The following is a 72,089-nucleotide window of genomic DNA, read 5'->3' on the forward strand; positions in this document are numbered from 1 at the left end:
CTGACTATTAGAATTGAATTAATTTATTGTGCATAATTGGAGAAGGAAATGGCAACCCACTGCAGTACTCTTGCCTGGAAAATTCCATGGATGGAAGAGCCTATAGGCTACAGTCAGCCCATAGGGTTACAAAGAATCAGAAAGGACTGAGCAACTTCACTTTCTTTCTTTCTATAGTTCCTTTTGGAGAAGGAAATGGCAACCCACTCTAGTGTTCTTTCCTGGAGAATCCCATGGACAGAGGGGCCTGGTGGGCTACAGTCTATGGGGTTGCAAAGAGTCGGACACGACTAAGCAACTAACACACACACACACACACATTGTGCATAATAAGTAATACCTCAAACAGAGAGATCAAAGGGCCTACTGATTTGAGCTTAAAATATTAAAAACCTCTACTCTACATATTATTCCATAGGTTACAAGCTTTTATGGTTTTGAAAAGTTGTCAGAATCTTTTATGATGGATGTCATATGTTTCAAAGTACATACATAATATGAAGGCAAAGTCTAATGGTGGAAAACATATGCCTTTATGTTGTAAAATAGATGACATCAAACCAGGTGATTGATTTGATACACTGACTACAGAATTGTGGCAGACATTCTCCACACCTCCTTCTCTGTGAGGCAGGGTACTAGATAACAGGGATATAAAGTTAGATAACTTTTTCATGCCCAAGAGGGTGGACTCTAGTGTAGAAGACAAGCTGCTTATACTAATAGCTGTAGTGATATTGGGGGAGTTGATAGGGGAGAGAAGTCCTACATATCTTGGGATAGAATAAGAATCAGGAAAAGCTGCAGAGAGAAAAGGGCATGTGTCATGACTTGAAGACTGGTCAGAGTTTTACCAGCTAATGAAGAGGAATGTATTCATCGGGGTTCTCCAGAGCAACAGAACCAGTAGGATATTTTCTTTATTTATGTATTTGTTAACTGCAGGAATTGGCTCAGGTGGTTATGAAGGCTAAGAAGAACCACGATCTACCCACATTGCTAAGGGTGGATCTCTGCTCAGTCCACAAATCAAACACTAATTTCTCCCAGAAACACTCTCAGAGACTTACCCAGAAATGTTCTTCCAGCTATTCTGGATGTCTCTTAGGCCAGTTACACTGACACATAAAAATAACCATCACAAGGAAGGAAAAAAAAATCCAGGCAGGGGGATAATTCTCTGAACCCTAAAAGATCAAGTCTGTGTAAAGAGTCATGAGATGCTCTGTCCCAGTGGGTGGTAGGAAACGGCAAGTCCTGCCCATGAGGCAGGAGAGCCCAGGGGTTAAGAACATGGCTCTGGTCTCTGATTCCTTGAATTCAAATCCTGACCCCACAGTTTATTATCTGCACCTCACTGAACAAGTGATTTAACCTCTCTGTTCCTTGGTCTCCTCAACTGTAAAATGAAAATAAATTTCTTACCAGATTATTGTGAGGAACATATGAGATAATGTTTGTATTGTGCTTAAAATGATGAAATGTGTCTAGTACAGAGTAAACCAACAAAAAGAGAGCATTAAATGTGTTTCTACAAGGTCTGTATTGTATGAACTGTGCATATTCAGTTCAGTTCAGTGCAGTTCAGTCGCTCAGTCATGCCTGACTCTCTGCGATCCCATGGACTGCAGTACACCAGGTCTGCGCTGTCCATGGGATTTCCGGGCAAGAATACTGAAGTGGGTGTCCATTTCCTTTTCCAGGGAAACTTCCTGACCCAGGGGTCAAACCCACATCTCCTGTATTGCAAGCAAATTCTTTAACACTGGGCCATCAGGGAGGCCTATATATATATATATATATATATATATATATATATATACATACATTTGTAATAGAGGGAGGAAAAAGACATAATATATAATACATGTGTGTATATTTGTAGAGGGAATGAATATGAAAATGTCTGGACATATATATATATGTGTATGTGTGTATCCTTGTGTGTGTGTGTGTGTGTGTCTATGTCTGTGTATGGGAGGGGTTCAGAGACATTACTTTGCCGACAAAGGTCCATCTACTCAAAGCTATGGCTTTTCCAGTAGTCAAGTATGGATGTGAGAGTTGGACCATAAAGAAGGCTGAGTGCCAAAGAATAGATGCTTTTGAGCTGTGGTGTTGGAGAAGGCTCTCTAGAGTCCCTTGAACTGCAAGGAGATCAAACCAGTCAATCCTAAAGAAAATCAATCCTGAATACTCATTGGAAGGACTGATGCTGAAGTTCCAACACTTTGGCCACCTGATGCAAAGAGCTGACTCCTTAGAAAAGACCCTGATGCTGGGAAAGATTGAAGGCAGAAGGAGAAGGGGACGACAGAGGATGAGATGTTGGATGGCATCACCAATGCAATGGGCATGGTTTGAGCAAACTCCAGGCGATGGTAAAGGACAGGGGAGCCTGGCATGCTGCAGTCCCTGGGGTCACAAAGAGCTGGACGTGACTGAGTGACTGAACGACAATAATAGGAAGGGTGCAGGGAGAGACAAAGAGAGAAAAGGCACTGATATAATTTTGTAGACAAAAGCCTACATTTTAGATCATGACTTTGAAACAGCTAAACTATAGAAAAGCTTTAATATTTTTTAAAGATGGATTTTTTAGTTAACTGCATATTAGAAAGGGTTATGCAAGAGATAATAAAATGGCTTTCCAATTAACTACAGTAATTCAACAAAACCACTAGGTAAGGTCACAGACTCAAAGGGTCATAAAGATAGAATCAAATTCTAATTCTCGGCCTCCTATTCCTCTATCTTGACTCTTTTTCTTGTGTCATCCCAGATCCCTACAACTCTATGACCCACCCACCAAGATCATGCATACCCATTTTGCTTATTTAGTTCAAAGTTTGAAAACTGAATGTGGAGGAAAGAAGTTCTTAGCCTCTGTCTTTTGTTACTTACTTGGCCAGCCCAGTATCCTCCTGATACCCTAAAACTACTCTCACTCATTCACGTCACTTCCTTTGGCACATCATTTGCTCCATTTCATGAGATGTTTTATCTACTGTGTGTATCCTGGAGAAAGATGTGGTTCCTTAGCTATTCCCTTAAATAACACATGATAAATGAAATTACTCTGAGACATTAACTGCTTAACATGTAATGATAGCCTGGTATATGTGCATTTTTACTTTCTTTATGCCACCTGAGCAAATTCATAAGCCTTCCTTATACCTTCCTCTGGTTAGTAGGAGAGCCCTTCTAAAATCATAACTCTCCACCAACTCCTATGAGTCACAGTAGTCTTGCTGCAAGATCTTTCCTTAATGCCATGTATTGCTGAATATGATGCAGTTGATTCTGCTTATAGGTGAGCTGAATTCAAACCATGAATTAAATCTTAACAGAATTAACCTTCAGTTGGGACTGGGTAGGAGTGTGGGGGAGCTTCTTTTCTTTTTTCCTTTTTGGTATCTTAGTTTGAAAATCATATTTCTATTCAAAAATTTTTTCTTGACAGAATAGAGTTAAGCACATCATAAGGGATACCAGGGTTTTTCCTCTGAGTGTTTTTTTCCTTCATCATCACTGCTTTTTGCCATTCTTTTTAATCTTATTATAATTAGTCCCGTCTGATGCTACTCTGCTTCCTTCAGAAACTTTATTATCTATTTTTTTCCCTCAAAACAAGAAGGACATTGATTGGATTGTAATGCTTGAATGGCTTACAATGTTGCAGTTTTCTTATTAAGAGCATCTCATGTCTATGAACATCCACAGAGAGCCTTGGTGTTTTCATTCACCAAGGATTGAGGCACTCATTTGCTATGCTTTTTGGTTCTCTGCCATTCAGTTTTAAGGGGAGGAAAAAAGTATACAGGGCTGGGAAGACTGACAGAACTGAAATGAAGCGGCTTTGATTTTGAGGTATTGCAAACTTCACCCATGCTTGCAATTTTTAAGGACATTTTAATTTTCTTTGGTGTGGCTTTCATAATCACTTAGACTCTGGGAGAGGCACAGTATCTGACACATGAAACCTCTTTCAAGCACAGAAGAAGAAGGTGCATATTTGAGAGAACACTCTTCAACAAAAATGGGAACACGCTATCAGATCTTTGGTCTGTAATCTCTGGTAAGGTCAGGAATCTTGTCTAATCTGGGGATCACATTTGGCATTTGATAGATGGTCACACAGTCTCGAAAAATTAAAAATAGATCTACTATGTGATTCAGCAATTCTGCTAAGCCACAGAGTGCCAAATCAAATGTAAAACAGATCTTTCATGGGTGAAAGACAGGTCTGTACATATCAAGAAATGGGGAAATGATCAGACGCAATGACTGGCAAGTCCTGACAGAGGATAGAAACTGACTAGTCTTGAAGTTAGGCAGAAGGTACAAGGCCTAACATACAGGAAACAGGGGAATCGGCGTATTTCATCAAATGTATGATGTCACTGATTGTAAGACACATTTTGTGCATCACTAAAGGGGAAAATGGTACCAATTATGTTCTGTGTTATCTCTTTGATTTTTGTAACTTTATATTTATTTAAAAAGCTCCTTTATACTCATTTGGTTGTAAAAGAAGACAAACCATCAGCAGGCACATGAAAATGTGGTCAACATCACTAATTATCAGGTAAATGCAAATCAGAGCCGCAAAGAGCTGTCACTTCACACCTATTAGAATGGCTGTGTGTTGGTGAGGACATGGAGAAAAGGAAACACTTGTATTCTCTTGGTGACAATGTGAATTAGTAAAGTCACCGTGGAAAACAGTATAGAGGGTCCTCGAAAAATTAAAAATAGATCTACTGAGTGATTCAGCAAGTCTGCTAACTCAAAAAGATATCCACACCCTCATGTTCATTTCAAGACTTTTACAATAGCCAAGACATGGAAACAACCTAAGTGTTCAATGATCTGGATAAAGAAATCCATATCATTGATGGATAAAGAAAATGAATGAATAGATAAAAAAAAATAATGTGTGAGTGTATGCCACACACACACATATGTATGTATATATTTTTCAGCCATAGACATTTGCCATTTGAGACAATATGGATGGAGCTAGATAAAGCTCCGAAAAATAAAGTGGTCAAAATGGATGAAGGGGATCAAAAGTTACAAACTTTCAGTTATAAAATAAGTAAGTGCTAGAGATTTAATGTACAGCACCACCATGGTGACTGGTTTACAAGACTGTACTTTGTATTTGAAAATTTTCTAGCCAGAGAACTTGCCAGATGTGAAACTGGACTCTGAAAGACTCATTATAAACTAAATAATCCCTCCACTTGATAACTGAATATCAAATGGCCCAGGTTTATACCAATTGAAAGTGTTAGTTGCTCAGTCATGTCTGACTCTTTGTGACCCCAAGGACCATAGCCCACCAGGCTTTTCTGTCCATGGAATTCTCTAGGCAAGAATACTAGAGTAGGTGGACATTCCCTTCTTCAAGGGATCTTCCCAACCCAGGGATCAAACCTGGGTCTCTTGCATTGCAGGCAGACTCTTTATGGTCTGAGCTACCAGGGAAGCCAGGTTTATACAAAAGTAACATTGCATGTTATATGCTTTTGTTTTAGTTCTCAAAGAGAGAAGTAAAGGATTTTATTTTTTAAATACCCTCTGGTTCACATAGTGAAGGGGGCGGGCGGGGAAAAAAAAAAGGACATTTCTGTTTTCTCACCCAAATAGCTATGATTTACTTTGAATTTTCATTTAAATCTTCCAAGTGACGGTACTTATACAATATCTCCTTCAAAAAACAACCAACTGCCTGCAGTAAAACAGAAAGAGAACAAGCCAAAAAGAGTGTGGCTCTTCCAGTTAGGAACGATATTTAAGATTCTTATTTCCTACCACCTTTACCATACAGACCACTCTGCTGCAGTGACTGGGGAGTGGATTTCATTACTAAACCTAAGGTCACAGGTGGTTTTGCATTGAAGCATAATTAAATTGTGCAGAAAGAATTTAAGTGGTTTAGCAAATAAGGCCTTCTTAATTCAGGATGAATAGGACAGACAGAATGCGGTGCCATGTTCAGGCTACAACAAGGCAATAGCTGAGCCCACGGAGATTAATCTGGAGAGCAATCACTTGATGATCCCTGACTATGAATACTTAGTTGAAATTATTCCTCAGTCACCCTGGGATGAGGAAAGCAATCACTCATAATTAACAGGTCACTTTTTTTGTAGGAATATTTATGCAGGGCACAGAGAGGATGTCATAAGAGAAACCTCTCCTTGTTTAGGGAAAGATTGCTATGTTAGCTTGGGATGAACATAATGATTAAAAGCTATTAAAGAGAAATGGAATTTATTAAGGATGGAGAAGTCTACTTAATTGCATATTTCTGCATGTGAATTTTGACTTTGGGGAGAGGAAGGGGATGAAAAGTGCCCCTGCTAGGGTAGGTAGCAGGTAGTGAGAAACTTTTCTCATTTTGAGAGGAATCTTTTAGACTTTGAGGAAAGACACAAATAAGCACATTTGATACTGACTGTTCCCCAAAGAACAAGGAAATCTAAATATAGAGTGAATCCTAACCCCTCAGATTGCAAGGAAAAAACAAACAAACAAAAAAAAACAACTGTATCTCTAGTTCAATCCTAATGCGTCCTTTAAACTACTTCTGTGCTGTGCTCTGCTGTGCTTAGGTGCTCATTCCTCTCTGACTCTTTATGACCCCATTGACTGTAGCCCACCAGACTCCTCTGTTCATGAGATTCTCCAGGCAAGAATACTGAAGTGGGTAGCCTATCCCTTCTCCAAGGGATCTTCCTGATCCAGGAATCGAACCGGGGTCTCCTGCATTGCAGGCAGATTCTTTACCAGCTGAGCTACCAGGGAAGCCCAAAACACTTCTACATTACCCCAGTTAGTTACTTGTCAGGGAATTAAAACCTTCAAAATTACCACCTAAAGCTGCACTTTTTTTTTTTTTTTGGACATTTCCTTCAAAATATACTATGCAACACTGATTTATAACAATATTTTATATGCATTATGTGTGAAGTGTGTGTGTATATATATGTGTGTAGTATTAATTGTTAAATAAATCCATGAGCAAGTAGGAGAGACCAGCTGTTGACTTACTGGATAGGAAAATGTAATAATTTTTACTAGTGTACCGGAAACACTTAAATATAATGATTTGTCTGATTATTCACCATGTAGGGCTTTTAAAAGATTCAGGCCACCAACTGGATTACTTACACTGCTGAATTCTAAAATTTTCAGTAGAGATATAAATTTTCCTACTGCTTTACTGCTAATCAGGAGCAGAGTTTAACATAGCTGTTAGTTAATTTATTTTTTAAAATACATGCTGTTCTGGTGTATTACAAAGGATTCAGAGTATGTAAGTATAAACCACAATTTTTAATACTGTTTAATTTCTTCCTACCTAATCCAAACACCTTATTTCAGGTCGTCATCCAATAGGTGATAAGAGGTAGGTTTTCACAATTAAACTAATTTACATTCACATTGGGTCATAAAGAAAGCTGAGTGCAGAAGAATTGATGCTTTTGAATGGTGGTGTTGGAGAAGACTCTTGAGAGTCCCTTGGACTGTCAGGAGATCAAACCAGTCCATCCTAAAGGAGATCAATACTGAATATTCATTGGAAGGACAGATGCTGAAGCTGAAGCTCCAATACTTTGGCCACCTGATGTGAAGAACTGATTCATTGAAAAAGACCCTGATGCTGGGAAAGATTAAAGGCAGGAGAAGAAGGGAAGGACAGAGGATAAGATGGTTGTATGGCATCACTGACTTGAGGGACATGAATTTAGGCAAGCTCTGGGAGTTGGTGATGGACAGGGAAGCCTGGTGTGCTGCAGTCCATGGGGTTGCAGAGTTGGGACATGACTGAGTGAGGAACTGAACTGAACATTAATGGCTGATGATGTTTTACCTATGCAAGAAATAAAGTAACATTTAAGGTGGATTAATGGGCTTCCCTGGTAGCTCAGACAGTATAGAATCTGCCTGCAATGCAGGAGACCTGGGTTCAATCCCTGGGTTGGGAAGATCCACTGGAGGAGGGCATGGCAACCCACTCCAGTATTCTTACCTGGAGAAGCCCCATGGACAGAGGAGCCTGGTGGGCTATAGTCCATGGGGTCCCAAAGAGTCAGACACTACTGAGTGACTAAGCACTGCACAGCACAAGGTGGATTCATATGAATCTAAATAAATGTGGTAAGCAAATTAACATATATAGGTAGTTTGAAACTATTCAGTAGGCACAGATCGATTCTGGAATTGAAAGCTACTTTTAATACAGTTCATCCTCTGCCTTCTTGGTCAGTTTTCTTTACTGATTGTTACTTTCCCCAGCTTCTCTCTTAAGTTATATACATATATTTGGAGTGTATTTTGTTTCTTTAATATAAAAATACTACATCTATGTTTGCATCTGCATGCATACTCAATCTAAGTAGCGAGAGAGAATGAATTAGTTATGAGTTAAGAAGGACATCCTTTACAAGAGTGAATTTCCCATCAACAAAGCCTGTGTTTTCAGAACTAGAAATAAACCGGAGCTACTCCTCAGTTTGCCTGAGATAGACCGTGTTTACATCTGTTGCCCCACTTTCCAGTCCAGTTTTGCATTTGCTCCTGACTTTCTTCATTTTAAGGGCTTCCCTAGTAGCTCAGGTGGTAAAGAATCTGCCTAACATTCAGGAGATCCCGGACCAAATCCTAGGTCGTGAAGATCCGTTGGAGGATAGGATACCCACTCCAGTGTTCTTTGGCTTCCCTGGTGGCTCAGCTGGTAACAATCCACCTGTAATGTGGGAGACCTGGTTCAGTTCCTGGGTTGGGAAGATCCCCTGCAGAAGGGAAAGGCTACACACTCCAGTATTCTGGCCTGGAGAATTCCATGGACTGTATAGTTCACGGGGTCGCAAAGAGTCTGACACGACTGAGCGGCTTTCACTTTTCTTCATTTTAAAATGTTATTCAAAATACTTTCTTTTGGAAAATTATGGAGAACTCGGGGTGGGTAGTGCTAGGGAGGTCTCCAACGTTGTGCCTTCCCTATTCGCGGTTGCTTTTCTCCCAGTTGGTGGTTACCTATGCTACCAGGGCTTCCCCGGTGGCTCAGAGGTTAAAGCATCTTCCTGCAATGTGGGAGACCTGGGTTCGATCCCTGGGTTGGGAAGATCCCCTGGAGAAGGAATGGCAACCCACTCCAGTATTCTTAGCTGGAGAATCCCATGGACGGAGGAGCCTGGTCCACGGGGTTGCAAAGAGTCGGACACGACTGAGCGACTTCACTTTCTTCTTTTTCTTTCATGCTATTCCTGAATCACCCACCTGGCTGGTTCTCCAGGTCTCCATTCATACAGAGGCCTCCCTCGAGGTAACGAGTTGCATCGCTCCAATGTGACCTCATGCCACTTGGACTTGCCCCACCCATCGCAACTTGCCCAGCCCACTACGGCTTGCCCCACACATCACGACTTGCCCCGCCTATCACGGCTAGTTCCCTGGTTTCCAACAGACAGGATGCAGTCGACCGAGACGACATATACTTGGCGTAGTGGAATTGGTGTCCACTACGCCAATCCTAGGTGGTGAGCAGAATTGTGTTGTTACTCCTAATTACACTTCGATAAGCTGTTATGAGTTTGGTCGACCTCCATTTTCCATCTAGCAGTGTGTGAAGTGCATGTATGGGAAACAAAGTTCCTACTTGAACTCTTGGTAAAATAAGCATAAATGAGCAGAGATGTCTCAGATCTCTTTCTCCCGATCCTTTCTAGTCACATATGTGTACACACACATGTGTATCCTCCACTTTCATTCCAGGGACCAAATACATTCATTTGTATAAGTGCCCTTGAAACAGAAAGGTGAGTGCTTCTGTGCCCCTCTAGTCCCCAGATGCTTGGTTTAGCCGCCAAAATTGCTGTAACCTGTGCACCTTAACCTTTAGCCATGAGCTGGACATCATTCTCCCCAAAAGCACGTAATATATATATGTATGTATTTAGCCCTGCAGGGTCTTAGCTGCAGCACTGAGAATTTTTCTTTTTATCTTTGTTGTAGCACGTGGGATGCTATAGTTGTGGCATGCGAGCTCTTAGTTGTGGCATGTGGGAGCTAGTTCCCTGACCAGGGATAGAACCCAGGCCATCAGCATTGGGAGTGTGGAGTCTTAGCCACTGGACCACCAGGGAAGTCCCCAGTGAGCACGTTTAATGAAAATCAGGAAATTAAAGAATGGCTTTACATGAAATGTTTTGGAAATAGAGGTTGAACGTGTATGAGACATAGTCTGTATGGAGAATAAATGAATGTACTTGGTAGCTGGTTTTGTCATTTATTTTAAGATGTAAATCTATAAATATTCATATTTTTGCTCAGTAACTTATTTTAAGATTTTTTCCAGAGATCCTTTCAACAGAGTTGACCTTTTGAAATGCATATTTAGTAAAAATGTACGTATAGTATTTCATTTCTCAAGAAAGTTTTGTAAATGTGTGAACTGAACAAAATATTGTTGGCATTTATCATCCACCCTGGAGGATGTAGCAAAATCACTGACCACATAAAAACTGGCAGCAGCAGCCACATTAAAAAGTGGTCAGATTTAACTTGTGTTACTGCAGAAGGTGCATTTAAAATCATTCTGGGACTTCCCTGGTGGCCCACACTTTCATTATTGCCCATCAGCAAAGAGTTTAGAAGTGCCTGAGCTATTGAAATACTACTTGTAAAAGTCAACCAGTATATCTCTTAAAGGCACTGCATAACTTTTGAAATGAGTTTTCTCAATTACAGTGGTATATTGTTCAAGGTAAGTTGAAATCCTTAATTAATCAACTAACACAGTGCAAAAACTTCAGATTTTCAAGCTTTTAAAAAATTGCAGTTATTGAAAAAAAAGTATATATAAACAGGAAGTCATTGACAAGTATCCCTAAAAAGCAAGTGAATAGCTAACAAATTAAATGGCAACCCACTGCAGTACTCTTGCCTGGAAAATCTCATGGACTGAGGAGCCTGGTAGGCTGCACTCCATGGGGTTGCTAAGAGTCGGGCACGACTGAGCGACTTCACTTTCACTTTTCACTTTCATGCATTGGAGAAGGAAATGGCAACCCACTCCAGTATTCTTGCCTGGAGAATCCCAGGGACAGAAGAGCCGTGTGGGCTGCCATCTATGGGGTCGCACAGAGTCAGATACGACTGAAGCGACTTAGTAGTAGTAGTAGTAGTAGTAGTAGTAGTAGTAAGAGCACTTGTACTGCACAATATTTAATATTGGAATTCAATAATACAAAGATTCTTTAGAATTTTTCAACATCAAACACATCTTTTAGTTAGAGCTCCATTTATTAATTGTATAAATTTTATTTCATTCAAAAGTCATGCAACTTTGAAACTTCAAAATTTGATGAGCTGTATTTTTAAAGTCATAAATATAAGCAACTGATAAAAAAAAATCTAGAAATAGACCAGTACCTATAGCATATTTAAATGAGATATTTACATATATTAATATGAATATATGCAGTGAGGCAGTGACTGTGAAAATATTTTGACTGAAATAGTTACATTTAATATAAATACTGCTGAAATATTCTCTATTCACCGGATTTTATCTTTTAGTAGTCACCTCAGAACCTGAAAAATCGTTTTCTCAATTCAGAAATATCAAGTATTATGTACTATGGAAAAGACAAGTTTTAAAATTACAAATTTACTACCTATAAGACACATTTTGAAGAAAATTATAGGCAATATTACGATTAAAAATAAAGCTATATTTATAAGCATTTTTTATGAAAATACAGGCAAAGTTAAACTGTTTTACTTATGTAAGTAAAACAAAATAACTTGTGCTTGGTTTGTTTCTTTACTGTTCAGAAATCAGTATGCTGCTGCTGTTGCTAAGTCACTTCAGTCGTGTCCGACTCTGTGTGACCCCAGAGATGGCAGCCCACCAGGCTCCCAAGTCCCTGGGATTCTCCAGGCAAGAACACTGGAGTGGGTTGCCATTTCCTTCTCCAATGCATGAAAGTGAAAAGTGAAAGTGAAGCCGCTCAGTCGTGTCCGACCCTCAGGGACCCCATGGACTGCAGCCCACCAGGCTCCTCTGTCCATGGGATTTTCCAGGCAAGAGTACTGGAGTGGGGTGCCATTGCCTTCTCCGTCAGAAATCAGTATAGAGATTTTAAAATTGTGCTTTCATGTACTCAGAGATATATGTTTTTACTTTCAGAAATAATTTTAGTCTTGAAAATACACTTCAGTAGGACTATAAACACAATGTAAATGACATAAGTAAATAATATAAAATAATAAATACACTAAAACCCAAATTATCATTTTTTAGCATCCTTTTTTAACTTTAAGATTTTTTTTGGTAAGTTTGTATTATAATTTATAGTATTTTCTATGTATAGACCCCATGCTAATAGCAATCAGGGATATTAACCAAATAAACAGTGGTTACAACAATAAAGAAATCCTAATTACTTGTATCCCATGAGTTACTTTTTCATGAGTTCTATCTTTATTATTAGAGGGCCTAGGATGATCCTGCCTTCAAATACTCTGGGTGGCCAGTAGCTCAATGTTCTGCCAAATATATATGCACAGACAATATATTATGTTATCATTTATTGAACAGGCATATACAAATAGCATGCAGGCATTTATCGAGTATCAACTACATTGTTTTTCTAAGTTAAATATTTACATTTTCATTCTCAAGTCCAGATTTTACTTATGAAACCTTCAAAACAAGGTGAATAGACCCTGAATTTGCCCATTAGAAACGTTGAAGTAAGAATTCAGTAGTAAATTTGGAAAAGCAAATCAAACATATTCTTGCCCTCCTTATTAACCCATTTACCTCCTTATGTGCCAGTTAGAAAAAGCTACTTTCTTTGTTGTTGTTTTTAAGTAGACTTTATTTTTAGAGTAGTTTTTTGGCTTCACAGCAAAACTGCACAGAAGATGCAGAGATTTTCTCCTTACTCCCCACCTCTACACGCACATTTGTTGTTCTTCTTTAGTCACTAAATTGTGTCTGACTTTTTGCAACCCCAGTGACTATAGCCCACCAGGCTCCTCTGTCCATGGGACTTCCCAGGTAAGAATACTGGAGCGGGTTGCCATTCCCTTCTCCTAGGGAAATTCCCGACCCAGGGATGGAACCAAGTCTCTTGTTTTTCAGACAGATTCTTTACCACTGAGCCACCTACATGACCTCCCCCATAATCACCATCCACCACCAGAGTGGAAACAGCTACTTTTAATCTATGCTTTAAGATACGTTTAGCCTAACTGTGTGTTAAAAGTAGAATGTTTGTACTTTTTTTTTTTTTAATCCTTTTCCATTAAAATCTTCTTAGCTGACTTTCTCCCCACTATCCCTTAGAGCTTAGCTAGCAAGTCTGTTTAGAGCAAAGGATTGGAGAGAAAGGCTTATTCTAGCTTTCTTTGTTGGCAGAGTATTTACACTGCCAAGGGCATCCCACCCTCTGCTAACTATTGATTTTAATGGATTTTGTTGGTCATTCCTAGTCCATCTGTCTGCAATAAAACAAAGATCCCTTCAACCCCTATAGGAATTTCAGAGCTATGAAAACTCCGAAAATGCCTCCTGGGAGATGACCTCCCTTTTTGGCAAAGATTAGCGTGTTTCTCTGGGATTGATTAGTGCTCACCCAAGTTTTGGAATAGCTACTTTTCTCACAACTCAGGAAAAAAAAAAAAAAGATCCCCAGTGAGATACCCCCCTTACCAACCCCAAAATGCTGGGATAATGATATTCAAATACATGGACTAATGAACATTTCTCTGAGGAGATCTATTGTAGCGGGACCAAGTTTACCTTTAAAAACAGAGACAACATCCTTGCATCTCGTCTTCACTCTGAAAGGGCATCTCCTTTTTTAACCTTCTGTTCATTTAACATCCTTCCAAGTGGCTCAGTGGTAAAGAATCTGCCTGCCAAACAGGAAACTCGATTTCCATTCCTGGGTCAGGAAGATCCCCTGGAGAAGGAAATAGTAGCCCACTCCAGTATTCTTGCCTGGCAAATCCCATGGGCAGAGGAGCCTGGTGGGCTACGGTCCATAGGGTCTCAAAGAGTTGGACATGACTTAGCAACTAAAAAACAACAGTAAATACATAATTCTTGTTTTCCTTCTCTGTGTCATATCACCAGGAAACCAAAAGAGAGTGGAAGAATTTAACTCTGTAGATTCTTTGGCTAAAGTCAAATGTTTTTACTCATTGCTTAACCCAGATTATAATTCCACGATGTTTCTGCACTCAAATCTTAGAAGATAGAGGGGGATGTTGCCTTCTGAATTACCGTGGAAACATCCCAAAGTCTTTGGGCATCTTATCCCAGGGCAAAAACAGTGGATGCTTGAAAGTTTAGGAACAGGTGTAAATAAATTTCAGCTCTTCTATAGAGGCTGAAACTCTGAAAACAACCCCAGGCTCTCTCTCACTTACATCTTTAATTCTTACTTCTGCAACCCAGTGGGAGCAAAATTGACTCCTGGCTCCAGAGCTGCAAGCTTTCAGTTTCCAGAAAACTTGTGGATTTAAGCTTAAGGAAAACAAATGCCAAGATGCTGTAGTGCCTATGATTTATACTTCCATTCATTATCCTTAATATTTTTCTTCTCTATCATAAATGTCTAGAAACTGTCACATGAAATCTAAGGAATGTTATTGCTCAAACAACAAAGGGAATAAAGTGACTTAATGTACTTTATCACTTTATGGGAGGCAAACTAAAGTGAGTAAGTACCAAGCATCATAAAAAGAACCATATTTTTAAAAAGCCAAATAGAGAGGTGCTAATAAAAATGCAAGCTTTCCTAGCTCACTCAGCCCCTGCAGAGAAAGAAAAGGAAAGCATTGAAGCTGAACTGAAGCTGAGAGGCTTGGTACTCTGAGCCAGGGGTCATGCACAGTTGTCTAGGTACTGCTTTTCACCCTCCTAAGATCAAGATCTAAGATCACACATGCCTGTGCGGGGCAGCTAACATAGTCTGGAGGACTATGTCAACTTAGAGGAGATGAGTAAAAGAGGTCCTTGGAGCCAGATATCTTCAGCATGAAAGATCTGTTGCTTTTGCTGGTAAAGCCTGTCCCCAGCCTGGTCATCTCCCAACTCACTTTACCAATGCAGCCACTGTCTGTGAAACACTTCCAAGGTCCAGACAGGGACTACCCTTCTAGCTGCTGGTCAATAAGGGGGTAATGAGGTATGCATGGTTAACTGACAGTGGCTGCAGAGAAGGCATGGGCTTCCTTCTGGAGGGAATGTCCAGTTGCCTTACCATTACGACAGTCAGGAGATTTTCTGTCCTCCCTATGCGTGCTTGCTAAGTCACTTCAGTCGTGTCCAAAACTCTTTGTGACCCTATGGCCATAGCCTGCCAGTCTCCTCTGTCTGTGGGATTCTCCAGGCAAGAATACTAGAGTGGGTTGCCATGCACTCCTCCAGGGGATCTTCCTGACCCAGGGATCGAACCCATATCTCTTATGTCTCCTGCACTGGCTGGCAGTTTCTTTACCACTAGTGCCACCTGGGAAGCCCTCCCTATGGAATGAAGCAAGGACAGTCAAAACCGTCTGATTTAGGAGCATGAACTGGGATTCCTATGACGATTTCAAGAGACCAGGATCAAGACTTCCAGTTTGAAGTCATTCAGCACTGCTTGTTATCAACTGCTGGTTTCCCTCAGATTTGTCTTTAATGTTTGGGCATCTACAGGATTGTGCTCCTAAAAGCAAAAGACAGATATTTGCCTTGATGCCCTGAATACAGAGTTGACTGGTCAGTTCATCATATTCTGTATATCTAAAAACATGATATATATTTTTTGAGGGAAAAAAAACTTCCATAGTAGTTCATTGAATATTAATGATTTTCATGGGATAATTCTCTGATTAAAGAGTGAAAAATGTACATGCATATTGCTGCTGACTTAGACTCCAGTAGGGGTAAAAGGGAAAAGTAGACAGCTGAAAGAAGCTAGAGACAGGAAATACATCTGAAGAGGGAAGAAGTGGAATGTCTTACCTGTGATGAAACCCATGGGAGTAATTTGGATTTCATATAGAAAATATTTTCTCTCATCTTTTCCAAAGGGAGTGTAGTAGAACATATTTCCCAGCAAAAATAAAACAATGTATTGAATGGTGGGACTGTGCATAACACTTGTGTGTTAGAGGCTGGCATTGAAAAATATTGGGTTGGCCAAAAAGGTCATTCAGGTTTTTCCATAAGATATTATAAGCTTTATGGCCAACCTAATAAAAGAGTGTATATGGGCATAAAATTTTAGTAAATCTTCTTCATTGGAAAAAGTGATTAAATTTTGTTGTAAAAAATGCTTAAAAAATGCAGTTTCGTATTTGGCCAGCAGAAGGTAGGCTGCGCAAAGGGCTGAATTACAAACTAGCCTGGTACACAGGTCTATAAATCAGTTCGGATAGTAGGTTGAGTTATGTTCTTAATCAGGGAAGGATACTTTCGCTTGAAACTATTCTTTCTCATATTTCTAGTAGTCGCTCTTATTTATGGGCATGCTGGAATCTGGCCAGGGCTTTTCCCCTTGGTAAAATGACAACGTCTTAATTAGGAATGTTTGGTCTGTGGCAAGAGTTGCCAGAGATCCGTCCATTGTTCTAATGCACAGACATCCATCACCAGCCTGCAACCAAAGCCCACAGCGCAGTGGGAGAAGCACAAGGCTGGAAGACATCGGAATTACTTTTTGGATTCCAGGACTGCCCAGTTATATTTTAAAAAAGGCAAACGGTACTCTCCCTGGAACTCAGCCATATTATCTTTCAAGTGGCTATCCCAATTCCTAGTAGAATTGTGAAAATTAAATAAATTTAAATCAAAGAGATAAGTTCCCCCCATTAAACACATGGGCTAAACAGATGTAATGTAATGTTGATAGTAATCTTTTCTGGAGCAAAGTATTATAATTCTCAGGTGAGCAAAATAAATGTTATGTTACGATTTTAGCTATTAATTCCTTACCTGTATAATAGAAAATCTGAATTTCTTGTAGGCTTGCAATCTACTCATCTTAAAAGTCACAGAGAATGCATGCTGTGTGCTCAAGAAGTATTTGTGAATGCAAAGGAGAAGACTTCATAGCAAAATAAAAACAAGCAAAAACTCTGAGAATACTACAAAACACCCATGAAAGGTACATAGAAGAGCAAAACTTTCCCTGTGAGCATCTGAACATTACATGATATCTTATAAGAAAATGAGCAAGGATCTAAGAAAAAGCTCAAAATGTTATTTCCAACATCCCATGTGTAAAGGAACAGAAAAGTGTTTCTTATTTGTTATATATCTCCTAAGAATTTCTTTGGACTTTAAAGGAAACTTAAACTGGTGTGTGTGTCTGTGTGTCTTAGTGTGTGTCTGTGTGTGTGTGTATGTGTGTCCTGTAAGGAATTGTGTGTGTATTGGAGGCGGGAAGAGTTCACAACTCAGGGCAATATGAGAAAGTGCTGGTCTGTATCAAATTGTAGTGATTTCAGAAATAAGGAAAATTCTAACTTTCTGAAACACACTGGGCTGCACGTCTTATGACAAAATATTTTGTTTTTATAAAGATTGACACTTGTCAAACTTTATTCAAAAGTATTTTAATCTTCAGGCCTGCCACCTTTGTCAAATCCTTTAGAAGTGCAAAGCAAATTTTCCTTCAGAAAGACCTAGGCATATATGAAGGCCTGCTCCGCTAGCACTAGGTAAGAATGCTGAATTCGGAAAGACTTGTCAAACCATGCCCCGAGTCACAATAAAAAATGATGCAAAGATCAGAAACATTAAGATACGTTTTAGATTAAGAATACCAACTCCTTATTAGCAGTGTTTTCAAATCTGGTACCACTTACTGTGATAGCAATAGCTAATGAAATGCAAGAGGCATTTTGTTGATCTAAAACAGGAAAGATTTTTAAAAAACGTAAAATAAGGATGCCACTTCAGCTTTTCTTCATTGATTTCTGTTGTTCATTGTTTTCAAAGATTAAATGCCTGGTCACTCTTAACCTTACTCTGGGAATTTTTTTTTTTTTTAAGTGATAATCTAAGTGTCCTTTTTTTCATGCTTGTTATTTTCAAATAGGTTAAGACTCACAAGAAGTTGCAGAAATGCTACCCAAAATTCCCATGGACTGTTAACCAGCTTTCCTCAATGATAATATCTTACATAAATATAGTACAATGTCAAAACCAGGAAATTAACATTGGTACAATTATATTAACTTAAATAGAGGCCTTATTCAGATTTCACTAGCTTTTCCATGCACTCTTTTTTTTTTTTCCCCCTTCTGGGAATCTTTGAGTTACTTAAATCTCTAACTGGTTATCAATAATAAATATTATATGATACAGAAACAAGTCATTGACCAGCAGCGACACTTAAAATCAACAGTGCTAAAGCGTAAGTCCCATCTGTTTTCACTTACTTCAGAAAGTTTCTGTCTTTAGGCTACTTAATCATTCCTACCCCCTTCCCTCTTCAAGCCTCCCTCCCAAGACCAGGATTCAGAGAGCAACTGCCTAAAACACGATTTGACACTTTTTAGTGTTTTATCTTTGATAAGCTCAAGGGGGTCATTTCTATAAATTCTCCAGATGCTTTTAGGCATTAATACTGACAAATTAAAGAAATGAACACAATTTGTAAATCTAAGAGCTTGTCAAAGATAGAGGACATTTATTTCTACCTGGTGAACACCTGGGTTTAACTTGCTCAGGAACAATGAGCATCATTGTTTGGAACAGAAAAGCTAGTGTAAGGGAGACTCCCCTAGTGCTAAGTGGGCACCAAGGCAGTTCTTTGGCATCCATGAAGATGACATACTGTTTGTGCCATACTTAAAAAATAGGAAAAGAGATCATCGCCATTTGTGACCATTAACTGCATCGTACGTGTTCTTCTGGTTGAATGGTTAAGCATTGTCGCAATTTAGTATATCATAATGAAGGATCAAGAAGTTTTACAGAAAGAGATAATGAACCACACAGACATCAGTGGATAGGTGAGCAAATCATTGCCATTGTGCACAAATGGAGGAAAAATTGACCGATTTAACTAAAATTACGTAAGCTAGATTGATAGTTTAGAAAACAAAAAATGGGCAACTTACGGCCATTTTTTCTAAAATGCTTCAGTGGAGAAGCATGAAACCCTGACTACTTTTTATAAAGCATCAGCCAAACAACCTGGACAAGAGCAAGGAAGTCCACATGAGGAATAATAATAATAATAATACAGACAAGACTGAATTTTTTTTTAACTCCTGGAACATTAAAGCACCTTTTTGGGAGACTCTTTTACTTATTGCTTATGTAATCAGCTAATAGAGGAAAATTAAAAGAGATTATAATTCATCACCCTACTTTCTCAGTCCTGCTTTCTAAGTTCTCAAGTGAAGACTAGAGTTAATAGCATCTGTTTTCACTTCATTCTTTCTGCCATAAATGCAGGCAGATGCTGTTGGGCTGTGGCAGGCCTGAGTGGGGAATAGCTTCTGGGGAAGGACAGCCTGAGGTGAGTGGACCCACAAGGTTAGACTTATGAGTACAGGACACGTAAGAGTACACGCTGGAAGGGGCTTCCAAGTAACAGAAGAGAGTGAATAGCTCTACAGAGATTTCTTTTTGCCTGCATTATGGTTTTCTTTCGCTCTTTGCCCTAAATAGTACTTCTGATAAGGCTATAGGAAAATATCCATGTCAACCTCAGGAATGAAGGACATTGAAATAGAAGAAAATAGAATGATTGGGCATCTTAAGAGTGAAGGGAGATTTACAGAGCACTGTCCCTTGTGGGAACTTTAGAGTCTGCAAAGATATCAAAGAAGGTTGGGCCTTCCATCACCCAACACTTGCTCTCACAACAATTTATCCAGCTTGATTTACTGGAATATAGATACGTGGGTGTGTGTAATTGCTAGGATCAAGAGGTCTTCTTTTTCAAGCTATAGAATTCAATTGTGAAATAAAAAAGTTGTAAAATAGCATCTGAAATCTAATGATTAGCTACTGGCGATCTCATTGGGGTAGGCAAGCCATGGCTATGATTTCAATTTGTGTTTGTCAAATCTAATGTTTAGCTGTTCGGTTCCTTTTATGAAGATACATTTATCATTTTTTAGTCATCAAGTTACTGATAGTTAATATATTGAGTATGTAATATATTAAAAAAATCAGATACTGAAAATAAACTGTTCTTCACAGACCAAAGTTTGCAGTCTGGGTTTATATAGGCAAGAAAAGATGCAGAGTTCAGTAAAAATGGTAATAAAGTTTGCCCTGAGAGCGAACAGATAGCGTAGGAACCCCGGGCAGTGGGAGGAGAGGGATGAGGGGCCTTCCCAAGGCTCTAATATTCTGATGCCCCTCACATGCACGTGAGTGAAATGAAAACCATCCTCAAAGCTTTGTGATTACCTCTCCTGTCTGATCCCAGAGCGGTGGTTGTCTGTAGCTTTCATGGAGCATTTGCATTATGTTGTCTTTTCATGTGTATTACTCTGTCATCCTTGTTACACGGTGAGCCCTTTGAAGCCAGAAACCTGCTTTTCTTTTCCGGCCTCACTGGTTACGAGTACTAATGGAGTCATGCTAACAACAAATTTCACAGTGCTCCGCCAGTGTGTCCTGCACATTGCGACCCCATGGACTATAGCCCTCCAGGCACCTCCTTCCATGGAAGGATTTCCAGGCAAGATTACTAGAGTGGGTAGCCATTCTCTTCTCCAGGTGGTCTTTCTGACCCACTATTATTATGTGAAAAACCTCATGGACAAAGGATCCTGGTGGGCTGCAGTCCATGGGGTCACAAAGAGTCGGACATGACTGAGTGACTGACAATTTTACTTTTAGGGATTCCCTGATGGCTCAGCAGAAAATAATCCATTTGTGATGCAGAAAAAAAAGAAAGTATTAGTCGTGTCTGACTCTTTGTGACCCCATGGACTGTCACCTGCCAAGCTTCTCTGTCCATGGAATTCTCCAGGCAAGAATACTGGAATGGGTAACCATTCCTTCTCCAGGGGATCCATCCAGGGATGGAACCTGGGCCTCCCCCACTGTGTACAGTTTTGTTATCATCTGAGTCACCTGGAAAGCTTGTGGTGTGGGAGACTGCCTGGGTTGGGAAGATCCTCTGGAGAAGGAAAAGGCAACCCATTCCATTATTATTGCCTGGAAAATTCTATAGACAGAAGAGCCTGGCAGGCTATACTGTCCATGGGGTCAAAAGTGCTGGACACGACTTAGTGACTAAACCACCATGACCTGTGTAGGGGCAGAGAACTTGATGTCCATAACTAAAATTCTTAAATGGTGGTTTCTGAGTGTTCTTAGAGATTTTTTTTTAATAAAAATTCACTTACCCTCGGATTATCCCCTACACCACCACGCTCCATCAGCCCTCTGCCCACTACTGCACAGCTCTGAAGTATCCTTCTTCCATGGCTGGTACTCACGTGCCAATGACACACCAGCCCTAAGGAGGCTGTCTCTTAACACGGCCCATACCATAGGCATCCTGCTCTCAGATTACCCTCTGCTCCTTGAGCAGTGATGGTGATCTCATTGTGGTCCTTGCGTCTCTGTAGATCTAGTGAAACAGCTCTGCACCTTTTATCTACTATCTTCACATGCTTAATCCTTGAGGCAGAGCCTGGAGACTTGCACCATACGTGTTGCTTCCATTCCCTGGCTATACCTGAAAAATCATAATCACTGCTGAATCCAGCGGCTTTCCTCCGTCCAATAAATCACTTCATGCAAACGGATACCTGAGGTATATTCCTTAGGCTCAGCCTGCACGCCTGCTACGTTAGCATCACTGCTCATGGTCATCTATGAACAATCTCTCGACCAAGAGAGGTGTTTACTAATTGACTCGTGACAACATCCACTATGAGATGGCACCACCTAATACCAGGCAGTTGGGAAAAAACAAAACAAAATGACTTTCTCCTGCTTGGAAACCAAAGCAAATGTATGTGGTGTGAACAAAAAAAGGCATCGCACTGTGCCACGAGACTGACAGTATGACAGGAATATGTGTCTGTCCACTGCCACGGCCACAAATTACCTTCTCATTTCATCTCTGGATTTACTGTCATCCTTTGGCTGGGAGTACACTTATGAATGAATTGAAAGTTTTCTTGCATATAGTATTAGAAATCACAGGATTTTCTCATAGTTGATTATATGAAATCAAATGAAGGAACATTCTTTACTGCATAGGGTATCTGAATGAGGTTTCTGTAAAATCCATATGAAAGTATTAAATGCTATAAATATGGGCACACACACACCCACACACACTGAGGCACACACGCCTGCACAGTCTCTAGTAAATTTACAAGTGAAGATGTGTCCATTGTTTGCTTTAGCGTCTATGTCAGAGTTTCTTGAAAATAACTTAACTATCCTTCATTAAAACGTTTCAATTAGTTGATACTGACTGAGATGAGAAGCAGAATGTTGTTGTTGCTCAGTCGCTAAGTGGTGCCTGACTCTTTGTGACCCCATGGACGGCAGCACCCCAGGCTTCCATGTCCTTCACCATCTCCTGGAGTTCACTCACATTCATGTTGACTGAGTCTGTGATGCCATCCAACCACCTCATCATCTGTCACCTCTTCTCCTTTTGCCTTCCATCTTTCCCAGTATCAGGATTTTTCCAAATTTTTCTTTGCTTCAAGTGGCCAAAGTATTAGAGCTTCAGGTTCAGCATGAGGCCTTCCAATGAATATTCAGGATCGATTTCCTTTAAGATTGCTTGGTTTGATCTCCTTGCAGTCTAAGGGACTCTCAATAGTCTTCTCCAGCACCACACTTTGAAAGCATCAATTCCTTGGCACTTAGCCTTCTTTATGGTCCAAGTCTCACATACCTGCACGATTACTGGAAAAACCATAGCTTTGATGAGACAGACTTTTGTCAGCAAAGTGATGTCTTTGCTGTTTAGGTTTGTCATAGCTTTCTTTCCAAGGAGCAAATGTCTTTTAATTTCATGGCTGCAGTCACCATCCTCAGTGACTTTGGAGCCCAAGAAAATAAGATAAAATAAAATCAGTCACTGTTTCTACTTTTTCCATTTCTATCTGCCATGAAGTGATGATACCAGATGTCATGATCTTAGTGTTTTGAATGTTGAGTTTTAAGCTAGCTTTTTTCACTCTTCTCTTTCACCTTATCAAGAGGCTCTTTAGTTCCCCTTCACTTTCTGCCATTAGAGTGGTATTATCTGCATATCTGAGTGAAAGTTGCTCAATTGTGTCTGACTCTTTGAGATCCCATGGACTGTAGCCAGGTTCCTCTGTCTTTGGAATTTTCCTGGCAAGAACTGGAGTGGGTAGCCTGTCCCTTTCAGAGGGTACCTTCCCAAAGCAAGGATCAAATCCTGCATATCTGAGGTTGTTGATATTTCTCCAGGCAATCTTCATTCCAGCTTGTGATTCATCCATCCCAGCATTCCATGCGATGTTAAATAAGCAGGGTGACAATATAGAGTCGTGACATACTCCTTTCCCAATTTGGAAAACAATGGTTGTTCCACATTTGGTTCTAACTGTTTCTTCTTGACCCACATACAGGTTTTTCAGGAGACAAGTAAGGTGGTCTGGTATTCCCATTTCTTTAAGTCTTTTCCACAGTTTGTTGTGATCCACACAATCAAAGGCTTTAGTGTAGTCAGTGAAGCAGAAGTAGATGCTTTTCTGGAAGTTCCTTGCTTACTCTATGAGCAAATAAACTTTGGCAATTTGATCTCTGGTTCCTCTGCCTTTTCTAAATCCAGCTTGTACATCTGGAAGATCTCAGTTCACATACTACTGAAGCTTAGCTCAAAGAATTTTGAACAAAACGTTACTCACATGTGAAATGAGTGTAATTGTTCAGTATTTGAAGCATTCTTTATACAGTTCTTCTGCATATTCTTGCCAACTCTTCTTAATCTCTTCTGCATCTGTTAGATCCTTACTGTTTTTGTTCTTTACCATGCCCACCCTTGCATGAAATGTTCCCTTGATCTTTCCAGTTTTTTTTGCAGAGATCATAGTCTCCCCTATCTATTGTTTTCTTCTATTTCTTTTCATTGTTCACTTGAAAAGGCTTTCTTATCTCTGTTTGTTATTATCTGGAACTCTACATTCAGTTGGGTTTATCTTTCTTTTCTCTCTTGGTTTTCTCTTCTCTTCTTTCCTCAGCTATTCATAAAACCTCCTCAGACAACTGCTTTGCCTTCTTGCATTTGGTTTTCTTTGAAATGGTTTTAGTCATCACCTCCTGTACAGTGTTATGAACCTCTGTCCATAATTCTTCAGGCACTGTGTCTTCCAGATCTAATCTGTTTAATCTGTTCATCACCTCTACTGTATAATCCTGAGGAATTTAATTTAGGTCATTCCTGAATGGCCTAATGGTTTTCCCTACTCTTTTCAATTTAAACCTGAATGTTGCAATAAGGAGCTCATGATCTGAGCCACAATCAACTGCAAATCTTGTTTTTGCTGACTGTATAGAGCTTCTTCATCTTCAGCTAAAAGAATATAACCAATCTGATTTTGCTATTGACCAGTTGGTGATGTCCATGTGTAAAGTCATCTCTTGCGTTGTTGGAAAAGGGTGTTTGCTCTGATCATTCTGTTTTCTTGACAAAACTCTGTTAGCTTTTACCCTTTTTCATTTTGTACTCCAAGGCAAACTTGCCTGTTACTCCAGGTATCTCTTGACTTCCTACTTTTGCATTCCAATCCCCTATGATGAAAAGGATGTCTTTGTTTGGTATTAGTTCTAGAAAGTCTTGTATGTCTTCAAAGAACAGGTCAACTTCAGCTTCTTTGACATCAATGGTTGGGGCACAGAATTGGATTACTGTGATACTGAGTGATTTACCTTGGAAATGAACTGAGATCCTTTTGTCATTTTTGAGTTGCACCCAAGTACTGCAGTGGGCTCTTCTGTTGACTATGAAGGCTACTCCATTTGTTCTAAAGGATACTTGCCTCCAGTAGTAGATATAATTGTCATCTGAGTTAAATTCACCCATTCATGTCCATTTATAGTTCACTGATTTCCTAAAATGCTCATGTTCACTCTTGCCATCTCCTGCTTGAGCATGTCCAATTTATCTTGATTCATGGACCTAACATTCCAGGTTTGCATGCAGCATTGTTCTTTATAGCATCAGACTTGACCGTCACCACCAGACACGTGCACAGCTGAGCATCATTTCCTCTCTGGTCTAGCCGCTTCATTCTTTCTGGAGCTATCAGTAATTGCCCTCTGCTCTTCTCTGGTAGCATATTAGACACCTTGCAACCTGGGGGTCTTCATCTTCCAGTGTCATATCTTTGCCTTTTCATACTGTTCATGGGATTCTCAAGGCAAGAATATCGGAGTGGTTTGCTCTTCCCTTCTCTAGTGGACCATGTTTGGTCAGAACTCTCCACTGTGACCTGTTCGTCTTGGGTGGTTCTGCATGTCATGGCTCACAGCTTCATTGAGTTATGTAAGCCCCTTTGCCACGACAAGGCTGTGATCTGTGAAGGGGGAGAAGCAGAATATTGGCCCTCATTTATCAAAGGACTTGGCATGTGTATGTGAGTATGTTGAATACAATGTCATGGTATAAAGGTAAGGATACTACTTAATGTCTGAGAATTCTTGTGTCCACGCAGGTAGCTGAATACTCATGGAGACTGTGACAGATTAAATAACTGATGCTTTTTTTTCCTCATGGTGTTAACAGAAGTAAAAAGAGTTCACAGGAAACACATAAGCCTTCTTAAGGCCTAGACTCAAAATTCAGAACTGTCTCTTCTATGTCATCCCTTCGACCAACACAAAGTTTAAGTGGTCAACGTCAGAATCAAGTGATGGAGAAACGTACTCCGCCTGTGATGATGTTTTGACAAATGTATGGAATAAGGGAAGAATGAAGAATTTAGACCAACAGATCTGTCAGTCGTATCATTATTTCCTGTCACGTTCCTATTTCTGGCCTGCTTTTCTGATGAGCATGCATGATTAGAAAATTCAGTGTTTAAAACAGAGCCTTACTTAAGATTGAGGAAAAATACCTACCACAGTGGTTCTCGAAATGTAATACAAGGTCCACTGAAGGGCTATAGGGAGCCTCTTGAAAAACTCCAAACATAATTGCCACCTCTAGTCTTTAAAAAAAAGAAATTTGTTACTGGAATATGGCTGGTGACTGCAGCTCTATAAACGTTTAGTTTTGAATAACATTAAGGAGCATGTATTGGTAAGCCATCAAGTGTGTTATTAAAGGTGACTAAAAGTGAGTCTTCAGGATACTGCAGTGCAAGGTTTGGGTTTTAAGTTCAAGGCTAAAGTCTGGCATGCCATGTTAGCCTTGTGAAACTCCTAACACACAAAGGAACAATAAGGATTCTACCATTTGGAACAAAAATGATGTGATATAAGAATTGTTTCACACTGAAAATGGTTTTAAATTCCCGTTTCCTTTTCAATTATAAATAAGTGTTGATGTATTTTAACCATCATTAACTTTATTTGTTGTATGCTTACCGTTAATAAAACTTATTTGTAGCAGTAGTATTTTAGACTTTTTAAAACTCTATTTTAAAACACACGCATGTTGTGGTTCAAATAATGGTCATGCATAATTTTGTTTTTATTGTAATTCTAGTCATGCACAGACATCCCCTCATGCACAGACATCATACACACACGCAGACTCCACACACACACACCACACACACACACACACACCCACACACACACCCCACATACCCCCCCCCACACACACCCCCACACACACACCCCGCATACCCCACACACACCACACACACACACACCACACACACACACACACACACCCCACATACCCCACACACACTCCACACACACACACACACACCCCACACACATACCACACACACACACACCCCACACACATACCACACACACACACACACCCCACACACACACACCACACACACACACACACCCCACATACCCCCCCCACACACACCCCCCCCACACACACCACACACACACACACACACACACACTGGAAGATGAGGTAGAAAATTTTCATGACAGGGTAACTTTTCTGATGAAATGTAGGAGTGGACTGATAAGAATAGGGTGCCATAGGATTGTCTGTGCAGCCTAATGGGATGTACTTTCAGAGCTAGTCATCTAGAGCAAAGTATATCATATGATTTGGACTGAATCAAGGAAGGCTGTAAATTCAGCTCAATGTCTGAAACTGCCTTTATTTCTCTCTACAGAGTAGCCCTCATTTGACCTCTGCAGTCTCAGGTATTATAGGCAGCATTTCTGATGATGTGTTTCATATTACAGTAACCTGGTAGCATATAGCTTTAGGTGGTGTTTACTGATGCAATTCCCAAATTATTATTGAAACTCTAGTCATTGGGTCAATCGTCCAGAGGTTCCCTAACCACAGAGATAGTTCTATGCATACAGTTATTTGATATAAGTGGTTGAACTTTTAAATTTTGATCCAGATGTATTGGTGCTAATTAGTTGTAGCTGTTATTATGAATCTGACCTTTTCAAGTGCTTTGGTATGTATATTAAGAAATCACATGTCATGTCTTCTTTTAGTTCAAGGGTAGGACACCCACAAAGATTTAAAACGATAAGCTGAGATTCGTAAAATTTCTTGACAAAGGCAAAGAATGATGCTGACAGTGTATAATAGCTTGCATATTTATTGACCTTTACATTATATTACTAGATACGACATAGTGTACTTTGAACTGACTTGGTAAAGAATTACTTTGAGTTTCTACCTTAATTCAAGTCTTTAAAAACTTGTGTGGACTAGTTACAAGCCCAAGATTTGCTATGTTGAAGTCTTAGGGCATAAAATTGTTTGTAAGATTAAGTGAGTATTATGCAAAAAAAGTCCCAAACTTTAGGGTCAGGGAGAAATTTTTCATATATCAATTTTAAAACTGTGTATTGTATAATATGGACAAGTCACTTAGCTTTGATAAAGCATAGCTTCCTCACAAATGATATGAGAAAAAATGTCTAGCTTGTAAGATGGTTATAAAGATAATGGTGGCATATGAACAGTGATTTCCATTAATTTCCCTTAATAAACAGTTTAAAATTAATTAATTTTACTTTAAGTTAGGAAATGATTAGATCTTGTATAGGAAGTCACCACATCAGTTTCATGAATAAACTAATGATTGAATTCTTAGAATGCCTGCTGCTACTGCTGCTAAGTCACTTCAGTCATGTCCAACTCTGTGCGAACCCATAGATGGCAGCCCACCAGGCTCCCCCATCCCTGGGATTCTCCAGGCAATAACACTGGAGTGGGTTGCCATTTCCTCCTCCAATGCATGACAGTGAAAAGTGAAAGTGAAGTCACTCAGTCGTGTCCGACTCTTAGCGACCCCATGGACTGCAGCCTACCAGGCTCCTCCGTCCATGGGATTTTCCAGGCAAGAGTACTGGAGTGGGGTGCCATTGCCTTCTCCAACTTCTCCATACAATGTCTACTTCTCCATATTAGCTTCTTGCTTGGATTTCACATCTCAGTCTTATAACAATTAGGTCTAAGAATGTCATGATGATGAGAGCTGGATTATACTAAAGAGAAATAAAAAGATAATGGGAGATGGGAGTGAAATTGGGTATATAAGCAATTAGAGTAATGATCAGAAGGGTAAATTTTGAAGTTATTCAGAGTAAGATTCAATGGGCTCTAGAGATTATTTTGTTTTCTTACCTTTCCCCTAAAATTATAGGCTAATTCTAAATCCTTTGGGGATGGGAGTTTACCAGTACAAAAGGGCTAATTTCCACCCCCCACAAATATGCTGAATTACTAGTAAAAAATAGTGTATTCTAAGTTGCACCAGTCATTGACTCTTTGCGATCCCATGCACTGTAGCCCACCAAGCTCCTGTGTCCATGAGATTCTCCAGGCATGAATACTGGAATGAGTTGCCATTTCCTTCTCCAGGGGATCTTCCCAACCCAGGAATCGAACCTGTGTCTCCTGTGGCTCCAGCATTGCAGGCAGATTCTTTACCACTTGAGCCACAAGGAAGGGAGTTTAAGGAAAACGTTAACATAAGACTCTTTTTTGCAACAAAAATATCTTGCAAATTCCTTTTATGTAGCAAAAAAAAAAAAAGATAACTTGATGTTAATTTTCAGCCTTTTAATGTTTTGCATAGTGGGGAGCTACTGCTGCAGTGGGACATGAGGGACAAGTTATGGGATGGGATCAGTGTTTTTGAATTTTGCTTTCTGCAGTTTCACAAACAGTTCAACTAAAAGTAAATAGAATCCCACCATTCTTTTAAAGAGTGCTGAGATACTGTAGTGATGGGAACTGTATCATATATGTATATACTGTATATATGAATGAATATATTTATTAAACATGTCTGTTTTTCTCCAACAATTTATTTATTCAGCTAATGAATCCAGTGAATTGTGACTTTACTCTGCTCTCCTGAAGTGCGGTTCTTGTTTCAGTTATATACTGCCATGTAACAACACATTCCAAAACTTACTGGTTTAAGCAACATTTTATTTGTTTTTGGTAATTTGATTATTTATTTTGATTATTTGAATATTCAAGCTGAGCTAAGCTTCTGCATTTACCTTGCTTTATCTTTGGTAGTAAGACAGGGGAACACTAGTTTTTGCATGGACACCCTCACAAGAATGTTTGTTTAAGAACGGGGTAGGGAAAGACTAGAGACCAAGGACTCAGTCATTATAGGACTTCTGAAACCCAGCCAGGCATATGGCACTTTCCACTATTCCCGTTCTGGACTACAGGATGCAAGTTAGTTGGGACCCATTTCTCTTCCTCTTCATCTTGGTGTAAGTCTCTTCTTGGCTTGATTTTGAACCTGGACTCCTGACATGAAGACTCTTAAAAATTTTGGTTAAAACACTTAAAACTTAAATTCAACATCGTAACCATTTTTAAGTGTCCAATTTAGTGGTATTAAATGCATTAACATTGTTGTGCAATCATCACCACCTTCATCATTCATCCCTATAACTTTGTTCATTTTGTAAAACTGAAACTCTGTATTCATTAAATAATAACTTTTCATTTACCCCACTCCTCAGCCCCTGTCAAATATACCCATGTTCAAAATAACATTATTTCCAATAGCTAAAACAGAATCAACTCAAATATCCATTGATGGATGAACAGATAGCAAAATGTGCTGTATACATACAATGGAATATTATTCAGCCTGGACGTTTGACTCTTAATAATTAACATTCCATAAGAAATGATTAATGTTTGTATCTGGGTAGTTTTCTCAAGTCTGCTTCCTCACATTAGAAGTTTTGAAATCCAGAGGCTCATCTGTGCCCTGTACTGTCTCTGTCTCTTTTAGACCAAACTGTTATAATTCCTTTAATAACTTTGAGGACCTTTCAAGACTAAATCTTAACTGCAGTTCACTTCATTAGACAAAAGCCATGCCCACAAATCTCTCTTAAGACAGGTCCAACTCCATTTGGACCTAGAGTCAGGAGGCCCTGTAACAGTATACTTAACATTTCCAGAAGCTCTTTCTTTCTAGGTGAGATCTATGAGGCATGCTTTTAATATCACTAGAAGTCCCCTTTTCTGTCTTTAGAGGGTCTGAGACGCTCTGCCTTAAGTCCTTTTGAAGTCTTTACAAAAGTCTTCAAGTCACATCTTTGACTTGATTTTACTCTAAATCCACATTTGGTTTTTGTCTTGAATTGGAATTTTGCCCTGGAGCCATTTCTATTTTGAGAACTTTTTGCTAGATGCAGATGCTATGAATTAAAAGTTTTTATTTTCCAACCCAGCAAGTCCAGATTGGAAATGTTTCCTGTAGATTCTGCTGGAAAAGGAAACAGTTCCTTCTTCAGTTTATTTCTATCTATAATTTCTCATAAAAAGCAAGGAAGCCAATAAGTGCTTGCAGAATTCTCCCTAGAAATCCCCTTAGCAAAATTATTTAGCTTATTAGGAATGTATTATAATTACCATAGATGACAGTTCGTCTAATTAGTCTGTCAGTAAATTATTTAGACTCCTTTCTTCAACCTCAAATTAGGTTTCTTCTTGCTTTCTCAGCCTCCATTAATACACTCCTTAGAGTCCTTTATGGGGGAACAGAACGTGTCACCCCAAAAGATGTCTTTGGGATATGGATTATTTTAGGCAGGTTATCTTTGAAGAAAGAACAGACATGGGAAGAGCTCTGAAAACCAAGTAGAGGGTCCCCTTTATGAAGAGACATTTACATGTCTAAAGAAAATTTTCATTTGTAAGGGTAACTTTCTTGCTGTATAGGCATACCTTGGCAATATTGCCGGTTTGGTTCCAGACCACCACAAGAAAACAAATACTACAATTTTAAAAAAGCAGCTCACCTGAATTTTTTGGCTTCCCAGTGAATATAAAAGTTATGTTTACACTATATTATAGTCTATTAAGTGTATAATGATATTATGTCTAAAAAATGTACATACCTTAATCGAAAAATACTTGATTACTAAAAGATGCCAACCATCGTCTGGGCCTTCAGAGAGTTATAATTGTTTTGCTGGTGAGGATCTTGCCTTGACGTGGATGGCTGCTGACTAATCATGGTCGTGGTTGCTGAAAACTGAGGTGGCTGTGGCAATTTCTTAAAATAAGATAACTGTGAAGTTTGCTGCACTGATTGACACTTCCTTTCATGACTAGTATCTCTGTTACATGCAATGCTGTTCTTTCAAAATTGAAGTCAATCTTAACCCTGGCTGCTGTTTCATCAACTAAGTTTATATAATATTCTAAATCCTTTTTTTTTGTTGTTGTTTCTATAATGTTCACAACCTCTTCATCAGAAATAGATTCCATCTCACGAAACCACTTTATTTGCTCATCCACAAAAAGCAAATCCTCATCTGTTAGTTTTATCACGATATTGAAGCAAGCCAGTTCACATCTTTGGGGCTTCCCTGGTGGCTCAGTGGTCAAGAATTTGTCTGCCAATGTCAGACACACAGGTTCGATTTCTGGGTTGCGAAGACCCTCTGGAGAAGGAAATGGCGTCCCACTCCAGTATTCTTGCCTGGAAAATCCCATGGACAGAGGAGCCTGGTGGGCTACAATCCGTAGGGTCGCAAAAGAGTTGGAACACAAATCAGCAATTAAATAGCAACAGTCACATATTTAGACTCCAGTTCTAATTCTAGCTCATTGAAAAAATCTGTGATTTAGTATAGCTGCTGCTGCTGCTGCTGCTGCTGCTGCTAGGTCGCTTCAGTCGTGTCCGACTCTGTGTGACCCCATAGACGGCAGCCCACCAGGCTCCCCCGTCCCTGGGATTCTCCAGGCAAGAATACTGGAGTGGGTTGCCATTTCCTTCTCCAATGCATGAAAGTGAAAAGTGAAAGTGGAGTCGCTCAGTTGTGTCTGACTCTTCGCTACCCCAAGGACTGCAGCCTACCAGGCTCCTCTGTCCATGGGATTTTCCAGGCAAGAGTACTGGAGTGGGGTCCCATCGCCTTCTCCGTTAGTGTAGCTACTTTCATTAATTATCTTAAATAGATCTGGATAGCTTGCTAAAACTTCTCCACCAGAGCTTGCTGCTTCATCTTGCACTTTATGTTATAGAAATAACTTCCCTCTTAAACCTCATGAACCAAATTCTGCTAGCTTCAGATTTTCTTTTCTAGCTTCCTTACCTCTCTGCATCTTCATAGAATTGAAAAATTATGCTCTGGCTTAAGGGAATGTTGTGGCTGGTTTGATTTATCTAAGACCACTTAAACTTTCTCCCTATCCACAATAAGGCTGTTGGACTTATCCTGTGTGTGTCCACTATAGTTTGAATTCACAAGTTGGCTACTGTTTGGTGCAAGAGGCCTGGCTTTCAACCTTTCTTGGTTTTTCCGCTTTTCCCCTTAGGTCAATCACTACTAGCTTTTTTTTTTTTTTTTTCTTTTAAATTTTATTTTATTTTTAAACTTTACATAATTGTATTAGTTTTGCCAAATATCAAAATGAATCCGCCACAGGCTTGATTTAAAGTGAGAGAATACACTTCTTCCTTCCATTTGAACACTTGAACATTGTAGATCTTATTTCAATATTGTTTTGTCTCAGGGAATAGGCAGACCTGGAGAGAGGGAGAGAGATCAGTTCAGTTCAGTTCAGTTCAGTCGCTCAGTCCCTGTCCGACTCTTTGCAACCCCATGAACTGCAGCACTGCCAGGCCTCCCTGTCCATCACCAACACCCGGAGTTCACTCCAACTCCCATCCATTGAGTTGGTGATGCCATCCAGCCATCTCATCCTCTGTCGTCCCCTTCTCCTGCTGCCCCCAATCCCTCCTAGCATCAGAGTCTTTTCCAATGAGTCAACTCTTCACATGAGGTGGCCAAAGTACTGGAGTTTCAGCTTTAGCATCATTCCTTCCAAAGAACACCCAGGGCTGATCTCCTTCAGAATGGACTGGTTGGATATCCTTGCAGTCCAAGGGACTCTCAAGAGTCTTCTCCAACACCACAGTTCAAAAGCATCAATTCCTCAGTGCTCAGCCTTCTCACAGTCCAACTCTCACATCCATACATGACCACAGGAAAAACCATAGCCTTGACTAGACGTACATTTGTTGGCAAAGTAATGTCTCTGCTTTTGAATATGCTGTCTAGGTTGGTCATAACTTTCCTTCCAAGGAGTAAGCGTCTTTTAATTTCATGGCTGCAGTCACCATCTGCAGTGATTTTGGAGCCCCAAAACAGTAAAGTCTGACACTGTTTCCACTGTTTCCCCATCTATTTCCCATGAACTGATGGGACCAGATGCCATGATCTTCGTTTTCTGAATGTTGAGCTTTAAGCCAACTTTTTCACTCTCCACTTTCACTTTCATCAGGAGGCTTTTTAGTTCCTCTTCACTTTCTGCCATAAGGGTGGTGTCATCTGCATATCTGGGGTTACTGATATTTCTCTTGGCAATCTTGATTCCAGCTTGTGTTTCTTCCAGTCCAGCATTTCTCATGATGTACTCTGCATATAAGTTAAATAAGCAGGGTGACAGTATACAGCCTTGATGTACTCCTTTTCCTATTTGGAACCAGTCTGTTGTTTCATGTCCAGTTCTAACTGTTGCTTCCTGACCTGCATATAGATTTCTCAAGAGGCAGATCAGGTGGTCTGGTATTCCCATCTCTTTCAGAATTTTCCACAGTTTATTGTGATCCACACAGGTAAAGGGTTAGGCATAGTCAATAAAGCAGAAATAGATGTTTTTCTGGAACTCTCTTGCTTTTTCTATGATCCAGCAGATGTTGGCAATTTGATCTCTGCTTCCTCTGCCTTTTCTAAAGCCAGCTTGAACATCAGGAAGTTCACAGTTCACATATTGCTGAGGCCTGGCTTGGGGAATTTTGAGCATTACTTTGCTAGCGTGTGAGATGAGTGCAATTGTGTGGTAGTTTGAGCATTCTTTGGCATTGCCTTTCTTTGGGAATGGAATGAACACTGACCTTTCCCAGTCCTGTGGCAACTGCTGAGTTTTCCAGATTTGCTGGCATATTGAGTGCAACACTTTCACAGAATCATCTTTCAGGATTTGAAAGAGTTCAACTGGAATTCCATCACCTCCACTAGCTTTGTTTGTAGTGATGCTTCCTAAGGCCAACTTGACTTCACATTCCAGGATGTCTGGCTCTAGGTCAGTGATCACACCATCGTGATTATCTGGGTTATGAAGATCTTTTTTATACAGTTCTTCTGTGTATTCTTGCCATCTCTTCTTAATATCTTCTGCTTCTGTTAGGTCCATACCATTTCTGTCCTTTATCGAGCCCATCTTTGCATGAAATGTTCCCTTGGTACCTCTAATTTCCTTGAAGAGATCTCTAGTCTTTGCCATTCTGTTGTTTTCCTCTATTTCTTTGCATTGATCGCTGAAGAAGGCTTTCTTATCTCTTCCAGCTATTCTTTGGAACTCTGCATTCAGATGTTTATATCTTTCCTTTTCTCCTTTGCTTTTCACTTCTCTTCTTTTCACAACTATTTGTAAGGCCTCCCCAGACAGCCATTTTGCTTTTTTGCATTTCTTTTCCATGGGGATGGTCTTCATCCCTGTCTCCTGTACAGTGTCATGGACCTCATTCCATAGTTCATCAGGCACTCTATCTATCAGATCTAGGCCCTTAAATCTATTTCTCACTTCCACTGTATAATCGTAAGGGATTTGATTAGGTCATACCTGAATGGTCTAGTGGTTTTCCCTACTTTCTTCAAGTCTGAATTTGGCAATAAGGAGTTCATGATCTGAGCCACAGTCAGCTCCCGGTCTTGTTTTTGCTGACTTGTTTTGCTTCTCCATCTTTGGCTGCAAAGAATATAATCAATCTGATTTCAGTGTTGACTATCTGGTGATGTCCATGTGTAGAGTCTTCTCTTGTGTTGTTGGAAGAGGGTGTTTGTTATGATCAGTGCATTTTCTTGGCAAAACTCTATTAGTCTTTGCCCTGCTTCATTCTGTATTCCAAGGCCAAATTTGCCTGTTATTCCAGGTGTTTCTTGACTGCCTACTTTTGCATTCCAGGCCCCTATAATGAAAAGGACATCTTTTTTGGGTGTTAGTTCTAAAAGGTCTTGTAGGTCTTCATAGAACCGTTCAACTTCAGCTTCTTCAGCGTTACTGGTTGGGGCATAGACTTGGATTACTGTGATACTGAATGGTTTGCCTTGGAAACAAACAGAGATCATTCTGTCATTTTTGAAATTGCATCCAAGTACTGCATTTCGGACTCTTTTGTTGACCATGATGGCCACTCCATTTCTTCTGAGGGATTCCTGCCCACAGTAGTAGATATAATGGTCATCTGAGTTAAATTCACCCATTCCAGTCCATTTTAGTTCACTGATTCCTAGAATGTCGACATTCACTCTTGCCATCTCTTGTTTGATCACTTGCAATTTGCCTTGATTCATAGACCTGACATTCCAGGTTCCTATGCAATATTGCTCTTTACAGCATCGACCTTGCTTCTATCACCAGTCACATCCACAGCTGGGTATTGTTTTTGCTTTGGCTCCATTCCTTCATTCTTCCTGGAGTTATTTCTCCACTGATTTCCAGTAGCATATTGGGCACCTACTGACCTGGGGAGTTCCTTTTTCAGTATCCTATCATTTTGCCTTTTCATACTGTTCATGGGGTTCTCAAGGCAAGAATACTGAAGTGGTTTGTCATTCCCTTCTCCAGTGGACAACATTCTGTCAGATCTCTCCACCATGACCTGCCCATCTTGGGTTGCCCCACGGGCATGGCCTAGTTTCATTGAGTTAGACAAGGCTGTGGTCCTAGTGTGATTAGATTGACTAATTTTCTGTGAGTATGGTTTCAGTGTGTCTGCCCTCTGATGCCCTCTTGCAACACCTACCTTCTTACTTGGGTTTCTCTTCACTTAGTTGTATTTCCCTCTAAATAGAATCCCTGTCTCCAGATGAATGATGAGATCAGATGATTGAGTCTATGGGAGAGACTGTTAAGTGGGCACCGAAGTGGTTTCCTCGTATGGACGCAGAGCTGGATGGCATTTCCGAGTCCCCAGTGGATGGGAGTAGCCCTATTTAGAGTTCCAGCTAATGCAAAGTGAGTGGAAGGAATGTGTTCCAGTTCCAGGCCTGGCTTATAGACACCTCCCTGTGTGATCTCTTTTCTCTCCTCAGAGGCTGGCTAGTTGGCAACATTTGAGGAACCTAGGATGGGGCATGATGAAATTGGTGGGACTTCTGGCAACTTGGGACACTGAACGACTGTAACTAAATGGAACAGGGGAAACCACACTTCTGAATGTATTTAACATGACTTAGGAATAAACTCCTATGTGTTAAATATGGTGTTTTGTTATTTGAAGGTTAAAACAAGCATTCATTTTTTAGAGTCTTAAGACAGATTTTGCCAAATTAAGATTTGTTTTCCTTTGATATCAGTTTAGGAAGATATTAATTGATAAACACTAATTGCTAAATTAGTCAAATGTGTGCATGACTAAATAGTTTGTCCTATTCTGATTTATGTTCCTTCTCAGTGTGGCTTATTATTGAAGTATATAAATGCAAAATTTTTATAAAAAGAATAGTACATATAAGATTTTTAACTTGATAAAGATATATGACAAATATATATGTACATATAAATAAGTATATATTATGCTATAAATGTGAAAATTCATGTAAAGGGAAACTTTTTAACTACTGTGTTGAAATGCTATGGCAGGTACTGTCCAAGGTCCTGAAAATATAACAAGATACCACTGAGAAAAAGTTATACCTTTGTGAGTCTTACATTCAAGTAAAGGAAAAATAAAATGATTTTTAGTATGTCTAAGAAACATTTAGTATAATTATTAACTACTCATAACAATTATTGTTTTGATATATTTATATAGTTACATTCTTAGATCTCATTTGTCATACTCAATATAAACCTCTGTGGCCCACAACAAATATTCTTTAATAAGCATGATATAGCTCTAGTCTTAAGGACAACATTCACAGTTTAACAATTTATTTTAAACCAATCACATTTATTTACTTCTATAAACCTGTTTGAGAATATATAGTAGTTGTTATAACTTTATGCACTAACATATTAACTTTGTTGAAGTAAATAATAATTTTCAAGGATAAATTTTAATTAAAACTGTTATATGGAGAAGGGAATATATCTGTATAGTTATTCAATAGATAAAAAAAGGAATTAATTGGTCCTTTGTATCTGCCCATCTTCACATATAACACAGGTATTTGTGGTTTTATCAAGGACATATACTTTAAGTAAATTTTAGTTTGAAATGACTTGCACAGTTGTTTCTGTCTCTTATCTTCATTTTGAAATCTAATAGATAGGTCACAAGTTTTGACACAAACTCTATTTTCCTCTGTGAAGTTTTCTTTAATGACCACTTTCCTTTGCATTTTTTTCCTTGGCATTTCTATGACAACTATTATCCACTGCTCTCACTGATTAACCATCCGTATTTGTTTTCACTTTCAGTTATGACAAACAGTTGCTGCTCTTATGTTGCTAAATTTTTGTTCAAGAAGCAAATTCTTAAACTTAAGTGTTTGGCAATAACTGAGTGCAGATAAGTGCTTAATGTCTTCAGATATACTAATGGACAAAATAAAGGTTAATTGGTTAATTAAAATAATTTTAAAGATACTTAAATATCTTGCCAAGACATACTTTGGGAATACTAATGTGGTGTTATCAATACTTCAGAAGAAAATACAATAAAAGACTGCAGTTTGCTTGGAGACACTTTAAGGTATTCTTCCCATGAAATCTTAGTTCTCAAACAAAGAAAAGCTGAAGAAGTTGTTGGTAAGGAAGATAACATTCTTCTACCCTTTATGTTCTTCTGGCTGGTCTAAGAGTTGAACTGAAATGAGACAGATTAACAAAAAAAAATCAAATTTAATTTTGTACATACTAGACTTGCACAACTGGAGAAGGAAGTGGCAACCCACTCCAGTGTTCTTGCCTGGAGAATCCCAGGGACGGGGGAGCCTGGTGGGCTGCAGTCCATGGGGTCGCTGAGAGTCGGACACGACTGAGTGACTTCACTTTCACTTTTCACTTTCATGCATTGGAGAAGGAAATGGCAACCCACTCCAGTGTTCTTGCCTGGAGAATCCCAGGGACGGGGGAGCCTGGCGGGCTGCCGTCTATGGGGTCACGCAGGGTCGGACGCGCCTGAAGCAACTTAGCAGTAGCAGACTTGCACAAACATAAGAACTTCAGAGACAGGAAGGTAAAAGTTATTATATATGCCATCCTGAGCTAAGGAATGAGTTAGGGCCCTGGCTTCCAAGGACAGGAGGATCTTTCTTAGAATGTTAAGAACAGATGTTTGATAATTAGATATTTGCTCTGCCATAAAGACGGAGCCACTCAGATAAAATTTATCTCCAGTAATACCTCTTATCTGGGGAAAAAAATTAAATTATTCTAGGCAGTTAAGGGAGGGCCAGTAGCTTCTCTTGAAGCCTTGGGGTCTCAGTTGCCTTTAGCTCAAAATAATCTGCATGTAAAAGTGACACATTTTGAGAAGGTTCATTCTCAAGCCCCATAAAGTCAACAGAATAAATTTTCACTGAGGTGAAAAGAGTTCCTAATCCTCCTTAGTGGAATCCACAGTAAGCAACTTGTTTTGCTGGCTTGTGGGTTTTTCATCAGTTGATCAAAACCAGTAGGCATATTTCAGCCTGTCTTAAGAGTAGAGGTCATAAAGCTAATAATGTTTCAGCTTAAAGAGGAAACATTTCTTAGGAATGCTCAAGTGAAGTTTTAAAAGGCATCACATTTTTCATTTTACACCAAGTTCTATAGATCTTCATCACATAAATGTATTTATTCTTTTTTTTTTCATATAAATGCAAGTGCTAAGTAGTGCTCTGAGATATGTTAGCATTGTTCAATCTCATTTCTGTCTTTTCTCCCATACACGCAACCCTCTGAGTAATCTAGATAGCTGGTTTTCTTATATGGCTTATATCTTCTCTCATAAATAATCATAGTTTTCCTGATTCTTTTAAAAATATATTTTGAAATATTCTGTGTAAAGGCTTATATAATAGGTTAAGAAATTAAAAAAAAAAAAATAAAGTTAGTACTCCCTTATGTACCCGGAACATACTCCTTTTCCTTACTTTCAAGATAACTACTCTTCTGAATTTGAGATTTATGATTTCCATAAATGATAAATTATTTCTTTATATTTTTGTTACATCCACATTATTTCCTCAAAATCATATGGTTTGAAAACATGCATTTTAATTTTATAGAAGCTATTTAATAACAGTCATAACCTTTTAAAACTTGGTGTTTTTTCACTCTATTATCTTTGTAAGACTAATGTATGTCAATACAAGTGACAAAAACTGTCTAGTTATGCATTTTTTAAAAAAATCCATTTTGGTGTGGAGGGATCACACGGACTCTGTTTTGCAGCCACCTTCATAGATAGGTGGGGCCATATGATTGAGTTTTAGGTAATGGAATGTGAATAAAAGTGACAGTATATTTCTGGTCAGTTAATTTTAAGTAACAAGGAATCTCTCTGACGTTTTTCCATTTCTGCTTGCAGAATGAGAATGATGACAATGTCTTAGAGGATAATGGGACCACAAGATGGAAAATGCATAGTTCCTGAACTACCACTTGGAGAAAAGCTGACAGCTGAGGAGAAATGCATGTGAATAAGGAATTCTTTAGTGTATTTGAACTATTACACAAAACATGTAATGTTCTTCTGACTAATATGACACTAATATAATACAATCACAACTGTAGCTCATTCATTTTGTTGCTCTATTTCAAGTACAAGTAAACTAAAATTATTTATTTCTTTTTCACTTAAAACACATTTAAAAAATTATTCTTATGAACAACGCTGCAATAAATAATGTGTACATCATTATCATTGAAGCTTTATTGATTGTGGAGTGAGGCATAGAGAGGGGAATTGATTAATAACTTGTCATTCACCAGTTGTTTATATTTGCATATCATCTAATATTCTCATCAATTCTAGAAGGTAAGCAGGAGACCATTAAAAATTTACCTCAAGAAAAAAATGGAAAGTAATCCAAGTTGATGAATCTGTGACTATATATGGAATTATAGACAGAGCAAATAATACATGCATGGATATGTGTATTTGATCTCGAGCCCCCTTGACCTGCAGTGGCTTGAAGGAAATTGAGGTTGGACCGTGGCAGTGACAGAGCTGAATCCTAGCCGCTAGACTAGAGCTCAGTGACAAGACAAGACCCTGGCCCCCCAGCTTTGCAGAAAATAATTCCCACAAAGATGGAAAGCTGTGAAACAAGTAATGTGTTTACTAGGAGGGAAAAGAACAGTACGCACATGTGGATAGACATATGTGTGGATACACACGTGGGTGGACTCAGACAGCTGTGTGCTTGTGGTAGTTTCAATCACTTATATGAGGCACTTCTGAGTTTTCTCTGGCCCAGCGTTTTGAGTTGCCTTGTTCTGAGTCCTTATTTGGCACATCTCAGGAGCCTCCCACGTGTGCGCATGCGTCTCATAAGCAAGATGGATTCCCGCAGAATGGCTTATGGGTAATTTGGTGTCACTCCCCTTTTGACTTCCAAGGAGCTTTCTAGTCAGAAATGTCTCCTTGACTTTGAGAATGAAAAATATGTGGTATTTTATTTCTTATCTGGGCAGGGCCCAGCCTCCTCTCAATTATCCTATTTTTGCCGTTTCTGTCCACAAGGAATGAACTCAAGCTGCTCACCTTGAAGGGGTTGATCTATCTCCCGCATCAAATTCATTGTATAAAATAATCATAGTATGTAACTTATATAAATACAGAGCATAACATGGAAACATTATGTCAATCAACCAAAAATCAGTAGGGGTCTCTTGTAATTTTAATATTCCAAAGTTTTGTGTTTTTGTTAATATTTCAAGAGTAAAAATAATAATTAACATGAGGGTTTACCAGCTTAGTGGATTTATGCTAAATACATATGGTGTTTATTGAAAGAATTGGAACTCATTTTTAACTTCAAAACTATGAAAGAAAATCATTTTCGTAGGTCATACTCAGCATTTTGAAAGAATAGGGGAAAAATCAGTATGTGAACTGTACATACTTTGTAAATATTATTTTATAAAATACTTGGTTAAGAATTACCATGAAGAGAAAGCTTTACAGATTTTGTTGTATTAGGTTCAAACATTTCTCCAGAGGAACAGATATCCAAAATGAAGTCAAAAAGCATATCAGAAAAATATAAAAAATTTAAACATTGTGAAAAACAGTATATTGCTGTCAGTAATACACTAATGGTGTCCATAAATGGATGAGAAGTTACTGAATAAACCTGGGCAAAGAACATAAACTGATCATTCACTGAAGAAAGGACAGTAAAGTTTCAGTTGTGCACAGAAATATCCAGATGTCACATGTAGCCTAAAAATAGGTAGTCACAATCTGAAAGTAGAGAGGTGTTTTATTTGGTGGGAATGTTTAGGACTCTGAGCCCAGGAGAACGTATCAGTGTGTATGTGTGCTAGTCGCTTAGTCGTTTCCGACTCTTTGCGACCCCGTGGACTGTAGCTCGCCAGACACCTCCGTCCATGGACTTCTCCACGTAAGAATCCTGGAGTGCATTGCCATTTCCTTCTCCAGGGCGTCTTCCCAATGCAGGGATTGGACCCAGGTATCAAACCCAGGTCTTCTGAATTACAGGCAGATTCTTTACCATCTGAGCAAAAACTGCTCCAAGGAGACAGGAGGGAAAGTCAGACTACATACAAGTTTGCAATAGAAGGAAGAGGCTGTCTAAATATCAAAGATCAGAAATCAAGTTAAGGGATTTAGCATTCTATTTATGGGAAGATGCAGGCCTCTGGGCTCATTGAATTCATTCCTTTCATATGTAAAATGAAGATCATGGCATCTGTCCCATCATCTCATGGCAAATAGATGGGGCAACAATGGAAACAGTGACAGACTTTAATCACTGCAGATGGTGACTGCAGCCATGAAATTAAGTGATGCTTGCTCCCTGGAAGAAAAGCTATGACAAAACTAGACATCATATTAAAAAGCAGAGACATTACTTTGCCAACAAAGGTCAGTCTAGTCAAAGCCATGGTTTTTCCAGATAGTCATGCATGGATGTGAAAGTTGGACTATAAAGAAAGCCAAGCACCAAATAATTGATGCTTTTGAAGTGTGGTATTGGAGAAGACTCTTGAGAGTCCCTTGGACTGCAAGAAGACCCAATCAGTCCATCCTAAAGGCAATCAGTCCTGAATATTCAATGGAAGGACTTATGCTGAAGCTGACACTCCAATACTTTGGCCAACTGATACAAAGAACTGACTCGTTTGAAAATCCCTTGATGCTGGGAAAGATTGAGGGCAGGAAGAGAAGGGGACAAGAGAAGATGAGATGGTTACATGACATCACCGACTCAATGGACATGAGTTTGAGCAAGCTCCAGGAGTTGGTGATGGACAGGGAAGCCCGGCATGCTGCAGGCCATGGGGTCCCAAAGAGTTGGAGCAGACTGAGCTACTGAACTGACCTGATATGCTCCTGGGCTATCTGGCCAATTCTATTTCCTTGTTCACCTTGCTTGCATTGCCCCAGTTCTTCAGCAATCCTCTGGATCACAGTTATGGGAGCCCTCATTAACATTTGGAGGCCAGAAATCACTGACGGCTGTGAAATTTCTTGTTTATTGATTCCGTAGGAGATATTTTCATTTCACACACATATATTTAAAACAATGAAATATTAACCTTTTACTACTATATTGCTTTCACTCAAATTAATCTTCAAAGTATATAGGTTCAGGACAAATTACAGGAACATAAAATCATCATGGATTGCTTGAAATTGTTCAGCATACTTTTGGTAGGTTACAGAATGCTTAAATAATGGTTACATTTTGGAAGTAGAACTACTTTTCTTATGAGAAAGACATTTTCATCATGTACTCTCTGTTGTCTGTGTTATTTTTATTATGTGCAAATATATATTTTTGAATTTGGTGCCTGAATTTTTATTTAATTAATGCAATTATTAAACTAGCTTATTACTGCTTCATCTGTCACAAATTACTACAACTGTAGTGGCATAAAGCAATGTGTGTTTATTATACAAACTTTTGTTCTGTTTTGTTTTTTAAATCAGGAGTCCAGATAAAGCTTAATTGGATCCTCTGCTTTCATTCTCATAAGCATAAAATGGAGGTGGCGATTGGGTTGTGTTTTTTACGGGGAGGCTGAATTAGGGGAAAATCTGCTTCCAAGCTTACTCAAGTTGTTGCAGAATTAATCTCCTTGAGATGATAAGACTGAAAACCCCAACCTTTGCCGGTTGTTGTTGAAGGCCAGCCACCCCCAGCTCCTAGAGGCTCCACACATTGTCTTGGTTTCTTCAACATGGTTGCTTCCTTCATCAAGCCATAAAGAAGCATCTCTAGATTGAGTTTGAGAGTCCTTATGGGCTTCCCTGGTAGCTCAGACAGTAAAGCGTCTGCCTACAATGTGGGAGACCCAGGTTCGATCCCTCGGTCGGGATGATCCCCTGGAGAAGGAAATGGCAACCCACTCCATTATTCATGCCTGGAAAATCCCATGGACTGAGGAGCCTGGTGGGCTACAGTCCATGGGGTCGCAAAGAGTCGGACGCGACGAGCTTGCTAGATAGAGATTGCTATCACTTGCTTGCTAGGTAGAGATTGCTAGCAAGATGACATTTTATATAATGTAATCACAGGCATGACATCTAATCATTTTGGCCATATGTTATTGGTTAGAACCACTTCACAGATCTCACCCATATTCCACAGAAAGATAATAAAACCAGAAATGGTACTGGCGGTGGGGATCATGTGTGGCCTAGAGTTGATTTACCACGTAAAGAGAATAGAAGGAAATAAAAGAAATGGCTGACATAATAACTATTCTAAACAAGCCATCTCACAAGCAAAAAGACAGAATAAAAACAGTATCTAGCATTTCCTATATGTAATAATCTTATTTACAGTAATCTAAATTGAATGTATTATAAACTTTAGAAAATTTATTTCTTTGCTTTTCAAGATTGTCTAAATGTCTTTATATATAAGATAGAATTAGAATTTTAAGTAAGAGCTGTTTCTCCAAAGATGTGGATATCATTGACCAGATATTCATGAAAAATTTGAATAAATTCCTAGTTACTTAATGGCCATCCACTCCAGTATTCTTGCCTGGAGAATTCCATGGACAGAGAAGTCTGGTGGCTACAGTCCAGTCCATGGGGTTGCAAAGAGTCGGACACAAGTGGCACTTGGGTTTCACACACACACACATAACATATGACCTATCTTTGTTGTTGTTTTTAATTTTAGTTGTGCTGAGATACATACTAAGTCAGTAGGAGAGAGAACTCAGAGAGGTTATGTAAATAACCTTTGGGAATAACACTTGTGAAGCAAACATACATATCAGTAAAAATAATTATCATTTTCTATTCACCTTTAGCCAAAGATTGCAATGGGTAATTTAAAAAACATTTGAAATACTTGCATACTATTCAGAGTGTTACCTTTTCTTGGGTTCTCAGTTTTAACAGACCAAGCCGCAAAGCTTATGTATATGAGTAAAAAGAAGCCTTCTCATCAGAAAAACAATATTGGGCTTTATTATTTATTATTATCAGGCTTAGACAATAAGCTGACTTCATAAGGTGTCAATGTTTGTCCTTAAGTGTTTAAGGAAATTCACCAACAAAAAGTCTGACATAGATGACAATGTATTACTGTAAGAACAGAAAATCTGTCCTGATTTTATTTGTGTGTCAATACAAAGTCTTCACAAAGAGTAAAACAGGAATATAAACAGCAGCTTTTTTTTTTTTTTGGCTATGAAGCATTCAAGTGAAGTCAAAGTCTCTCTTTTTTCCTTTGCTACCCTGTGGACTGTAGCCTACCAAGATCCTCTGTCCATGAAATTCTCCAGACAAGAATACTGGAGTGGGTAGCCATCCCCTTCTTCAAATAGCTCTTTAATTATTCAAATAGCACTTTAACTATCCAGCCTATTTCAGGCATTATTGAAATTCCCTTAGACTTTTTTTTAATGCTTGCTTAATTTTTTAATAAGATTCATTTCTTTGCTTGTTTACTTTTGGCTGCACTGGGTCATCATCCCAGCATGTAGGGACATCCTGGTTGTGGGGAGCAGGGGGCTACTCTGTTGCGGTGCATGGGCTTCTCATTGCAGTGGCTTCTCTTGTTTCAGCTCATGAACTCTAGGGCACGTGGGTTTCAATATTTGTGGTACACAGGCTTAGCTGTTCCATTACATGTGGAATCTTCCCAGACTAGGGACCCTGTGTCCCCTACATTGGCAGGTGGACGCCCTAATGCTTTTTGTTGTTGTTGTTATTGTTGTCATGCACTTGAATATATGTTAAATGAGATTATGATGTCTCCATCATTGAGAATAGTCTCCATTCTCCATGACTGAAGAATATCATACCCTTTTATTGCAAGGAGGTAGCCACCAAAGGTCCCTTTTGGGACCTATGGTTTTCTTTTGACATTTTGATAATTTTATATCCAAAGATTTCATAAACCTGATTTATTTTCATTGCTTTGAGATATTTAGGGGGAATTGCTGTGCTTAGTTGCTCAGTCATGTCCAACTCTTTGTGACCCATGGACTGGAGCCCACCAGGCCCCTGTGTCCTTGGTGATTCTCCAGGCAAGAGTAGTGCAGTTGGGTTGCCACACCCTCCTTCCGCAGATCCTTCCAACCCAGGGGTCGAACCCAAGTTTCCCACATTGAAGGTGGGTTCTTTGCTGTCTGAGCCACCAAGGAAGCCCATGTTTATTCTAATGTCACAGATTGGTTAAATGATACATTGAAGGAAGGGAGAAAAGTACCCCAACATGCTGATGTTGGTTTTGTTCTCCTTTGCTTTCTTGGGTCTGTCCTCCTCTTCTTCACTTTCCAGGCTCACACCTTGCTATTCTTGCTTCAGGAATAGATAGTGTATTTTGATTAAATATGTAATTCTCTATTCCAGATATTCTATGTAGGATGGATTGTGCCAGCTTCCCATTTCTCTGGAACCCCGCCCCTTCTCTACCCACCTGTTCTAAATGTGGGCTCCCTGCTAGATTGGTGATTCTTACCAGAAGGCAGACATGATAATTTAGCTATTCATGACTTAATTGGGGCATTAAATAAGTTAGCGTATGTAAAGCACTTAAAAAAATGCATGACGCAAAATAACCATAAATGTTAACAAATAGTTGTGATTCTAACTGACACAACTAGTCTACTTTAAGAATGAGCTGAGAGGCAGAGCCTGTGATTTAATCCTGTATTCTCTCAAATATAAACAGTAGCCAATAATTCAATTTTCTGTTTTCTATTGTTAGAAAGACTAAGATAATGAATATTGTTAAATAAATATAGCACTGAACAAATTAAGCAATATTTTACTTGAGAGTGTTGCATACGGGAGAGAGAGTTCAATTTCTCTCCCTTATGGGGTTCAGGACATGTTACCCCAAACTATGGCATCTTGGCATATTGAATATTTTAAGCTGAAGCAGTTGAGAAAATTGTGGGAGAAGATGGCCACTGCGTCCTTCTTCTCCCCTCCCCTTTCTTTATTGAACAGGTCACAAAATCCTTCTGAGAGATATGCCCTTCTATCCTTGTTTCCAAAAACAAAGAGAAGCCAAGAAGAATCCTAAAAAACAGGGCTTGCTACGTTTCTCCTGGACTTCCCAGGTGCCTTGGTGGTAAAGAATCCACCTGCAAATGCAGGAGACACAGGTTTAATCCCTGGGTCAGGAAGATCTCCTGGAGTAGGAAGTGGCAATCCACTCCAGTATTCTTGCCTGGAAAATTCCACGGACAGAGGAGCCTTGCGGGCTACAGTCCACAGGCTTGCAGAAAGTCAGACATGACTGAGTATGCAGGCACACAGTTTTCTGCCCGTTTTCTCCCATATTCCTTAACCCATCCTATTCCTCTGCAACTGTTCACTCTTCATCAAACCTGAACTTGTTTACTTTCATCAAGCCTGTGCACAAAAATACACAGGTCTAACTTTTTCCTTGGGTCTTTATTTCCTGTCTAAGTCTCCCTTGTCATGTAAAACTTACAGTAAATAATTTGTGTGCTTTTCTCCTGTTAATCTTTTAGTCAGTTTAATTTTCAGATGCAGCTAGGGATCCTAAGAGAATCTGTTTTCCTTCCCTACATACTCTGTTGAAAAAAATGGTGGGGGAGTTGTTCAGAGTTGAGGTGAGCTAGTGGAGTAGTACTGGGGGATGTGAGGAAGGTTGACAAGGAGAGTGAATAGACCATCTGTGTTTGGTATTTGGTGTTTATCTAAGCTCCTACTCTGTCCTGGCTTTCTGATCTTTGAGAAAGACATTTCTGAACTGTAAAACAGGCAGAGAAAGAAAGAAGATTAACATCTCAAAAGAGCACAAACAAAATTTACAGTTGCAAGTAAAGTGCTCTAAGAAAAGGGAGTTTAGAAAACTGTAGTAAAGCAGAAACCTATCTAAATTTTAGTGAAGCTGAGGGAAATATTAAAAGGCCATCTTTGTCAATACAAAGTACTTTATTACAGATGGTTTATAGTATACCAAGATCTCTACTTACCAATAAACATGATGATGATGATGACTTTGTGGGCTTGCTTTTCTTCTTAGGTATTTAATTCCAGATCATAGATCAAATGTTACACAATATAAGAAAGGACAGATGTTTAGAGATGACCTAGTTCGGTTGCCCCACTTTGTAGTTGAGGAATTAATGATCTGTTACAAAGATGCTGAGTAAATGCATTCTTGAATAGAAATTTTGACACCAACAAATCATATCTCATGATAGCAGCTCCAAAGGACATAAAAATAAAAATTGTATTATGAAGAGAGCAAGCAAGTGGAATAAGGAACTCGGAGACTTGTGTTGGTGTGGAAAGTGTTATTTGCTCAGTTGTGTCTGACCCTTTGCAACCCCATGGACTGTAGCCCGCCAGGCTTCTCTGTCCATGGGATTCTCCAGCCAAGAATACTGGAGTGGGTAGCCATTCCCTTCTCCACTGGATCTTCCTGAGCCAGGAATGGAACTTGGGTCTCCTGCATTGTAAGTAGATTTTTTTACCATCTGAGCCATTAGGGGCTGTCTCTGTGTTGGTGTTATCATGTTTAAAAATTAGGCTGCTCAGAGTTGCTTGGTTGCATTAATGTGTCCAAATTGAGTGACCTTTCAGATTAGTAGAAACTGGTGATCCAGAGGGAAAAGGAGATTTTGGACTCTGGTCTCTTTTCAGTCCTATTGGCAGTCCCTGTTTAGAAAAGCAGGGAGACAAAATTATAGGCATAAATAGCCGGCTGCCTTAAATCCATTTAACTTCTTTGCAAAATGGAAAATAAAATTATACAATGTCATTTTTTCCATCAATTATCAGAGAACTGAGGATTCAGGCTGTTGGTTTTACTAAATTAATCACAGTAACTTCTGGGCCAAGAATATGACAATATCATAAATACATGGAATATTTTTGAGACATTAATATGTGAATACTTTTCCCATGCAGCATTATTTGGCCTTGAATAGACTTTCATCCTTTGTATTTTTTTTTTAAATATATCTTTTATTCTCACCTGGAATGTTTCCTTCCATGACATGCTATCCAGGTAAACATCAACAGGAAGAAGACCATCATTTGGAGTTTCACTTGGAATTGAGCAAACACAGTCAATCATATTATGCTCACAAAATATCAAAATCATCCAGTGGATTATTACTGCTACTATGTTCATTTCTCATTTGAGGAAACTGAACTTCAGAGATAATAATAATGTATCTATGATCCTTGACACTTCAGTAAATGATGACACTCTGGACCAGCAAGCTATTCAGTCTTCAATCCATCAGAGTTTAATTTGAAACAACACATACCTATTATGTGCCAGAAAGGGTGATTGGAGCTCTGGAACACAGGGGTGATTTTCTGTTGTTATTGTGATACATGTGTTCTCCATATTTCACTGTCTCAGCTCATGAGCGTTTTTCTAGTTTATTTGTCTTTCTGACTTTCTGATTGTTATCTTGAATGTCACTTATCTGCATGTCCTTTGGTTTTCTCCCTTTGTCATGATCACTGGTATATTGCTTTTTTGATTTCTTTTTGTTTACACAGACTCACATCTGTTCTTGTCCTACCATGCTGACCAATGTGTATCCTCCATGTATGATACTGGTACCCTCTCTTTACTTGGTCTTAAGGTAATGCTTGATGTGTGTGTTAGCTTGTCTGACTCTTTGTGGCCCCATGGACTGTAGACCACCAGGCTCCTCTGTCCATGGGATTCTCCAAGCAAGAATACTGGAGTGGGCAGCCTCCAGGAGATCTTCTTGACCTAGGGATAGAACCCAAGTCTCCTGCATTGCAGGCAGATTATACTGTTTTATTAATCAGTACTTACCATTTTGGAAGGATGAAGAATATTCTTACTGCGTTTTTATGTGAGTTTTTGCACTTCTCTCTGAGATTTTCCTCCATCTTCTTTCTCCTGCTCATAGTCTAGAAGACAGATAAACAGAGTAGTTTGCATTTCCCTACTGAAGCATACGACTGATCCTTTTGGCAAGTCTTATTGACAGGACATAGAAGAAAACATTAGCTTAGAAAAGTCAATAGCAGTATGTAACATGAGTCTCAATTTTTCTTTCTTCGTTTAAGGTAATGAGAGTAAATTCAATCCAAATGTGTTCCTGCAGTCTGGTTTATTTTAGAGAAATTTAAGCAATAATTCGCTACTGTAAGGCTCACATTAAACTTTGAAATCGTCAGTTTAGCAATGGTGAGCTATTATCTTCAGGTTAATTCAGATTCAATTTCAGTGGTTAAAAATACAAAGTAACCCAAATTACCATCTTCCTGGTTCACAGATAATTCTGGGAAAATTGGAGCCTAGATGACAGGAGAACATCTTCTCCAAAGTTAATTTAAATTAACAGATTCAGTTTCATATGTGTTACGAGCTACCTGAATTTCCAGATGGGGACTGTAACATTTAAGCAGAAATCCCACCCAGAAGTTAGTCTCTCCACTGGCACATAATTTTGGTAAAATCATCTTTCAGAAACACGTCAACACAGGTGCAATGGAATATAATCAACATAATTTTCCATAACAGATGTGACTTTTCTAGGAATGCAGGAAGAAAAGAAAGGCATTACTGAAGATTTCAGAGGTACTATATTTCAAGCATGTTTATTTTGAATGAGAACAATATTCGATAATATTGCTATTGGATGAAATCAAATAAATATATTGCTAGACAAGACTAAAGCCAGGAATCCAATGTGCAATAAAGAATGTCAAAAATCACTGAAGTATTTATAAATAGTTCTTAATATATAGTTTCTGGAGAGGTTCCTTTACTTCACTTTTACAGTTATTTTATGACTTAAATATAGCAGCTTTTTAATGTTAGAATTGGGGCATGCTAAATTTGAAAATATTTCATTATCTTGTAATAATTGAGACCAGATTTAGGTGACAATAAGAAGAAAAAATATTATTTGCATAAAATATACAGTATGACTGAGGATTTACATGTATATTAAGACATATACAATCATACACAGGCATGGTATAAACGTCTATATTTTAGGTTATAATATAAACTATGTTTTTTCTTTAAGATAAATTAGATTACACCTTCACCTATAGTCAAACTATAGCACTGGGAAAATTAATAAGATTGCCATTTGAATACCCATTGTGTGCCAATTTCACATTCTTTTTCAAATCAAATTCCAAATTGATATTTAGTCATTGACATCCTTGAAGCAACAAGTCATAATTTGAAAATTCTGTCCTTAATCTTACTACTAATCTAGAATTTGCTTTTTCAGCCCTTTCCTTCAGTTTGAACATATCATGTAGTATGTTCTTTTCAGTCTGACCTTTTTTGTACATGTCATCAGTTTTACTTTGTAAGAGTTCAGTAGAAAATCAGTAGACCACAGGGCTGTGTTTTGCCTTGTACTGGTCTGTACTATCTAACCTCTAACCTTCTGACCATCAGAAACTCATGTTATTTCAGTTCGTGCATGCTTTGTTTCCCCCTTCTGATGCCCATATGGTAAACAAGCTAACAGACACACTGCAACTCTCATGAGGGGTTTCTGTCTGTGGATTTCCCACAGAATCTTCTAGCGTCTTTAATGCATGGATATAAGACCATTTACAGTAGTTGGTTTACAAAGATGGCCTTCATATCTATCCTTCTTTCCAGTATTCCTGCCCTCCTATGCTTTCTTCTTCTTGAATCTGTGCTGCCCCTTGAATTCTGAATCAAGAAAATAGATTGTTGTGATGTTTAAGTTCTCCTGAGGCCAAATTAGAAGAAGCTTTGAGGTTTACAGTTGGACCCCTTTGCATTGTTCTTGGGGTAATCCCTCTTGGAAAACAGTCTCCCTGCGGTGAGCTGCCAAGGACATGCAGAAAGGCCAAGTGCAGGTACTCTGATCAATATTCCTGGCTGAATATCCAGTTGACAGCTATTATTGTCTTTCACCAGCTATGTGACTGAGCCATCTTGGACATCTATCTCACCCAAGCATCTGACTGACCGTGTAAGAAATCCCAAATGAAAGCTGCCCAGCTGAGTCAAGTGGACCCACATGTCTGTGAGAGATTAAAAATAAATAATTGTATTGAGACAACCCCATGGACTGTAGCCCATGGGGAAGGGAATGGCAACCCACTTCAGTATTATTGCCTGGAGCATTACATAGACAGAGGAGCCTGGTGGGCTAGAGTCCATGGGGTTACAAAGAGCGGGACATGATTGAGCAACTAACACACAAACACAATAAAATATCACATTTAGACAATAAAATATCAAGGTGATTGCCTACTTAACAGGAACCATGTAAGGAAAATAATAGTTCTGATATTTATACTATTTTTATTAGCCAAAATCTAACAAACTAATTATATACACTGCACTACTAACACTGTAGCCTATTATTTTGCTTAAAATGGTTATTCAACTAATTCAGAAAATTGTTTCAGTTCTTTTTGCTAGCTTCTTTGTTGACAAGACAGTGAAATCAATAGATCTATAATGATGACGGAGCAAGTACAAAGAATTAAATAAATAAATAAATACTGACAGCAAAGTATTTCATGACCTACTGAATAAATTAGACATGTCTGTTCCTAACTGTCAAAATTATACAAAAGTCAGTAAAAGTGATTTAAATTGAGCATTAACCATAATTTATATCAAGTAGTATATTTGTGTGTCTTTAACATATTCGGGCTATTTCCCAGTAAATTTAGTTCAAAGAGTGCTGTTAAAAGTTATTTAAATGAACCCTAAGTGCACATCCTCCCTGTAACTCACGTTATGTCTTCACACCTCTTACAAGGATACTATTTAAAATCTGTGTATGTGTGCAGGTGCATGCGTTCACGTCCACACCATTTACAGTTTCTGTCCTATTTATTTCACAACTCTTACCCATTTTATAGAATGTCTTATTTCCTAGCTTCCTGGTGTTCCCATAACTTCAGAATATAAGCTCCATGAGAGGAGGGGTTTGGTCTCTCTTGTTATCCCCATGATAAATGTCCCACCGTATTCCCTGACACTTGAATGTTGTTGAGACAATCTAGACCTTCAAGAATACTTGTGAATGTACTAATGAACATTAACACCGTAAGGAATGCTTTATGTTCAGGCTTCTATATTGCAGGCAGGAGAAAACAAACAAACAAACAAACAAACAAACAAACAAAAAAACTCTTACACTAAATAAATACTTTTTCCCCCCGTACTCTGCTTACTTATTCAATATGTATCTTCAAAATATTCTTCTCTTTAGTATATCCCAAAAAGTTTAACTATTTTGTAGGAAAAAACCTAAAGAAACATGGGATCTTGTGCCTGATAGAGATTTCTGACATAAGTTGGGTTTGTGGTCAAACCAAGTGGTAGAAGTTTGCTTCATTTTAGTATTTAAATCATCACAGCCTGTAAAGTGGTACCTGGATTTGTTTCCTCCTGTGTTGTTTTGTGTATCTAACAAAAAGAGTTCACACAGGTATTTTGAAAAGTTAAAATTATACAAAAGTAAAGTAAAAGTATTGCTTACCTTTAATGTTATTCCTATGTCAAACTTAATTACACACACACAGAGACAGATATATATATATATATGTGTGTGTGTGTGTGTGTGTGTATGTGTGTATATATTAGGAACAGTGCACATAAAATTACTTGAGCACAATGTAATGACTTTTTTAAAATTTAACAATATAAAGGCGTTACTTGAGAACTGTTTCTAAAATATCTCACAATATTCGGATAAAGAGTTCACCTAAAATAAAATTGCACATTATCTAGAAAAAACAATTTTGAAAATGTGTAAAAACCACTGGAAGACAGCTGAAGCACAGTTTACATCAAAATGCTTTGTCTATTTTGATTTATTAACATAAACCTATATGCAGGTCAGGAAGCAACAGTTAGAACTAGACATGGAACAACAGACTGGTTCCAAATAGGAAAAGGAGTACATCAAAGCTGTATATTGTCACACTGCTCATTTAACTTATATGCAGACTACATCATGAGAAATGCTGGGCTGGAAGAAGCACAAGCTGGAATCAAGATTGCTGGGAGAAATATTAACCTCAGATATGCAGATGACACCACCTTTATGGCAGAAAGTGAAGAGGAACTAAAAAGCCTCTTGATGAAAGTGAAAGAGGAGAGTGAAAAAGTTGGCTTAAAGCTCAACATTCAGAAAACAAAGATCATGGCATCTGGTCCCATTACTTCATGGGAAATCAATGGGGAAACAGTGGAAACGGTGTCAGACTTTATTTTGAGGGGCTCCAAAATCACTGCAGATGGTGATTGCAGCCATGAAATTAAAAGACACTTACTCCTTGGAAGGAAAGTTATGACCAACCTAGATAGCATATTCAAAAGCAGAGACATTACTTTGCCAACAACTGTACGTCTTGTCAAAGCTATGGTTTTTGCAGTGGTCATGTATGGATGTGAAATTTGGACTGTGAAGAAAGCTGAGCACTGAAGAATTGATGCTTTTGAACTGTGGTGTTGGAGAAGACTCTTGAGAGTCCCTTGGACTGCAAGGAGATCCAACCAGTCCATCCTAAAGGAGATCAGTCCTGGGTGTTCTTTGGAAGGAATGATGCTAAAGCTGAAACTCCAATACTTTGGCCACCTCATGAGAAGAGTTGACTCATTGGAAAGACTGATGCTGGGAGGGATTGGGGGCAGGAGGAGAAGGGGACGACAGAGGATGAGATGGCTGGATGGCATCACCGACTCGCTGGACATGAGTTTGGGTGAACTCTGGGAGTTGGTGATGGACAGGGAGGTCTGGCATGCTGCGGTTCATAGGGTCGCAAAGAGTCGGACATAACTGAGCGATTGAACTGAACTGAACTGAACTGAAGAACTGATTTTAAAAGTGTTTATATTAAGCTTGAAATTTCTAAATACAGAGAAAGAGAAGACAAGGATTAAAAAAGAAAAGAAGTGAACATTAATTCTTGTTTTTATTTTTCAGTGGAAAGCTACTATATAACACAGAAAGCCTAGCCCGGCACTCTGTGATGATGTAGAGATGTGGGATGAGGATTTGGGAGGGATTAGTGAAAGTGAAAGTGGAGAGTGAAAAAGTTGGCTTAAAGCTCAACATTCAGAAAACGAAGATCATGGCATCCGGTCCCACCACTTCATGGGAAATAGATGGGGAAACAGTGGAAACAGTGTCAGACTTTATTTTTCTGGGCTCCAAAATCACTACAGATGGTGACTGCAGCCATGAAATTAAAAGATGCTTACTCCTTCCAAGGAAAGTTATGATCAACCTACATAGCATATTCAAAAGCAGAGACATTACTTTGCCAACAAAGTTCGTCTAGTCAAGGCTATGGTTTTTCCTGTGGTCATGTATGGATGTGAGAGTTGGACTGTGAAGAAGGCTGAGCGCCGAAGCATTGATGCTTTTCAACTGTGGTGTTGGAGAAGACTCTTGAGAGTCCCTTGGACTGCAAGGAGATCCAACCAGTCCATTCTGAAGGAGATCAGCCCTGGGATTTCTTTGGAAGGAATGATGCTGAAGCTGAAACTCCAGTACTTTGGCCACCTAATGCAAAGAGCTGACTCATTGGAAAAGACTCTGATGCTGGGAGCGACTGGGGGCAGGAGGAGAAGGGGACAACAGAGGATGAGATGGCTGGATGGCATCGCTGATTTGATGGCGTGAGTCTGAGTGAACTCCAGGAGTTGGTGATACACAGGGAGGCCTGGCGTGCTGCGATTCATGGGGTCACAAAGAGTTGGACACGACTGAGCGACTGATCTGATCTGATATATATATATATAGTTATGGCTCATTTGCGTTGTTGTACAGCAGAAACCAACACAACATTTTAAAGCAATTATCCACCAATTTAAAAAATAAAAACAAACTATATATATATATATGTATATATATATAGCCACTCTTTTCACTGTTTTTGGTAATATCTCAAAAAAAATGGAGAAGGAAATGCCAACCCACTCCAGTATTCTTGCCTAGAAAATCCCAGGGACAGAGGAGCCTGGCAGGCTACAGTCCACGGGGTCACAGAAGTGTTGGACACACTTAGCAACTAAATGCACTGGTTTTATAAACACATATATGTAACCTAATGAATTTCCACATGTGGTTATAGCTTTTTCACAAAGAAATAGCTCCATTTTTGAATGTGCTGGCATCTTATAAGACAGAACTTCAATTCATGTGCGTGCCCGACTCTTAGAGACCCCAAGGACTGCAGCCTACCAGGCTCCTCCATCCATGGGATTTTCCAGGCAAGAATACTGGAGTGGGTTGCCGTTGCCTTCTCTGAAATATGTGTATACACAAGTACATACATTTATACATATTTATATATCATTATGTACTTATAATAATGTGATAAAATCCAACTCACAAACTTTTAATGAAGATAAATGCATTTGTTATTTATGTTTTCAAGTCTTATTATGTGCTTGCTATACACTATTCTAATTGTGTGAAATAAAGCCCCAAACAAAACACAAACATACCTTTCCTTAAGAATATGTATTCCAATTTAATTTTAAAAACCTATCCAGGTAATGAAACATGCACATTATTTTCATTTTTTTATCAGCAAATTATTTAGATACTGTTAGAAGCATGCTCCTAGAAAGGTCATATTCAACCATCCCTTGTATTCATTTAGCAAACTTTATTATTGCACTAGGTTTTGGGGAAACAGGTGTTACTACTACACAGACCAGAATTATAAGATTCTCACAATCTGTTGGAGGTGTGTGGGGTGGAGAGGAGACAAGAATACAAGTATTGTAATGAACTGCTATTTGTTCTCACGGACTATTTCAGGTAGCACTGGGGCAAACAACTGAAAGATGGCCTCGTGCTGCTGATAGAAAGCTGAAATATGATGAATGATCCTCTTATTACTTATATTTGTGCTGGTAGAAACATATCTGAATGGTAGGACGAGGTAGGTGGCTTGTAATTTTAAGCCACTGTAGATGGCTTCTTTGAAGTCATAGCAAAGTCTTCCTTTTTTTTTTCTAGATTTTAAAAGCCTATCAGGCCTTTAAAGGCAAGATAAATTTGTTATTTGGCTTAAAATCAAATGGAAAATATTCTCTGAAGGGTAGTAAAGCCTGCAAAACATACTGGGAGACATGGTTTAATAAGTCTTTTTTTTATTGGTCCCATGCTGCGTTGCTTGTGGGCTTTCGACAGGCAGAGTATGAAGTCCTAACCACTAGACCACCAGGTAATTCCCCCGCTTGGGGTTTAGACTCCAATTATTGTAAGTAGTTTAATTTAGAATGACAGCAATGGCAAAAGCTCACCTATACGTTTCTCAGAATTATAAGCCAAGAAACAATGAAATATTGTCAGGTACATGGATTTTACAGATGACTCTTTTTCATTTGATGTTGAAAAGTCAGTAGGAGTAAAATCTTTGTGGTTCCATCTTTCCAGTTCCCTTGAGAGATTCTCTGAACATCTATACATAAGAAATCAGAAGCACTAAAACTCAATAGAGCATTTAGTGAAATTGGTGTTGGCGTACATTCTTGGCATACTTTTAAAGCTCATCAATCACATAAGGTTGTCATGTGAAACTTGAAAATAATAGCTTTTAAGATTTAAGAACCATCGGTCATCAGAAATATTTACCTCTTCCTTTTCATGGCAAACAAATGGGGGTTAGTGGGGAATTCTGTCATTCCCCTCTGTTGTGACAAAATACAATTTAAATTGCTGCTGCTAAGTCGCTTCAGTCGTGTCTGACTCTGTGCGACCCCATAGACGGCAGCCCACCAGGCTCCTCTGTCCCTGGGATTCTCCAGGCAAGAATACTGGAGTGGGTTGCCATTTCCTTCTCCAATGCATGAAAGTGAAAAGTGAAAGTGAAGTCGTTCAGTCGTGTCTGACTCTTAACCACCCCACAGACTGCAGCCTACCAGGCTCCTCCGTCCATGGGATTTTCCAGGCAAGAGTACTGGAGTGGGGTGCCACTCCCTTCTCCAAATTTAAATTGAGGTAGCCCTAACAAAAGTACCTCACCAACACATGCATATACTTCCCCTCAGATGTTCCGTTTAATATGTAGCCACTTTGATTTTTTAAAAAGCTCTAGTTTTTTAGTGTAAAGTGTAAAATGTTGCTCTCATGATCAACTTAATCTCTTATTATGAGTTTATACCATTCACACAGAAGAATCCGTTAAAGTGCTATATGTGACAATTCTCTGTAAGTTATTGGGCTTTCAAAAAAGTTTATTAGTAGTTCTTTACCATTTAAGCTTCAGAAAGAATGAAGCACTATGAAATTTTGATGTAGTGACTATAGTAAAATGATGATTTCATTAAGTCAGCTACTTCTCTGGATGCTAAATGGAGAATCTGCTGAAAATGTGGTTAATGGTAAGGATGTAGATGACAGAGCTGTAAAGAAAAGCTAGGACAACGGTAAAAGATATGGAACATAATTAATAGGTGCTCCATACATGTCTATTTCCCTTTGCCCTACTTTATAATTTTGATTTAAGCCAGCAACAAGCAGGATCAACAGCTTTTATATACTTGCCTAGGAAGGGCTCATGAAAATCAATGAAGAAACCTTTGAAAAATGAACATTGCTTCATAATACTAGTACTCTGGTGTAAGTCAGGAATGCAATGTCCTTGGAGTCAACATTATATACTCAGGTTCATCTTATCTTGCTGCGTTCTACATATTCATAGTCCTTTTGGTACGTACTCACCGCTGACAGCTCAACTCATTATAGCCATCCAAGGCAGACCGAAGACGTAGTGCAGACATATATCTCAGGCCCCGCGCTGTCAGTGAAGGACAAAGCAATCACGTAGGGAAATTTCTTCTCATTCAAGTTGGGTAATATCCAGTCCTATGCATCCCATTCTAACTTATACATCAGCATACGGCATTCTGAAATTTTGAATCGGAAATTTAAATAATTTTATATAATACATGAGAATGACTAGAAAAAAAAGGTCAAATGGAAGCATGTAAAAGGCAAGAATTATTATTTTAAAAGGAATCTGAAAGCATTATTTTGATGTGGCAAAATACAGAGAACAGGAGTCTTTCACATTAAGATATAACTAATAATGATTACTAATGAAATGTAATAATAAATTCAATTCATATCTTGTTTATGGCTCATAATTAGCACACTTAGCAATTAACTCACAAGGGGAGATAGACTCATACCACACTATTGTCAAACACTTAAATTGAAAACAATGTTTTTTGGGGAAACAAACTAATAAGCAGAAAAATCCACAGAATACACATGGAATCCTAGCTTTCAGTATACCATGGAGAGAGAAGCTTACACTTGGCAGTCAGGCTGCATGTGCCATGGTCAGGGTTCCAGTAGAAACTGTGTCTAGTCTGTATTTTTAAGGATGCAAGCAAGAAGCCTGAGTATGGATCTAAAATAATGGAAGTTCCTTAATCTAGGTGATGGAGATTGTGGTCTTGGTAGAAAGGGAGGTGTTTGAGGCTCAGGGGCTGGTTCTTTCACTGAACATAGATCTCATCACTTCTACTGACTAAAGTGGGGGCGATGGGCCTTCAAATTGTGTTTTGTCCATCCTCAGTAGGTTTTATAAGCACTTTTATAGATTGGAAAATAGACCAGAGCTTAAGAAACTTACCCAAGTCATAGCAGGTTCTTAATGATGGAGTTGAAGTATTAGTAGAAGATGGACCTATAATTTGATTTTACTTATCCGTTCATGTAATGAATTGAGAAGCTTTCTTTGGTATCTTCTGAATCATTTGGGTAAGATACAAGTTTTCAGTTTCTTGTGGGTGTTGTGAAATTCATGTGAGGAAACAACTGGGAGGTTTTTTATTATTTTGGTTTTTAATTTTTTTGTTTGCTTTTGTGTTTTATTTCTGTTAGGAAATAGTGGAGGTAGTCGAGGATTGTTGATTAACAATTCAACATCCTTAATTATTGGTTTGTTTATGTTTCTAATTCTTCTTGAATTAATATATATACATAATCTTTCTAGAGAAATTTTCTTATTGTGTTTTCATCTGTATTATTGTAAAATTATTTTTATAATTTAAAAATCTCTGCTGATCTGTATTCATGTTAATTTTTCTTTCCTATGTAGTTTGTTTTTCTTTTATTTTTATTGATAAATTCTCAAATTTGTGCCTGTTTTACATATCTTCTGGCCATGTCCTCATTATGTTTTCTTTAAGTCATAAACATTTTTGTAATTTTAGCTTATAACTGTTTTAAAGTTTTATTCTGTTCAGTCTGCCATCTTGCTCTTTCTGGATATATTTCTTTTTTTAACTTTATTTTATTAAATTGTAGTTGATTTACAATTGTGTGTTAATGTCTGCTGTAAAGCAAGGTGATTGTTGTACATGTATATGCACATCATTTTTCATATTCTTTTCCATTATGTTTTATCAAAGGATATTGGATATAATATCCAATAACTCCCTCTGTTATTCAGTAGGATCTTGTTATCTATTCTACATATAATAGCTTCCATCTGCTAATCCCAAACTCCCAATCCATCCTTCTCCCAGTTCCACCTCCCCTTAGCAACCACAGATTTGTTCTCTGTGTCTTTGAATCTGTTTCTATTCTGTAGATAAGCTCATTTGTGTCATATTTTAGCTTCCACATATAGGTGACATCATATGGTGTTTGTCTTTCTGTGTTTCTGATTTATTTTACTTAGTATGATAATCTCTATTTGGATACATATTGCCGCCAATGGCATTGTCTCCTTCTTTTTCTTTATGGATGAGTAGTCTTCCATTGCACAAATGTCTTCTTTACCCATTCATCTGTCAACAGACTTTTAGGTTGCTTCCTATTGTGAATAGTGCTTCTATGAACATGCAAATCTGGGTGCATGTATCTTTTTGAATTATAGTTTTGTTCGGATGTATGCCCAGAAGTGAAATTGCTGGATCTTTTGGAAACTCTTATTTTTAGATTTTTTGGGAACCTCCATACTATTTTCCATATTGGCTGCACCAACTTATATTCTCCGGGTGTACATTTATTGGCCATCTGTTTTACTCGATTTGGGTCATATTTGCTTCACATGCCAGTAGTATTTAGTGGACATCTGACATAATGGGTGATTCATTCTTGAATGGATGGGACTTATTATTTTTGTCAGGCTTGATCCTTTCAAGACTTGGTTTTAAGCTTCTTGTAGAGCAAGATTAAATTTCTGTGACTATTCTAGTTTTACTCTTTAAGTTGACTCTTCTCCAGTTTCTATTGATTGCTCTGAATGCTCAGTGAGATTTCTACAATCTGGCTGCTTGGAACTTGGATATCTCTCAGCCCTTTCTTAGGTCTGGACATTGTTCACTTACAGCCCCTTGCATTTGCTATTTGCTTGGCTTTATAGAGTTTCAACTTTACATGCACAAATTAGTATGGATTCAAACATTCAAGGGGACAAAATAAAGATTTGAGGAATTAAATCTCTATCTTGTAAATTCCCTCTGTCTCAGCCTCCTGATAAATGTGCTGTGCTCACTTTCTTCAGTCATGTTAGATTCTATGTGACCCTATTGACTGGAGCCCACCAGCTCCTCTGTCCATGGGATTCTCCAAGCAAGAATGCTGGAGTGGATTGCCATGCCCTCCTCCAGGGAATCTTCCCAACCCAAGGATCCCCTGGAGGAGGGCATGACAAGGATGGAACCTGGGTCTCCTGCATTGCAGGCAGAGTCCTTACCATCTGAGCCACCAGAGAAGCCTTCCTGATAAACATGCTTCTTCAAGTCAGAAATCCCATCATTCTCTGCTTGCCTTCCTCACTTCTAAGCCTTGATCCAGAAATTGCCTCTAAGCAGAAAGCCAAAGCAATTGTAAAACTCACTTGGTTTCTGTTCTCTTGAGGATTATGGCAGAGAGGAAACCAATTCTCACTCCATGTTGGAAACTGTTTCTTTGACTTGCTTTTATTATTATAATCATAGTCAATGGCTTGCCTAGAAGACCCTGCCCCTCTGTTTGACTGTAAACTAAAGTGCCTCTATTCAGCTCCAGGAGAGAGAGCTTTGTCCCTGCCCACCTGTGAATAGAAGAGATTCACATATGGCTTCTCAAGGCTGGCCATCCCCTTGGTGATGTTTTCCAAGACAAAGGCCCGTTCACTTTACTTCCCCACTGCCTCTCTCTCTATTCTGCCTTTTGATTTTAGTTTCTCATTGCTTCTTTCTCTGTGATCTATAAAAGAACCTGCCATCCAGACCTCAGTAAGATGGTTATTTTGAGGCCCTAGCCTGCCTTCTTCTCAGTTTGCCAGCTCCCCGATTAAAGTCTCTTCCTTGCCTCAGCACCTCATCTCTCGGTTTCATTGGCCTGTTGTGAAGCGAGCAGAGCGAACCTGGAGTCAGCAGGATCATAGTCCTGTTCTACTGGTTTCAATGTCTGAAAGCAGTTTCTTATAGTTTGGCCACTTTTCTAGTTGTCTTGCAGATAAGAAAATTCCCATTTAGCTATTCCTTCATGAATGGAAGTAGACCTATATCCCACTAGTTTTAATAACCTTATGCATTTTTTTGCGGTTTAATCTTTGCCTGGTGGTTTAGTCGCTAAATTGTGTCCCAGTGGGTTGCCATTCCCTTCTCCAAATTTAGTCTTTAAGGCCATGTAATTTTCAGTATTTTTTAATATATTAATTATTTGGAAGTGGAATTTCTAGTTTCCAACAATCTGTGTTCTTGAAGATTATTTTTGTTATTGCATAATCAGTGTATTTCTTTCATATCAGTATTTGTCCTTAGATGTAGCATCCAAAATACCAGTGAAATAATGTGCTTTATTTTACTGTGCATGCAAAGTTGTGTATGTATTAATTATATATTACTGTTGAAATAATTTAATCTGCAAAGATTTGGGCTGTTTATGCTGCAAGGAGGAAGCGAATTCTGACTCCGTGTAGGAAACTGTTTCTTTGGCTTGCTTTTCATCGTTTTTATCACTATAATCATACTCTTCCTTGCCTCAACACCTTGACTCTCAGATTCATTGGTCTGTCATGAGGTGAGCAGAGTGAGCTTGGACTTGGTAACATTTACTCTATCATTTTCAGATTGAAGAGTTTCGTAACATTCCATTGTGATTATTTGATGTCTATATCTCCTCTGTATAATGGTTTCCATGCAGTAAGGTATTTTTTTGGTTCAGAATTTTTATAGCTTTTATTGTATTAATGAGCTTCTCTAGTGGCTCAGATGGTAAAGAATTTGCCTGCAATGTAGCAGACCTGGGTTTGATCCCTGGGTCAGGAAGACACCCTGGAGATGGAAATGGTCACCCACTCCAGGATTATTGCCTGGGAAATCCCATGGACAGAAGAGTCTGGCAGGCTACAGTCCATGGTGTTGCAAAGAGTTGAAAAGGACTGAGTGACTAACGCTTTCACTTTCACTGTATTAATTGTCTTGTTGTTGTTCCATCACTCAGCCCTGTCCAACATTTTCAAACCTATGCACTGCACACCCCAGGCTTCCCAGTCCTTCACCACTTCCTGGAGCTTGCTCAAACTCATGTCCATTGAGTTGGTGATGCCATCCAACCATCTCATCCTCTGTTATCCCCTTCTCCTCCTGCCCAAAATCTTTCCCAGCATCAGGGTCTTTTCCAGTGAGTCAGCTCTTCACATCAGGTGGTCAAAATATTGGAGTTTCAGTTTCAGCATGAGTCCTTCAGTGAATTTTCAGGATTGATTTCCTTTAGGATTGACTGGTCTGAACTCCTTGTAGCCCAAGGGATTCTCAAGAGTCTTCTCCAACACCACAGTTCGAAAGCATCATTCTTTGGCGCTCAGCTTTCTTTATGGTCCAACTCTCATATCCATGCGTGACTACTGGAAAAACCACAGCTTTGACTAGACAGACCTTTGGCTGCAAAGTTATGCCTCTGCTTTTTAATATGCTGCCTAGATTGGTCATAGCTTTTCTAAAAGGAGCAAATGTCTTTCAGTTTCATGGCTGCAGTCATCATCTGCAGTGATTTTGCAGACCAAGAAAATAAAGTCCATATCTGTTTCCATTATTTCCCCATTTATTTGCCATCAAGTGATGATATTAAATGTCACGATCTTCATTTTTTGAATGCTGAGTTTCAAGCCGACTATTTCACTCTACTCTTTCACTTTCATTAAGGGTTTAGTTCCTCTTCAGTTTCTGCCATAATGGCACTGTCATCTGCATATCTGAGGTATTTGATATTTCTCCTGGCAATCTTGATTCCAACCTGTGCTTCATCCAGCCCTGCATTTCACATGATATACTCTGCATAAAATTTTTGTATTTTTTGTATTGCTCTATATATTTTTTATTTTCAGCCTAAAAAAAAAAAAAAAGAAAGAAAGAAAAAGAGACTAATACATTTTGTGATTGGAAAGGATTAATTGGAAAAGACCCTGATGTGGGAAAGATTGAAGGCAGGAGGAGAAGGGCATGACAGAGGTGAGATGGTTGGATGGCATCACTGACTCAATGGACATAATTTTGAGCAAGCTCTGGGAGTTGGTGATGGACAGGGAATCCTGGTGTGCTGAAGTCCATTGGGTCACAAAGAGCTGGATATGACTGAGTGACTGCAATGAACTGAAGTGAATATATATTTTCTGCCCCCCCACCTTTTTTTTTTTTACCTGAAGAGTCATTCTGCTATTAAAAGAATATTAATTTTCTTCCTGAAAGAACTTAAAATAACTTTAACACATCAATAGATATTTTTCATGGGGTACTCAAGACAAAAATACTGAAGTGGCTTGCCATTCCCTTCTCCAATGGACCACATTTTGTCAGAACTCTCCACCATGACCCATTTGTCTTGGGTGGCCCACCATGGTATGGCTCATAGTTTCATTGAGTTGAGTTAGACAAGGCTATGGTCCACTCAGTTCAGTTCAGTAGCTCAGTTGTGTACGACCCTTTGCGACCCCATGAACCACAGCATGCCAGGCCTCCCTGTTTATCACCAACTCCCGGAGTTTACACAAACTCATGTCCATTGAGTCAGTGATGCCATCCAACCATCTCATCCTCTGTCGTCCGCTTCTCCTCCTGCACTCAATCTTTCCCACCATCAGGGTCTTTTCAAATGAGTCAGCTCTTCACATCAGGTGGCCAAAGTATTGGAGTTTCAGCTTCAACATGAGTCCTTCCAATGAACACTCAATATGCCAGCAAGTTTGGAAGACTCAGCAGTGGCCACAGGCCTAGAAAAGGTCAGTTTTCATTCCAATCCCAAAGAAAGGCAATTCCAAAGAATGCTCTAACTACCACACAATTGAACTCATCTCACAGCCTAGTAAAGCAATACCCCAAATTCTCCGAGCCAGGCTATAACAACAGGTGAATGGTGAGCTTCCAGATGTTCAACCTAGATTTAGAAAAGGCAGAAGAACCAGAGATCAAATTGCCAACATCCGTTGGATCATAGAAAAAGCAAGAGAGTTCCAGGAAAATTTCTACTTCTGCTTTATTGACTATGCCAAAGCCTTTGACTGTGTGGATCCCTACAAACTGTGGAAAATTCTGAAAGAAATGGGAATACCAGACCACCTGATCTGCCTCTTGATAAATTTGTATGCATGTCAGGAAGCAACAGTTAGAACTGGACATGGAACAACAGACTGGTTCCAAATATGGAAAGGAGTACATCAAGGCTGTATATTGTCACCCTGCTTGTTTAACTTATATGCAGAGTACCTCATGAGAAATGCTGGGCTGGAGAAAGCACAAGCTGGAATCAAGATTGCTGGGAGAAACATCAATAACCTTAGATATGCAGATGGCACCATCCTTATGGCAGAAAGCAAGGAAGAACTAAAAAGCCTCTTGATGAAAGTGAAAGAGAAGAGTGAAAAAGTTGGCTTAAAGCACAACATTCAGAAAATGAAGATCATAGCATCTGGTCCCATCACTTCATGGGAAATAGATGGGGAAACTGGAAACAGTGGCTGACTTTATTTTTAGGGGCTCCAGAATCACTGCAGATGTTGATTGCAGCCCTGAAATTAAAAGATGCTTACCATTTGGAAGAAAAGTTATGACCAACCTAGATATCATATTATAAAGCAGAGACATTCCTCTGCCAACAAAGTCTGTCTAGTCAAGGCTATGGTTTTTCCTGTATGGATGTGAGAGTTGGACTATAAAGAAAGTTGAGTGCTGAAGAATTGATGCTTATGAACTGTGGTGTTGGAGAAGACTCTTGAGAGTCCCTTGGACTGCAAGAAGATCCAAACCAGTCCATCCTAAAGGAAATCAGTCCTGAATGTTCATTGGAAGGACTGATGTTGAAGCTGAAACTCCAATATTTTGGCCACCTGATGCGAAGGACTGACTCATTTGAAAAGACCCTGATGCTTGCAAAGATTGATGGCAAGAGAAATAGGGGATGACAGAGGATGAGATGGTTGGGTGGCATTGCTAACTCAATAGATATGAGTTTAAGCAAGCTCTGGAAGTTGGTGACGGACAGGGAGGCCTATCATGCTGCAGTCCATGGGGTCTGAAAGAGTGGGAAATAACTTAGCCACTGAACTGAACTGATCAGTAGACAGACCAATTAGATCAGATCAGATCAGTCACTCACTTATGTCCGACTCTTTGCGACAAACCAATAGCTTTCCACTATTCACACACCAGTTGAGCCACAGCATTCCATGATCTCCCGCTTAGGAATCAGTTAAATTCTCTACTGAGAGAATGTGTATCATTTGGTTTCACTATTCGTAATATATTTGCCTCTTTTTTTTTCTGTAATTCCAATGCTAATATCAAGAGAGTTCAAAACAGAAATACAGGAATATATAAACTGAAGGAATATTGTACGAATTTACAGACTAGTTACTGCCGATTTTTAAATCTCGTTATTATTATCTGAGTCAGATCAGATCAGATCAGATCAGTCGCTCAGTCGTGTCCGACTCTTTGTGACCCCATGAATCGCAGCACACCAGGCCTCCCTGTCCATCACCAACTCCCGGAGTTCACTCAGATTCATGTCCATCGAGTTGGTGATGCCATCCAGCCATCTCATCCTCTGTCATCCCCTTCTCTTCCTGCCCCCAATCCCTCCCAGCATCAGAGTCTTTTCCAATGAGTCAACTCTTCACATGAGGTGGCCAAAGTATCACTTTCAGCTTTAGAATCATTCCTTCCAAAGAACATCCAGGACTGATCTCCTTCAGAATGGACTGGTTGGATCTCCTTGCAGTCCAAGGGACTCTCAACAGTCTTCTCCAACACCACAGTTCAAAAGTATCAATTCTTCAGCACTCAGCTTTCTTCACAGTCCAACTCTCACATCCATACATGACCACTGGAAAAACCATAGCTTTGACTAGACGGACCTTTGTTGGCAAAGTAATGTCTCTGCTTTTGAATATGCTATCTAGGTTGGTCATAACTTTCCTTCCAAGGAGTAAGCATCTCTTAATTTCATGGCTGCAATCACCATATGCAGTGATTTTGGAGCCCCCCAAAATAAAGTCTGACACTGTTTCCACTGTTTCCCCATCGATTTCCCATGAAGTGATGGGACCAGATGCCACATCATTATTTTTATATGTTCAACCAAAGTTTGCAATTTATTGGCACTTAAAGAAATCTCACTAAAAATCACTTTTACATTTCAGTTCAGTCACTCAGTCATGTCCGACTCTTTGTGACCCCATGGACTGCAGCATTCCCATCTTCCCTATCCATCCAACTCCCAGAGCTTGCTCAAACTCATGTGCATAGAGTCCGTGAGGCCATCCAACCATCTCATCCTTTGTCATTCTTCTCCTTCTGCCTTCAATATTTCCCAGCATCAGGGTTTTTCCCAAAGAGTCATTTCTTTGCGCCAGGCGGACAAACTATTGGAGCTTAAGCCTCAGCATCCGTCCTTCCAATGAATATTCAGGCTTGATTTCCTTTAGGATTGATTGGTTTGATCTCCTTGCAGTCCAAGGGACTCTCAAGAGTCTTCTCCAATACCAGAGTTCAAAAGCATCAATTCTTCAGTGCTCAGCCTTCTTTATGGGCCAGGTCTCACATCCATACAAGACTACTGGAAAAACCATAGCTTTGACTAGACAGACCTTTGTTGGCAAAACAATGTCTTTGCTTTTTAATATGCTGTCTTAGTTGGTCATAGCTTTTCTTCCAAGAAGCAAGCATCTTTTAATTTCTTGGCTGCAGTCACCATCTGCTGTGATTTTGGAGCTCAAAAAAATAAAATCTCTCACTGTTTCCATTATTTCCCCATCTATTTGCCATGAAGTGATGGGATGAGATGCTGTGATCTTCCTTTTTTGATGCTGAGCTTCAAGCCAGCTTTTTCACTCTCCTGTTTCACTTTCATCAAGGGGCTCTTCAGTTCCTCTTCAGTTTCTGCCACAAGGATGGTGTCATCTATGTATCCGAGGTTATGGAAATTTTACCCAAAAATCTTGATTCTATCTTGTGCTTCACCCCAGCCAGGCATTTCACATAATGTATTCTGCATATAAGTTAAATAAACAGGGTGACAATATGTAGCCTTGACGTATTCCTTTCCCAATCTGGAACCAGTCCATTATTCCACGTCCGATTCTAACTGTTGCTTCTTGACCTGCATTTAGATTTCTCAGGAGGCAGATCTAGTAGTACTCCAGACCACCTGGAGTACCAGGTGGTCTGGTACTCCCTTCTCTTTAATAATGTTCCACAATTTGTTATGATCCACACAGTATAAGTCTTTGGCATAGTCAATAAAGCAGAAGTAGATATTTTCCTGGAATTCTCTTGCTTTTTCTATGATCCAGCAGATGTTGACAATTTGATCTCTGGTTCCTCTGCCTTTTCTAAATCCACATTGAACAACTGGGAGTTCACAGTTCATGTACTGTTGAAGCCTGGCTTGGAGAATTTTGAGCATTACTTTGCTAACATATGAGATGAGTGCAGTTGTGCAGTAGTTAGAGCATTCTTTGGCATTGCCTTTCTTTGGAATTGGAATGAAATCTGACCTTTTCCAGTCCTATGGCCACTGCTGAGTTTTCCAAATTTGCTGGTATATTGAGTGAAGCACTTTCACAGCATTGTCTTTTAGGATTTGAAATAGCTCAACTGGAATTCCATCACCTCCACTAGCTTTGTTCATAGTGATGCTTCCTAAGGCCCGCTTGACTTCACATTCCAGGATGTCTGGCTCTAGCTGAGTGATTACACCGTCGTGGTTATCTAGGTCATGAAGATCTTTTTTTGTATAGCTCTTCTGTGTATTCTTAACACCTTTTCTTAATATCTTATGGTTTTCTTAGGCGCATACCATTTGTGCCCTTTATTGTTCCCATCTTTGCATGAAATGTTCCCTTGGTATCTCTAATTTTCTTTAAGAGGTCTCCAGTCTTTCCCATTCTATTGTTTTCCTATATTTCCTTGCACTGTTTATTGAGGAAGGCTTTCTTATCTCTCCTTGCTCTTCTTTGTAACTCTGCATTCAGATGGGTATACCTTTCCTTTTCTCCTTTACCTTCAGCTTCTCTTCTTTCCCCAGCTATTCGTAAGGCCTTCTCAGACAACAATTTTGCCTTTTTGCATTTCTTTTTCTTGGGGATGATTTTGATCACTTCCTCCTGTATAGTGTCAGGAATGTCAGTCTGTATTTCTTCAGGCACTGTGTCTATCAGATCTTATCCCTTGAATGTATTTGTTATTTCCACTGTGTAATTATAAGGGATTTTATTTAGGTCATACCTGAATGGTCTATTGGTTTTCCCTACTTTCTTCAATTTAAGTCTGAATTTTTCAATAAGTACTTCATGATCTGTGCCTCAGTCAGCTCCTGGTACTGTTTTTGCTGACTGTCAAGAGCTTCTACATCTTCTGCTCCAAATAATATAATCAATCTGACGTCAGTATTGACCAACTGGTGATGTCAACATCACAAACACCATACAAAAACCATCTAGTGGAAAAACACACTAGACAGCTTTGCAATATAGGTTTTACATGGGAGCATGCTTTAAAAAAAAAAAATCACACTGCAGTGTTCGAGTCACAAAGTAAAATCCTCAAGTCACAGTTAGTCATGCCGACTCAAAAGCAGCTGCACAACATGAGGGTTGTGAGCTAAGTTTTCTCTGGCATAAAATGAGGACTGCATCCTGGGAGACGGTATGTCAGAAAGTTCTGAGAAACTGCTGTAAAGAGGAATGGGGGAAAATCTGTGTATATGTGATTTTGGTGAATGGCAAGTTCATGCAATCAAGCACATATTCTTTTGCAGAAGGTTCCGGCTGGTCGTAAGGAGCAGGCATCACCATGAAGGGTTTTCGTGCTTTTCTAGACCTGAGGAAATATAAAAATTGGTCTCATAAAATCACCTCCTGAAAATATCTATCTGAAGATATATTTTGCCAGTTTTGCTTATATCACAGAGGGCTTCATGTCTGATCTCTACCCTGAACTCTTTCAGGGTGTATTGAAAGTGTGCAGCTATAGCAGCTCGTGATTTAATCCCTGTACTGGTGGATGGCAAGTGCCAATTTGTTGTGGACAGTCATTTCTTCATTCATTCAACATATATTTTGCCTATCCTTATGGAAGTTACATTCTAGTGGGAGAGAGAGTCAATACACAGATTTAAAACAGGAGAGAAATAGGATATCATTATATAGGGATACATGGGGTGAAAGGTAATATAGTTGCAAAGAAAAGGTGAAGGGGGTTGAACTTCCATATAAGTTGTCTAAAGAAGCATCACTGGGATGTTATAGGAACTACCTGAAAGAGATACTTGATAACTGTTGTCAGTATTTGGGGATGGACATTAAGAAGAGCAGGTGAAAATACTCTGAGGCAGGAATGCGTGCTCTGTCGCTTCAGTCCTGTCCAACTCTTTTCAACCCTACAGACTGTAGCCCACCAGGCTCCTCTGTACATGGGGTTCTCCAGGCAAAAATACTAGAGTGGGTCACCATGCTCTTCTCCAGAGGATCTTCCCAACCCAGGGATCGAATCCATTTCTCATGTCTCCTAAATTGGCAGGCACATTGTTTGCCACTAATGCCACCTGGGAAGCCTGAGGCAGGAATACAGCTACTGTGTTCACAGGATAGCTTGGTGACCAGTGTGGCATTATGTCAGAAAGCAGATAGGACAAGAGGAGGGACGAATTATACAGAACATTGCAGGTTTTAATGGGAAATTTGGATTTTTACTATGGGTGGGTGAGACAGCAGGGATTTGACCAGAGAACTGGCATAATCATTTTTAAAAAGTATCTTTGGATGTTACATGAAGTGTAAACTTTATGAAGGCAAAGGTTGAAACTGGAAAACCATCAGGAGGCTGTTGTAAAAAGTAGAGAAGGTTGTCACATGGACTCTGGTGATAGCAGTAGAAAGATGAAAAGAAATCAGATAATTGATACGTTTTAAACAGTGCACTGGCTGAATTTACTGATAAAGTGGAAGTAGCATGTGAAAGTCATAAAAGAATAAAGGATTTGAACTGAGCAATTAGAAGAATGGTTATTTTTCTAAAAAGCTTAATCTAGGTATATAATAATTCAAATAATTCAAGCCAAAAATTAACATGTGGAGTTGGAATTAATTACAGTGCTTATTGCCAAATCTGGCTGAACAACTGAGTCACTGGGGGGGGCTATATAAAAATATAGATTCTTGGCTCTGTTTCTAGAGGATCAGATTATGTCTGAAGTAGAGTTCACATGTATATATATATATATATACATTTATATATATATATATATATATATATATGCATGTGTGTGTGTGTGCATTAAAACAACCAAGTTGACAAGAGAAAAAAATGTAATATAAATTAT

The 72,089-nt window shown here is 39.1% G+C and overlaps 1 long non-coding RNA gene across 1 annotated transcript; it reads left to right on the forward strand.

Annotated features, from left to right (window-relative positions):
- The first annotated feature begins 9,407 nt into the window (after nucleotides 1-9,407).
- LOC112448572 (uncharacterized) lies at nucleotides 9,408-40,394 on the forward strand. Its single transcript, XR_003036968.2, has 3 exons — nucleotides 9,408-9,554; nucleotides 17,046-17,186; nucleotides 40,183-40,394. It is a non-coding gene; the product is annotated as an uncharacterized lncRNA (long non-coding RNA).
- Nucleotides 40,395-72,089: the final 31,695 nt, after the last annotated feature.

Source organism: Bos taurus, chromosome 10, assembly GCF_002263795.3.
Source record: "Bos taurus isolate L1 Dominette 01449 registration number 42190680 breed Hereford chromosome 10, ARS-UCD2.0, whole genome shotgun sequence".
NCBI classification, from domain to species: Eukaryota; Metazoa; Chordata; class Mammalia; order Artiodactyla; family Bovidae; genus Bos; species Bos taurus.